We start from the raw sequence: 65441 nt of genomic DNA on the forward strand, positions 1-65441 counted from the left end.
GCAAACCTTCACTTGTTCAGTCCTCCAGTTCATCAGTCTTTTCTTATTTATTTGTTTAGGATACTTAGCATATCAGCTTAGGTATTTTATCTGTCAATTCTCTAAGATGTTGTTGCTTATACAAACCTTCCATTTATTTTATATTATTCTCTTTTCCTTTTGATTCTTCGGAATGTTTATACTTTTTGGTCATTTTGTAATTGACTGACATTTTCACTGATTTTGTCATTTCTCAGTTTGCTTCTACTGATCAACTTTTTATCTCACAATAAGCTAGATTTTTTGAATTCTTCTTTAACCAGTTTTATATGATTTTGGGTGTTATGAATGTGATGCTATGTTGAAGACCAGCCTTGACAAAATTCATATATTCCAGGATTGGAGTGTGAGGATTAGAATCATTAAGCAAAGGGAACAGAGATATGAGAGAAATAAGAGACATAAACACAGAACAGCATTGGGAGGGAAATTCAGTGAATCCTGAATCCATTTGAGTTTATTTTTCAAGTGCTTTTATACTTCATCCAAAAAAGGAGGGAGGATGCAACAGATTTTATTAACATGATAGAAGGAATAGACTTGAATCCTCCAACCTTTGGTCTAGGTGGAACAGACCCATCTCTATATGCACCCCCCAGAAAAAAAAACCTAATTAACCACACCCTAAGTCAAAATCTCTTATTTGCAGCCACACCTGTTGTCAACAACTTTGAAAGCACAAAAATAAGCTCAAACTCTCTGACCTTCAGTCAAGGTGGAACAGGCTCCCATCTGTGGGCCCTCACAATTCTAATCATATGGATCTTTTGATTTTCATTTCGAGTACTGACATTTTGGGGCAGGCCATTATTGCTTCTTATTTTGAAATTATGTTTTCAGCTTTATAAGGCTGACATTGAGGAACTGTGTAATGAAGCTTCTTCCTAAGACTGCTGTTCATTATCTCAGGTCTTTTCCAGCGTCTCTGTAGCTCTCCTGTCAGGACAAACTTGACTTTCGCCTTGTGTAAATGTTGGGACTCACTCAGCCTACAGTCTCCAACTACCTCTGTAGTTCTTCCAACACCACAAATGGCTGTGCAATACTTAGGTTTATTTTAACTCAAATAAACATCGCTGGTGGTCAGTCATTCTACCAGGGCACAGGCATTCAGACAGCTAGAGCTATAGTTTTGCTCTTTGTCTCTCATTTTTAATATTCTGCCTTGTGAATTCTTCCTCCTCAACAACCTTGAACTCTCTTTCCTGTTGCATTAACTCAGAGAGATTGCTACCATTGGCTTCAGCTCTCCTTTCTAGCACTGAAATTTTAAAAGTGCCTTCAATAATTTTCCAGATTGTATCGTCAAGCCCCCTCCTGTCACCCTTTCAGCCGCCACAGTCCTAAACCGCCAATTGTCCAATGACTGGACAAAGATGCTTCACACATTCAGACAGCTTTTCATTGTTAGTGGGAATTCTGTTCCCAATGGTTGTGCCACAGGTGTCAGAGACAGTCTTGTTAAGTCCTTTCTTTCATATATCCAGACAATGAACGGCAATCATGTCTCATGTAATAAACAGATTACTTTCTGGTTCCCCCTTCTTTCTCTCTGAGCCATTTTTTGACTGAGTATTCTCCCCAGTCCCTGAACTTGTAGCTTTAATGATAAAATTCCATCTTTTTCAGTGTTGGGGATGGAACTCAGAGGCACACATTCTGCTACTGAGTCACATCTCAGCATCAAAATTCACATTCTGTAGAACGTACTTTTACAGTGCACTTCTGCTGCTTGGTGGGTTCCCCTCCTTTTTCTTATTTTGTTTACTAAAATCATATTTTTGCCTCAAATTCGGAAAATATTTTATATGGAATCTGAATGCTTTTCTTTTTATAAGTGATTTTGTTATCGGAATACACATGGACAAAATGAAAACTAAATATTAGCATCTGTCTTTTGCCGTATAATACATGGAGTTGAGTTTCAGTGTTTGTCTTGGAACCTATAAATACCACTTTGTACCCTGGTTGGACCTATTCCTTCCATTCATAGTCATGTATGACCAACATTCTGCTCATAATTGTACTTTGATCCTATATCTGCTACCTTTCTCTTCTTTAAGTCAGACGGACCCTTCATCACACAGGCAGTCCAGAAGTCTGCATGTGGGACAATCTCCTGTTTCTTAGGAAGGCAAGAAGATCCTATGTATTTGTTGAAGTCAATATCAAAGGTGTGTTGATTTCAGTCACTGTTGTGGGAGGGTAAGTCACTGGAGAGGCTGGCTGTGCTACCTTGCTTGCTGTGGAAGGGAGGGCTGTCATGTGACTTGGAGATGTGAACTGTTGTGAGGAGAGAAGTGTGGAGTAGGTCCCTTTGGATCAATAAATGAAAGGGTGTTGTAATGCTGCTGGCAGGCAGTTTGGCTTCTAGTCATGAATTATTGATCTTCACCCATAAAAATGAATTGGGGCAGGTGACCAGAAATTTTCTAATTAATTTTGGCATCACTGGCTCCTGGTCACCATTCTGGGAATGTGTTTACTCCCACAGGTAAATAAACTCACTAGCTATTCTGGTATGTCAACACTCCTAGCAAGCATGGCCCTTAGCTCTGATTCGGCTGAAAACAAACCCAATGCTGTCTGAAACAACACTTGGTTTTATTTTTCATTTCCTAGGTCTGTAATACACATGACTCCATTGCCTTTTTATTCAACCAAGCAAGCTTTGAAGTCGGCACTTTCTTTGTGTGAGCCAGACAAAACATAAAGCTGTGTTCAAAAGCATTATAAACATACCTAACATATTACTTTTATAGTCATTAGTCTGGTGATTTGTTCTTTCTAAAGGTCCTTTTAGCATATGTTGGTTATACAAAGTAAATGGTTTAGTTGAGATATCTTCAAATACACAGTTCGTACGTAGATCATATGAACTCCTCTGTGATCCTCTCTTGTCCTCCCTCTTTTCATTCTTTTTTTGTCCAGTGCCTCTTTCAGTTTTATACCTCACTCTAGCTGACTCGTGAAAGAAAATATACAGTATATTACTTTTACCATAATATTCTCTGAAGCCGGGCAGTGGCACGCCTTTAATCCCAGCACTTGGGAGGCAGAGGCAGGCGGATCTCTGTGAGTTCGAGGCCAGCCTGGTCTACAAGAGCTAGTTCCAGGACAGGCTCCCAAACCACAGAGAAACCCTGTCTCGAAAAACCAAAAAACAAACAAACAAACAAACAAACAAATATTCTCTGACTCCAACTATTTTTCTGCAAACAACTTTCGTTTTCTTCTGTTCCATAGTAATCTTCCCCTTCAAGAGTGTGAATACTTGAGATTTATTTCCATCTCAAAGAAGCAGCTTTAATTTGACTGGCTGTTCCCTCCTGGTTCACTCAGTGTTGAAAACTAATACTTTAACACAGTTTTAAGAAGGTGAATGAACAGTTAATATAGGAAATGAAAAGATATATGGGAAAGGAGAATGGAAGGGAAGGAATAGGGAAGAGAGGACTGGAAGGGAGGAAATTAAAGAGATAAAAGGAGGCAGGCAGAGAGGAAAGGAAGAAAGGGTGATGTCAGGAAGGAATTAGGAAGGCAGCGAGAATGTGAGAAACAAAGAGAAGAATAAGGAACAAAGATGAAGGACAGAGGAAGGAGAGAGGAAAAAAAAACAAGACTTAATGAAGGAAGGGAAGAACGCAGGACCAAAGGAAGGATGGCAATAAGTAAGCCGAGGCTCAAACTACAGTTGAGTATAGACTCTTGAGGGTTTAGGAGTCTGGCTTCTATTTGACCTGCCATTTTGGTAAAGCTCTTCTTTGTGGCTCTCTGCTCACCTCACTAAGCTGACTTAGTACTTGAATTCAGTTCACTGTGATCTCATCTTCTCCTTTGGGGCTGTTACCACTTCTGTCAGCCATACATTTATCAGCATTTGGATGCCAGTAGTGGAAGCCAATGGCTATGGACTTGATCCAAAGAAGATAATGTCTTCTTAAGTGATTTTCCTCAGATGTTAGAATGCTCATATTGATATGGTGAATGGTGTTTGTGAAGTTTTGCTTATAGGAGTCACAAGAACAAGCACCAATTTTCTCTCTTTGAATTTGCCTTTCACATTCCCCATCACCTGTTTTTTTTTTTTTTCTTCCTGAGGAAGACTCTTTTGTTTTGGACACTGGGTCTCACGTAGATCAGATTGGCCTTGAAATTCTGCCTTTTAAGAAAAAATTTAAAAAGTTATTCTCTTGTACAACACATTCTAACCCACAGCCTTCCCTTCCTCCACTCTTCCCAGTTTTCCCCTACCATTCCTCTTCTGTTTCCCTTCAGAAAAAAGCCCATGTCTCAGAGATATCAACTGAACATGGCAAAAACAAAATGCAATAAGACTAGGTATAAACTCTCCTATCAAGGCTGCTTGAGACAGCTCAGTAGGAGGGAAAAGGTCCCATAAGCAGGCAAAAGAGCTTCAGACACCCCCACTCTTCATTGTTAGGAGCCCAAGAAAAACCCCAAGCTAAATAACCACAGTATGCATGCAGAAGGCCTACTACAGACCCATGCAGGCTCTGTGATTGCCTCCAGTCTCTTTGAGCCCTGCTTAGTTGATTCTGTGGGAACGTATTAGGGAGACACAGGTTGGGCGGGAACTATGAAAACAGGCTTTGTACTTTGTGTAGTGGAACATTTCAGAGATGCAATTACAAACACTGGAATAACAGTTATGCCCCAAAGCCAGGGCTCTGTTACAGGCATATATACACACATTTTATTCTTCATTCATAAAGAAATATTAGCTTACAAACAGGAAGTACTCTAGACTCCTTAGAAGTCTAATAATTTCATTTATGTGGATGATGGATGTAAACAAGGCCCTTGTGATGAGGAAGCAAAGCATGAGCTGCAAAGAAATGAATGGCATTTAGCTTATCTATCTTAAAAAAGAAATGCAAAGCACGAATGAGAATTAGTTCTTTTACTTAAAATAAAGTGTTTCCTTTTTCTGTGAATTATTTATTTTCTTTCATTTATTGACTTCACCATAAATTTAAGTAGGTTTATGGTGTGTTCCTTGTTTATTTGACTTTTTTTGAAATGGGTAAGGAATGAATTTCAGCCTCTAATTGTGGAAGGATGTCATGAAAGTGAGGCCTCTCTAAATTCATGGAGAAAGCATCAACAAAATTGGCCCTTAGAGAAAAGGTACAATACTGACCTTAAAAGGCTAAGAAATTCTTCTCCAGAGAAGGGACTATGGGAATGTGTAGGTGAGGAGGTGAAGGTAAGAGTCAGATGTTGAGGGGTGAATGAGGATAACCATACGTTCAGGACATGTGCAGAGAAGAAGGTGATATAGAATTGTTGCTTGTTCACAATCTGAGACACCAGGACCAGATCCTTTAAACTTATTGGTTCTTGATGAATGGTAACAGTTGCAGTAGAGTTCCATCAATGGGGACTGAAGAAGCAGGAGTAGTGAAGAAAGGTCAGATGTTTATAGGTCTATTCTTCTGAGATAAACATTTTGAAGTCAAATCACCCTACTCATCAAGCAGGTAGATTAAGGGGCTATGGTTCAGAGACGTTAAAAATATACTAAGATTTACAGAGTAACCACCTGTACTTGGTTTAATGAGTGAGCAAAGTCTAAGCTTTGAACAAAGGTGCAAGGGATGCTTTGGGATGGGAGGAACCAGCTAGAGAGTCTAGATAGCATCCTGATGGGCCTCACAAAGTGCCAATGATGCCCCGAGCATGGGGCAAGCACCAGAATCTAAGTCTTATTAATATTTTGAGGGTAGATATTACAAAATTTTGTCAGTTATCATAGTAAACACACTTACAAATAACAGGATGTAGAAATTGGCCAGGCAGTATAGGCCAGGGACCTTGGCAGATCCTTATCTCTGGCTAGAAACTGGACATGCACTTCATTCCTGCCCTGTCTGGAGTCCAAGAATGCCAGAAAGGGGGTCTGGACCCAGTTCTTCTGGCTTCTTTATATCTGTTTTCACATCATGTGGGTGAACACAACTGCCTGGAATCCAGACAGGAGGATGTGCCTGAAACTGAGAGGAGGGCCTGATCACCCCGGTTGAAACAGCTGGACTGACCAACTCATTCTAGTCTTTGTGTCTCAGCCCAGTTCTTGTTATAAGCTTAGTAAAAGCCCCTAGACAATGGTCTTCTTCTCCAGGAAACCAATCCTGCTATACAGGAGCCCTGCCTTCATTCTGGTCAGCTCCCGTCTCTGAATGTGTCATAAAACTCATTTCCAACTCATCCTTCTGTTGCTTATGAATTTCAGTCATCAAATTAGTAAGAGAAAACATGGAGGTCGCCGACTCAGAAGTCTGTGTGCCTGTGAGCTCCTGGCACCCCAACTCCTTAGTTAAAGCACACTTGATGGTAGAGAAAAATCCCTCCACCAAATTCAAGCATACTACACCTTTCCTGTATCACTAATACTTCTTCATAACTTTGTATTAAAACACAGACAGAGCATCATTCTAATTGTTTCTCTGGTGTGATATTCAAAATAAAGGTCTTGGGTTGCAAACAAGGTTTTAGTCTCAAGTACAAAAAAAGAGAGAATCTGCCAGAGAAAGAGGGAGGCATGTGTGAATCTGCTTCCATGGCTTCTCCCAGACTCTGTCTCTTTTCTCCCAGCCTTCAGTTTAGTTTTTCATGCTTAGCTAAGTTCTGCCTTGCTATAGGCTCAAGCCATCTTTCTTTATTCATTAACGGTAATCACAGAATATAGAGGAGATGTCTCATGTCAGGAACCATAATATGGGAGAGAAAGAAGAAAGAATTTAGAAAAAAATTACTTTTCTTCATATTAATGGTAATTACAGCATATAGAAGGGATATCTCATGTCAGGATCCATAATATGAGAGAGAAAGAAGATAGAATTTAGAAAAAAATTTACTTTTCTTCATACTTATTTTTGTCTCTATTGAGCCTTTCATTGAATATATGTCTGTGTAAATGATGTTTATGTTTTCCACAATGAGCAATGAATTTTCCTGCAGTAACCTTTGAAGTTTTCAGAAGAAGATGGGGCCCCATAACAACAACTTCGCCTGGTTAATATGATATCATGATGCTAATAGTGCTACTATAAGACCTGTTTTGGGTATCAGCTGCTCAAGGTGGTTCCAACTTGGTTAGCTGACATGGTGCACCTTTTTTACAATGTTCAGGCCAGAACTCTAAATAGGAACCTCAGAAATCCCTACCCAATATTCAGAGACTATTTGCAATTATACCAGACAGTAATCTTGAAACTTAACCATCATTTTACTTTCACAGGATCCCATAGAAAGAACATTACCCCCATGACAGTTGGAGGTAATTCTAGAAGATGATGTCCACTCTCCCAACAAAGTTTGTCCTCAGATAGGGACATAAATTTAGAGGTTGATTATAACTGTTACAGGGTTGGGGATTTGGGGAAAATTATGTAACCTCAGGGATCTCTCTGGAAAAAAGGGGGGAGATTGGATGGGATAATAGATTAGTTGAGCTTACTCACACTAATAATAATAGTGATTAATAGAGTGAATACTTGTGATCTATTATTTTTGTATATTGATACAAACTTAAATTATACTGCATATGTTCCTATTTTCATCTACAATATTTGTATACCAAGGCAAAGATATTTTGTCATATTGTATGCATGCATGCTTCTATCTCATTTTGTATTCAGACATTTTGTATATTGATACAATTTTAGGATATATTTGTCACTGAAGACTTAAACTCCTTAGAATAGGATAGTTATTGAAACATTTATCACATGTTTCTTGGTTGATATTGTTTATGTTGATTATAATTCTAATTTTTATAGCTGATATTTGTGCTTATTGTATACAATTTTGTATTAGGCTTAGAATTCTCTTATTTAAACAAAAGGGGGAGGTGCTGTAGGAATTCCTAAAGCCAGTAGCATTTAAGTTACCTGCCCCCTTCCTATAAATGCTGATCTAAGCGCATAGTTGCTCTCTCTTCAGGCTGTTGGATTCGGTTGCTCTTCCTAGTTTTGGTAGAGGACTATGATCTGTGAGTCTACCCCTAAATAAATAATCCTTTATTATACTCAATTCTGAGCTAATGTGGGATTTCTTTTTAGCATCCATCTTCACTTTACTGCTAGTACTGAGGTGTCTCAAGCTCTGCTTCCAAGGTGTAGACCTGCTGTGTTGTACAAGATGATCAGAGGCATATGAAGACTTTATTGATTTACTCATTCAAAGACCATATCCTAAATTCAAGTGGATACGGAAGGGCATGGGCACAACTTACCCTATTAATTTGAATACTAATGTCTAGATAAGCTTTCATTTTGTATTCAAAGATGTATAACTGAAAACCAAGTGAAACAAAGCAGACAACCTATTCAAAGGACCTAGTTGATAAAGAATGTGTAGTTCATATAAGGATATGTAGAAACGCCTCCTTGTGAAATCGCCTAAAGAAATTAGAAAATGCAACAACACTTAGACTTCAACCCAAGTATTTCTGAATTAATTGAAGTGTAATTTGTTATTTTTCTTTTTAAAAACTTTATATTATATTCAAAAGTAGGCCTAAGAAAAGTCACAGTGATTTCCCATGCCTACGTGCTGAGGGTCTCTGATCTTCAACATGTACCTCGTGAGTGGAACCTCTCATCTCTTGGAATTCAGACTGCAGTAGCATTCAGTCTTGGTTGTTTGTGTTCCTTGTATAGCACACAAACTCAGCTTTCAACTTCCTGCCTTAACTGTCAGTACACCATTGTTTAACTCTTCCTAGACACAAACCTGGCCACCAATACTATCTTACTGTTGCAGATTTTCCTTCTCTACAATATCAGATAGCTACACTCACATACTATGTAGCCTTTTCAAATTGGACTCTTTCAGCTAGTAATATTTAATTATGTTTCTTCTGTATCTTTTCACAACTTTATTATCTTTGTAAATCTGAATAATAATGATAATAATAATTCCATTGTTCATTGCTTTAAGGTTTAGAGAATTATAAAGAAGCAATAAGATGTGTACAGAAAGATTTTTAAACCCATTTGAGTAAGTTCCACAGGGTATGATTGCTGACTATAATGGTATGTTTTGTCATTTTCAAAATCTGGTAAACTGTTTTCCGAAGTAACCATAGCATTTGCATGTGAGAAGCAAACAATGAACATTCTCAGTGCTCCAAATGTGTGTGTATGTATGTGATTGCACAAACACATGTGCTCTTTAAAATTCACTTGTTGCACTTGGCCAAGATTGGGAATCACCCACTTAGAGTATTAACATCTTTTGGCAGTTATTTTCTTCCTTACCTCTCTGGTAGAAGAGAAAAATTCAGCAAATCAATGGATCGTTGTTTCCTTTCCATTTTCTTAGAAATGGCTTCACATTTCTATAATGTTTATTATATAGACTTTTCCAAAAAACATGTGTATGTGAAAGTTAAGCAACTACTAAAAAAAAAGCCCTGAAATTTTGCATATTCTAAGATTACTTTTTTTTTGTAATACACACACACACAGACATATGTCATACACGGCTGCTAAGTTCAGGCTGGCAGAGAGTAGTGCTGATGAAGTCAGAGCTATGAGCTGGAACACATCATTGGAAAGATTACTGGGTTTTGTTCATGGCCACACCTTTAAGTTCCACACAGAGGCCAACACTACTAATAATGAAGCAAGGAAAGATAGGTTACTTAAATAATTCTCCAAAATTCTCCGCCCTCAGCTTGCATAATCTTTGAAAAGAGGGGTTTTTAAGGTATGATGTGGGAGCTCTCTTGCTTCTGACACATCCTATCATTCAAGGCCAAGGTTTCATTGTTGTTAAGGAGAGAAAACTGAACCAAAAAATACTCTAACTTTTCTTCAGTTCCTTTGTATTGAGCAGATATTCTAGGTCAGCATTTAGAATAAGGTGAGTGAAGAGCTTGCCCTTAGGAATGAGGTCTTTCCTTACGTGTTAACAGTTATTAAGATAAATAATACACTAATAATACATTTTAAAAATCAGAATATATACTAAATAAAACTCTCATGTGTATAAATAAAATCAGATCTTGTTAATAAACTATCTATTTGATTTGGTAAATGATACCATTATGTTTGTTCAATATAATTTATTTCAGTGGTATTAATCATTCATGCAACAGGCTTGTAATTTATATTGGTGAAGTATAAACTTGACCATAGTCTACAAAGGCAATGAGATATAATGTGGGCCTGAGAAATAGGAGAAAGAATCAGGCTTGTGTAAGGAATGTTGAGACACGGGAAAACAGGGGAGTAAAGGTACAGCAATGTAGAAAGAGGAGTCACTCAGCTGCTGGAGGTGCAGCAACCAGTGTTTCCTTTTTTGAAAGCTAACACTCATGGACTTGGGTATTTCATGGTAAGAAGAAAGTGACTGGGAAGAGAGAGAGAGAGAGAGAGAGAGAGAGAGAGAGAGAGAGAGAGAGAGAGAGAGAACAATAAGTAAGGGAAAGAATCTAATTAAGACAATTAAGACTGTGGACTTTTAAGGAGTAAAGAAATCTAGATCTTTCATTTTGACTAAGAGTATGTGTTTTCAGACTCATATGTACAAATTTGTGTAAATGAGTAGTTGCAGCAGCATTGTAATCTTTGTGAAAAGAACAACTTTTGTTATGACAGACTGTTGAAAGGCCCCTATGCTGAAGATTAACTTGGCACAAGGTGAGACTTAGGCATGTTAGGAGGAAGTTCAGGAAAGAGGAATTCTTGTGGCAGAGTTTTGAGCATGGTTAGGTATAACTGTAGGAAGAAGGTAAATGTTCTGAGCCTTGTTCACTTGTTACATCCAGCTCAGCCATTCTGGGATGAGGAAAATGAGCTGGAAATAAACTGAAAGTGAGGAATCCTTCTCTGCTTCTAAGTGCAATGGACTTTTTTGTAAGTATGACCTACTAAAACTAGCCAAAGAATTTTGTTAAGTATGCAGAAAAACATGCTGGCTTCAGTCAGCTTTGAACTGACAAAAGGAATTACTCCTTTGCCCTCTGTATCACACACACATAGTGGATAAGAACAAAAGTAATGTGTTTTCAGGGATCCTGCTGTACCTGCCACTGTGAATCAGATTTTGAGTTTAGCCGATACTGACTGTGATGATTGAGAGTCATTTCCATGGGACAAAAGCAAAGTGCATCAAAGTGCAGTCATTTTTCCAAGGGCACACTGGCTTCTGGAGATGTAGGATCTTTGGAATGGACTTGAAAGCTATGGTGTTAAATCTTTTAGGAGGTGGAAGGTAACAGCTTTAGACAGAAGAAATAAATGAGAACCTCTGGAATCCTTCTGGTTTGGCAGAATGCAGTCCAATGGCAAGTATACTAAATATATCTAAAAATAAATAACCATGAAAATGTAAGGAGAATTCCATAGTCTAGTCTGTCTTCCCCTAAGCTTGCCTGCTTCCAGCTGCGATGCTGTGGTGTATGCATGCCATGCTCTCTGTCTCTAGTCTTTTTTCGATCGCTTCCCCCTTTCTCTCTCTTTCCTGACTCTTCTTTGCTTTTCTACATGTCTATTCTCATTCGTAACCTATAACATGTTGCTTATTGTATTTCCTTTTCTAGGGCTTGCAATATTTTCATCTAATATATTATTGAAAATGCCTTTTTATATTTAGAATATTCTGGTTTATAAAAAAAATAAAAAAATGACCTTGCCCACATCTTCTTTTTTTAGTTAACCAGAGCAGCATTGCAGCCATGCTTAGTGACCAAGTTTAAGAAAGCATGCTTTGGCAACAATATCAGCTTTCACCATTTTGTAAAGCTCTTATTCTTCCATGCAAGTTCAAGAACTTGTAAACAAAAGATTCTAAAATGAATGGATACTGATCCCTTGAAACTTGGAACCTGAACTGTGATTATTGGTTGCAACACTAAATTTTCAGAGTTCCTAGATTTCCCTGGAAACTAGAGTCCCTTTATTTAAAGTAGTCACTTTTTAAAAACACATGCCATTTGCATAAAAATTAAATACTGATTAAAAAAATGTTACTAAAGAAACAAAACTTCCATTCTTCTCAAGTCTTTTGTTTGACTACAAAAAAAATCTACTTAACTCATTCAAAAACTCTAGGCTTTGGAAGTAGAACTAATTTAATAAAATGCTTGGGCCAGAGAGATTTCTGCAGATTTCTTGCAATTAGTTAAAAAAATCAGACTAATAGTGATTTATAGTAATTGCCTATCATATGTTTATGCTATAGTCAGCTGCATAATTCATCAACTGCCCCAATAATGCCAAGTTCATAATCTACCTAGATTTTATTCTTAGGAAACACACACCTGGTGCCTGCCAACATTGTAAGAATGATGGGTTGGCTCTCCGATTATGTTACTCTACAAGAGATAGCTATGGTGGCTGACATCAAAGTAGAAGGTGAAGGGGTAGTGTTCTGATAAAGTTTATTAAAGTGACAAACCAGAAAGAAGTGATTTATCAGGGCAAATTCTTCAATCTCTTCAGTTCCATGGACACTAAACAGATCCTTCCTTACTCTAGGACATTACTTCCTGTCTGGCAAAACTTCCTCAGTTCCCCTGCCACTGAACTTCAGTAGCATCTCTCCTATCACAGTGGTAACTCTAAATACCACCAAAACTTGATGAATATTTTTCACAGGCAAAATTTCCCTGATTAATGAATTGTATAAGATGCTATGATATGAATATGGCTATGTTCATTAGCGTTCAGTGTGATTAAAGAAGAGCATAGTGTATTGGAAAAGAGGGTTCTGGTCAAGACTTCTAGACATTGTCCATATAGTGATACAGTGAAGAACAGTTGCAGGTACAGCAAGGATGGAACGGTGAGTCAAGGGGTGGGGAAAAAGCAGTATATATCAAAGACAATGGTGGGATCTCATCCTGTGTGATGCTGGAGACCAGGGGAAAACATTGTTTTCAAGTTTAAGTAGGGCAGAAATATGTTAGAGGACTTTCAGAAAAGAAGTGAAAGGATTTGACTTAAATATTTTTTCCAGAAACAGTCTTGCTGTTGTTGGACTCAGGAAGCCCCACCAGGAGGCATTTGCTGCTGTTGCAGTGGAGTGGATAGGTGGTAGTTTAGATTCAACTGGCAGCAGTGGAGGAGCTTGTAACACAAGCCTGAATGAATAGGCACCTATTGCATATTCTCAGCTTAATATTTGTGTAGTATTCTCATATCGAATAACTTCTTCAGGACTCTGCTTGCAAAGGCTCTTGTGTCTTTTCTTTTTCCTGATCCTTCCTAGAACTAAGGTTTGACTTCCCATTTTACAACTGCCTAAAACATACAATGAAAATACAGCACCAAGATCATATTGTTGCATAGCTGCAGGGCAGTAAAGAGCAGAAGAGTGAAGAAACAATCTAATAAGTTATATGGTGTAACCTCAAAATTTTCCATTCTGCTCTTCCCCCTGGACTAGTTTCTCTCCACCCACCAGGTCCCACTCACTAACTCCTGCAGCTGCTTATGAAATAACCATCCTGAGCCTTAATATTAATTACATACTCTTTGGCCTATTAGTGCAGGCTTCTTATAAACTAACTCTCATATTTTAAATTAACCCATTTCTATTATTTTATATTTTACCACAAGGCTAGTGGTTTGTTACCTCTTGCTTCTTGGGCGGCTACATGGCATCTCTCTGACTCTGCCTTCTTTCCTATTCTATCTCTGCTTGGATTTTCTGCCTTGCTATATTCTGCCCTACCATATTCCAAAGCAGTTTATTTATTAACCAATGGTAATAAAACATATTCACAGCATACAGAGGAGAATCCTACATCAATTTGGAATATCTAAAAGATTTATTTGGAAGATAAATATGTTAATGTCTCTCAATATTTCATTCTTTTGCCTCAAAGCCACTTTAGTCACTATAAATTCAGTCTACTTAAATTATATATATATATATATATATATATATATATATATATATATATAACTTATATATATCTATACACTTTTATCTTTAAGGTTTAGTTATTTAAAATTTTAGCTTTATTTATTTTATGTTCATGAATATTTTTCCTGCACATATGTAATTAGGTCATAAAACAGCATTGACTCTTCTGGGACTGGACTTAAGAGTGGTTTTGAGCTACCATATTGGTCCTGGGAACCAAACCCTGGTCCCATGCAAGAGAAACAAGTGCTCTTGACCACTGAACCGTCTCTCCAGCAACAGGTTTAGATACTTTTGTATCATAACCCAAATAGCAATAAAAGGACTGTCATTCTAATTAAAGTCAAATTCTGCTGAAAGATGAAGTCAGATGAAAAGGTTCTGTTGACAAGTAGAAGAAACAGAACTCCATATTACAGTCTATAAATGCATGTGATAGTGGTTTTGGGTCTGTTTGTTTCCCTCCAACCTGGGAACTGACCCATATAGCTGGTCATTCTGGGATTTCATTCTTTTTATCTACATAATAGACATCAAATGAACTAATAAAAGCAAGACTTCATCTACTAAGCGAAAGCCCATCTTACTGGCTATGATGAGTCTAGGACCTTACACTGAAACCAGCATCCTAGGATGTTAATCTATGGAACTGCGCCATGCCCCATAATCAATCATTCACTTTAATTGCACAGATAAAACAGGAAATTTTCCGGAAAGACATGGCAGGGTCTAAGCATTACAGATGATTGGGTGTCACAAGGATCTGTAGTTTCATTTCTAGGCATTTCTTTTGTTCATTGTAATGAAAAAGCAGCCCTTCATTTTTATGTTTTTGACCTTGTCTGACCCAGCTCATTGTGGGTCACACAGGCAATAGGAAGGGTAAGTACTGAAGGTTTTTAAAATGCCTAGCATCAATTTATTAGTCTTCTGAGTCAAATTCTTTCTTCTCACTCCTGAAAGTTGTCCCTTGTGCTGCATATGGCACATGAGTCCATCCCTATAACTTGCATTGTCTTCTGCTGTTTCCTCACCAGTTCACTGGAACCAAGGAGCCCACACATTAGATACTGTAAGGATATCATTAGGCTCACACAGCCTACTGTTCATACTACAGCTCTTCTCTCAGACTCGCAGTTAGGAGCCCCCACCCTTAAAGATGCTGGCAACGGATAATGATTACCTCAGCGGTGCTCAGCAGTGCTTGCCATTTGGGGTAGAGTTATCACATTGCCGTAGCATTCCCAATACTGGGATTTTGGGATCACCTCGTCAGGTCATAGACATAAAGCATAATAGGAAGTTCAAGCAGCGCTTGCTATTGGTCCTCAGCCAATAGAATGCTCAAGAAATTTTAGCCTTATTAGAATGGATAAGGTATATGCCATCTGTAAAATCAATGAGATCGTTTAAAATTTAATTTCTTAAAGAGAAATTACATTAAGAATATTAATATCAATATTCTGTCCATTTAGTAGAATAACAGCTTTGAGTTCTTTCTTGATAACCTACAGATCAGACCATTCCTCAGTGCTTGACAGTATATACAATTAACACAGAGACACTCACAGGGTCAAAGTGTAGAGAATAAAAGACTGTGAAGCCATCGGCTCCAAATGGAGCATTCCTAGGACACACCTTCTCCCGAAAGGCCTGGGAGTCTTCAGAGAAGACTGGCAGAAAGCTTGTAAGAGCCAAAGGTGGTTGATAACATCAAGAAAACCGTGTTTTCCCAGATACAACAGATCATGTGCAAATGTGAATTCACACTGCTGGCAGGATGCTCAGGTCCTTCACAGGCTCCAGCCTGACAAAATCCCAGCATGAAGCAGGAAAGATGGCGCTGCAACCTTGCTGCTACCTGGGGAGCCATCAGCATGCGATAGCTGCTGGAAAGCAGGGATGCTTTTTTTTTTTTTTAATATGGTGTGGCACCCTGTAGTTTGACCACGTACCAGGGCTTATCTTACTCCTAAAACCAGCTGGGCAACACACACTGGACTCAATGGGGGCAGGGGAGAAGACAAAATCTCAAAATTATGGGGAAGGAATGGGGAAGGGGCTGAGAGGGTGGTAATGGGAAGAGTTGAGTGGGAGGGGATTTAAAATGCATTTTGTGAAACCCTCAAAGAACTAATAAAATAGTGCAAGAAATTTTGAGTATCATAATTCTAAGATATTGTTTGATATCAGAGGGAAATAGTGTGATGCTCACTAAGCATCAATGGTTATAGCTAAAAAAAAAACCATTGTGCACTGAAAAGTTAATTCATAAACTTACTGCAAAATATTGTAGAGCTTCTAATAAATTTCTCCTAAGAATCTAGGCTTACTAAATCAAGGCTTACTTAAAAAATCTTAACGCTTTAAGGTTATTGTTGGGAGTAGTGAGACCCTAGATCCTGAATTTCTTGAATTCCCCTGATCTGAGTGCCTACAGCTGCTCTGAGCATGAGACCTTCAGGAGTTCCTGACGGCAGGAGAGTGGTTTCTGGTGGGGTTGGCTGGGGGCGTGGCTATCTCTATATAATCTGCCCCTGAACACAATAAAGGGTGCAATCTTGGGGAATTCAAGGATGGCCTGTATCTCTGTCTCTCTGTCTGAGTGTGTCTGTGTATTTTAACCTCTAGCCCCATTGCCCGAAGCTCGCGATCTGGGTGCCAGGGCACAGAGCGCACTCACCGGGGCGCGGGGCGCGGCAGGTTATACCTGTAGTATTATACTGGTATACTGACATGCCAGAGATCCACTGTTTTAGCTAAGAAAAACATCCTGTCTGTGTGCAAATAGATGATGAATGAGAGAAATATCAGAGACCTGATTTCATGCTACAAATGTCATGAGATATTTAAAAACAAAGAGACAATACTTTCCAACTCTAAGTCACATTATATACAGCACATACTTTGACCTAATTTATAATTTCTATTTATTATACCTACCAAAATAGCATTTGGATTTACAGTTTAATTTCAGGCAGGAAAATGCTTCACAAGATAGGATAATATTCCTCAATGAAAATTTATTACAGTATAGGTTCAAACTACTCGGTTCAAGTATTTCCTGCATAGCAGAGTTGGTGTGGGCAGTAGCCTGAGATAAAGTGACGCTCTAAATAGGTGCCTCATATCTGAAGTTTGTCAAAACTAAGACGGCATTTTCATCAAGACCTGTCTCACTGTCCTAAGATTTTTGGTCAGTCAGCTGTGTCACATGCCCATCATTTCCAGAAAGTGAAAGTGTGCAAAGCCTCATAATTCTTTTCTTATTGGGAAAATATGTTTCAAGGCTTTAAAATCTGAGCTGTACCTATCCAGGTTTATTATTTGGCTTTATTAGTGTACACTAATATAGAATTTCAGTATTGGTATCACTGCTTATGCCACATGGGATATACTTCTGTCATTGACTTAGCTACTTGCAATGTCTACTCTCAAGACTTCTCACCATTCAGTCCCTAGGTCACTACTAAAATGCAAGCGGTGTTTGCTCATTCGTGATTGTAGCAAGAAGAACCAGCAACGTCCGTGCCACATCTGAATGCACACTGCAGAACTGACATGAAAAGACCACGCATTCATCAGCCAGAAGTCTAACTTGCAATACTACATACTGGTGAGTAGTCCTATTCCAAATATCCTCTCTGTACAGGTACCAGGACTTCCAATGCAAATCTTAGAAGAGGTTGAGAAACGGGCATTAAATAATGACTATGTCATGACATATTACAAAGTTTATAAAGAAAAGACACACCCATATTTCAGGAGACTTTTGACAGCTTAGGGATTCAGAAACACCAAGATCAGGTGCTCACTTGTCTCTTTTCAAGTTTTGATAACATGGTAAGTACCCTCAGATTTACCTCAGGTGAAAATGGACATTCCATATGCTGTCGTCCCAAACTCTGACAAACAGATTAGATAACTATTTGTGTAAATTGTAGAATCATGTTGAAATGAAAAATTAAGTCAGAGATACTGTAGGTTTGACAGTTAACCACTAACGATATTAGCACCTCTGTTACAATAACAATTTTTCACTGGATAAGACAAAGGAAAATGGAATGAAGAACAGTCTGTTCTGAGGACAGGTCTCCTAGGAGTTAATTCCCAAGGCACTGGGAGTGTTGCTTTGCAGGGTGATGGATCAGACGGGGCAGTATTTTATTTTCTCTTATTCTGTGCAGTCCACACATGCTGATTAGTAGAACCATAACTTAAGAACTAGAGAGTAAACATGTTGAAAAGATGCTGGTATAGTAACAGATAATGATTAACTGGGTGTACTACTAATAATATGCATGTCAAAGTCTTATTCTCTCCCAACATAAATTAACGCCTCATTATATTCTCTATTATATCTGCCTCATTATATCCTGCATTAGAATTATATTCCACACCAAGTATTTGTTAGGTGGATTTTTTAAAACTGATTTGAATGTTTGTATTCCTGTGTACTGATTGAAAAATGCATGGACTCATATTGCAATATGTCCCCATAGTTTGATTGAATAGAACTTATAGGTTGATTATAGAGCGATGTGCTTTGTGGTAATATTATTCAGCAAGCCATGTCTATAGTTCATGTAAATAAGAAATTATTTAGCACATTTTAGCTAACTGTTCATACTGATCTTCTTGCTTGATTCTCAAGAACTATACATTGTTGGTCATTGAGAAAATTAATATACAAACCATAAGAGCTCTTTTCTGTGTGCTTCACTGATGTAATTCTTTAAATATTGTTTTGCATCTGTCTTGAATGATCTGTTTTGCTCTTATGGTTCTTTCTTTTATTTTGAAGCCATGAAATCTAAAATAACTGTAATGCCTTTGTATGACTACATGTTTCACAGTAAAGAGATGAGTGACATTTGTACATTATGGCAGTGCTGTTTCAAAGAGAGCTCTCAACTCTTTGTAGAATTGTTGTACTTCACATATTTCTAACAATGAGCTGTAGTCATAGTGAACACCTTGGACTTCCAAACCAGCCTATAGCTCTTGCTTGTTACACTCATGTTGCTTTCTTGCTAACAAAGAAGTTATCGATGGATGAACATCAAAGTCAGGGTTGACCCAATGAACTGCATAGTGGGTCCAAGAGAGCTTGGCCTTATTGCTACAACGGGATTGTGCAATCAGTCACAGACGAGCTGCTTTTACCAGAGCTGTTCCTGCTGATTCCAGGTCCTATCACTCTGAACAGATTGATAGTTGTAAAATGTCACATTCTACAATGTCTTTCTATACCCAGAGACAATATAGTCACTCATACTATCAGAATCACACAAACCCATTTTGTTTGAGATCATCTGTCCAATCTCTAGAGATAGAAGATACTAAGTCAGAGAGTATTTTGGGGAGCTGCTTCTAAAACTGGAAGATTTTGTCTTCATTTTTTCTTTATTAACGTAGAAGTGGTATACATATCTTTCATATAATGCACTAACAGCATCTTGTATGTGTTTATCAGTGATGTGAACAAAACTGAATCTGTTTCTTCTCCCCAGATAAGGATATGCTATATGCTCCAGACTGACTTTGAATTCATGATCCTCCTACCTTAGCCTCCTAAGTATTGATATTGCAGGCCTGTACCACTAGGTCTGTTTTAAATCAGATTCTCCATTGTGGCTTAACTTCTCTGGGGTGCTTGCAAGTTGTATATGTCCTCTAATTAAAAACTTGCAACTTGCTAGATTAAATAGGCATTTTTAAACTTGTGACCTGAAAAAAACTTATGTTATTAAGTTTTAAATGACCTATTAAAATAGCGGTGAGTAAGGAGCACTATGAGCCACGGAAGATTAAATTTAAGAGAGTGGCAGATTACAAGTACACGAGGAAGATGCACACATACACCTGTTGCACACAGAAGGCTTTCTATAAAAAAGAAAAAGAACAATACAAAAGCCACCAGTAGTGTCTAGTATATAAACTCACAAAGTGCACTTTATACACAAACAGGAAGCATAAATTAAAAAAATAGGACAATAGCAAAACATTTTCAACATAGAAGAATTTGCACATAATTTTTGTTAAATAAAAATAAATAATTTCATCACAGAAATTCACATAGCAGTTGGAAAAACAATAAATTACTTATTTTTCAGTGCTGCAACTTTTTTTTTTGTTCATTTGTGACTCATCCCTCAATTCTTAGTTTAAAACTGTTTCCACAGGAAGGCAATGAATGCTGAATCTGTTAAATACAGTAAAACAACGCTCTTATGCTTCCAAGCAACGAGGAGGGTTCATGTGATGTTTTCTGTTCTAAAAGGACAAGGTGCCCTTCTATTCTGGGTTCTCTTGTACTTAATGAAACTTATTCTAAGTGACTTTTATGCAAGTGAGGTGAGGAGTTTGTACTCTTAGTGTTATCTTCCCCCACATTTATTCATCATCCTAAAACCAAAGTTTTTTAAAAAATTCAAGATAGACAATGGAGAGATGGAAGACACAGCACACACCCTTAGCACGAATCACTCTTTCCCTCTCTGACACCCCCCCCCCCTTTCTGAATCTCAGCTTGCTGTGTCTCTTTCCTTAGGAGTTTTATATACATTTCCCCCTCAATGGAGGATTCTCCTTTTAAAATGGAGACAGAATTTCGTCAGACATACAATAGTGGTTTATTTGTTCTGTCCTCTCTGGGGCTATTTAAGTGTGAAGAGTAGAGCTTCATTATTGGAGGGAAAAGCAAACCCCTGAAAAATCTACTTAAAATCCATGAAGATTGTGTGGGGAAGCAAAGTGGGTGACAATCATGTTTACTCTTTATTCTTTTAATAGAACCACAAAAGATAAAGATATGGATTTTGTCACATTTGAACTACTTGGTTCATATTGTTTTCAAAACAGGAAAAATTTACCTTAAACTCTCTATTCATTCTCTTTGTACAGTTAAATAATCAGTGTGATATTTAATCTTTTGTCTTCTGACCAGTTTGACTGGATTCATTTGCTGTTTTATATTTAGAGACATCCAATCAATACCAGCCACCAGTTTGGTGTAGGTTGAATTTCTTTATGTAAAGAGACCAGACTAAAGGATAGTGATGGGTTTTGAAGAGCACTGATCTGTTTCACAAAATAATTTCTTTAACACAAAAAAGACAGTAAAATTGCCTTTTGGTTTCTTTCTGGTCTGCTGAAATAAAGGTGATATAGATTCATCAATTACATAATTCTTTATATTAAAATATCCTATAATAAAATAAGTTTTAATACATTTAGTGAAATTTCAGCCAGGATTTCTTAAAATCCTTGTATGCAAATCCTTAACAGTAGGCACATTAGGTATGATCGCTATAAAATTTACATAAAACAATTTGCTTGCAATATCTCACGGAGAAGAAAAAAAATCACGGTAGGATAAAATACATTATATTATGTGACTTTTCTCAGGGGTTGTGCAGCCTAAAGGAGATTTTCTGTTTACGATTATTAAATATTTTCAATATGCGACCTTCCTGCACAGGAAAGAGACTTCCTGAAAACCCTTACATTCCATTATTTATACACTCGCTGGTATAGTCAAGCACTTTACAACTGGGAAAACTCTCTAAAATGGCGAATATATGCTTCCATTTTTTTAAATTATGAGATGATTTCTATGGTGTGGAAACAGTCTTATTAATGCTAATGAGTTTGATTTTTTGAAATAATAGAATTAATACCAATTGTTCCTTCTTGATGAGACTAAACACGAGGTGGTTTTAATTATCACTGTTAGACCCAGTTTATACAGAACAGAAGTCCTTTCCAACCCTTGGGAAAAACAAACAAGCAGACACAAAGACGTTTAAAGGCTGGCCGAGAAGAGGTATGACTGTAGTGAAGGTGCTGAATGTGACAGATAACTTGATGCTGTGTGTCCTGTGTGTCTACTACACATTGTGAACTCTTAGCTGCGAGCCACAGAGCAAGCAGTTGTGAAAATATAAATTGAAAACACAGTGACATATTTTTTTCCTTTAAATTCCAATACAAGCAAGCTAATTTTTTTTAAAGACCCTTGGATATTGATCACATATACACAGGAAAACATAATCTTTACACCACAATGATACAATTATTTGGCTGGCTGCCTGAAAAAAATACAGACAGTCAAAGGTTAGAGTAGTGGACCTGAGGATGTGTTTAAATGACCAGATACATACAGATCCTTTCTCCTTTTAGCGTTTCTCAGAAGATGCATGCTGTCAAAATGTGTTTTTGACTAAAACATTAACTCCTGCAGTCAGATAATACACAAATCTTACTTAACAGCAGCAAGTTCTTAATTTCCAGTAAATCTTCCACAGCTCTTTCTGGAAGCTAGTAGTTGAAATAGCTGCAGACCTACTTTGGTCAAATTCTTTCTTATAGAAATATACATATACATACACATAATACGTACATATATGTATATATAGAACCAAGTATATAAAGTGACATTCCAAGGGCGATGCATTTACAAACAGTAAAAGTAAGCTGTGTATCATGACTGAACATGATCACGATGCCTTGAAGACATTCTATAAGAGGTAGGTGACAAAACTTCTCTGCCATCTTCAACCTGTCCTCGGTTCTACATTCATCATGGTGTGTCTCCTTTGCGTAGGCCCAGGGATGTTCCCTACCTCCCACGTTGTCTGTATCCAAGGTCACCACCATGGCATGAAGGTAGTGTACATGTTTTGGTCACAGAGAGCAGATTCTGCCCATAATTCGACTCCTGGTAACAATGACTCCGAGACACTACTTTCTGTGCCTTGGGCGGGCCCTGTCCTCAAACACAAGTATATCTACGATGGTCCTCCAGTTATCTTTGTGCATGAGAACAAACCACGGGCTAACATTTCTTCAGCAGACATTGCTTAAATGCAGAGGGCCTCTGAGATAGAAGGCATCCCTTTGCTAATTTCCGGTTTCCATCCTGGCACTGCACCGTCCTGGTGTGCCAGCCTGTGTCACAGGTCCTAGAGCAGGCCAGCCATGGGCCTGTCACCCACTGCAGCTGTGGAGTGTGTGATCCCACTTTGTTGCTACCATGGCTAATGACAGAGTTTGCCTTTTGAGTGGACTTCTTGGGAACAAAAAAACTGTAACGGACATCTAATGCTTTAGTTGGGTCTGTTGCAAGAATCTGTACAATCAGAATTTCTTTTGTGGCTGAATAGCCCATCCCATGCAAAAAATCATCTCTCTGGCTCCACCCACTGTAGTTCATGACTGTACCGTTGATGTCAATGATAGTCTCTGAAGTGGAGATCATGTACTTGCCATTGATAAGGTACTCGCCGTTTTTCTTCTTTAGGGCTAAATAGGCAGTGAATCTAGTCTGGTCTTTGGCTTTGAACTGTCTGACTTTTATGTGCGTTGCTCCTTCAGGGATCCTCACAACATCTGTGTAACCCTTACTGTAGGCAACAATGCCCACATGGGAGGTGAAGAAAAGAAAGAGACAATGAGATAGAATTAGTATATACCTAGACATGGATAAACACATAGAAATTTTCTAAAAGTTTTCCATCCTCTTAACATAAACTTTTAGTGTACTCAAGAACTTAAGTTTAAATTGACTTTAATCTTTTTGATAGGACAAAATCAAAACATGCGCTAAAATATTACATTATATCTGTTTTTATTAGAATATTCAAAATTAAGATGACGTGAGCAACCTTATTTTTTATTCTACTTATTTTAGAAGTGGATCAAGAGATTTGTACAATCATTGTATCTTTATCCATATGTTCCATAGTTACAAAGATATTTATGTTTCTCCAGGCACAAGGTAGACTAACTGGGATTATAAATGGACAAATCTGCCCTCAGTTAATCTCATAGAAATATTTAATATTTCTGACATTGCATTCACCAGCAGATATTAATATTAGTGTGCTCCAAGCCAGGTGACTCTTTGTCTTTTAAGATGGGCTACAGGGGCTATTCTTAGAGGTCTTCATATTGCTTCAATATGCTGGCTTGTTTAAGAGCACAGGTTTGGTCATTTGTTGAATAACTCTGCCTCTAGAAGCCTTCCTAGATTTTATGGGACAAAAAATTAAATGTAAGGTAAAATTCTGTTACTACATCATGAGTACTTACTATTATTTTAAGAAAAAAATGGGATTGTTGTCATAGCACCTCTGCCCAATGAAAATTTGTTTGCTATAAAAATAGCAAAAGGAGCCAGGCATGGCAGCATACACCTGGAATCTTAGCACAAAGGCAAGAAGATGACCAGATGGACCAACTTCCTTGGTCTACATAGCAAGGCCATGCTTCAAAAAGAACAACAAAAAAAGGAAAACAATGGAGGAAGAGAGGAAAGGAGAAGGAAGAAGTGTGAAGTTGGGAAGTACACATGCCCAGTGGCAGTTGAAAAAGTGGATGTGGGTGTGACCAAATTACATTGGACACATGTATGAGATATTCAAAGATATTCAGAATAAATTAAAAAATATCATAAAGGAAATGAAGAATGGCTCAGTGGTTGAAAGAGCACTGTGGATGCTCTTCGAGAGGACTTGGTTCCCAGGACTCACATGGTGGCTCATAACTTTCTGAGTCTTCAAGTCCCAAGGGATCAAATGCTCTCTTACGGCCTCCTCCAGCCCCAGGCACACAAGCGGTGCACAGACGTACACACGGGCAAAACTCCCATAGACATAAAATAAAACTTAAAAATATAAAAATAGCTGAAACTGAAGCCAATTACCACTCCATAAATAACTGAATCTTCCTCATAATTAGGAATCACAGATGTGTTGGGTACCACTTTATGGGACAGCAGCCACTGTTTCACTGTTTCTTTCTGTCTCTCATCCTAAGATCTTGGCTCCACAGCTGTTGTAGTTTGCTTCCAGAGGCATTTATAGTTTCCATCAGCCATAGAGAACACTTCAGCTCTTCTCCTCCCTTCCTCACATGCAGAAAGCATTGATTGCTACAGTCACATTAGACCTTCTCCTACAAAGAGCTGATGCGGGAATACGAGTCTCCCATATCAGCTTCACAGGAATCTAAATCCGTGTTTAGTTCACACCAGGGCTAAGGTGCCGCTATCACGTTACCTTTTTTTATTGAAGGTTCCGATAACCTTTGTACAACTGGAGTTGTCCCCTCCACATACTCCGCACTTGTCATACTGCAGCTTTGAGCCAATGATGCCATCACAACCAGTTCTTACGCACTTTCCTCGGACACACACAGAGTTGCTGTATGGGCGACATTCAGTCCCGTCCGTAACCTGTGAATGACAAAAATAACAGCAATAGGTATGTCTGGGACTTTGTTCTTTGATGTAAGTAAAAAGTTATAATTTTGAACCTTTTATTGTGATAAATTATGCATTCAAAAATAGACTAGATATGACTAAGAGGTTAAGAGCATATACTGCTCTTGCAGAAGGCTCGAGTTTAGTTCCTGGCACCTATGACAGATGGCTCATAGCAATCTGTAACCAATGCATTTGGTCTTTTTAGGCACCTGCTTTTATGCACACATACCAAAACAATAGAGTTAAAATAATAAAACAAATCTTAAAAGCTAAACCATCAAAAAGCAATCAACCATTCAGTTTCCAGGAAATTCTAAATGGGAAAAAAGTACATATTTTTATGAGGAAGATTCAGTTATACACTTTCTCTCTTGAACTTCTTGCCTAATATGTTTGATGATCTGAGTTATTAATCTCCGTTTTTGTATTTATAAAACAGTCCCACTGTATCACCTTAACTTTTTATACTGATGAAAAGACTCTTAACTTTATGGAAGACTATAGATATCTGAACACCAGCAGACTTAAGAATACAAAGATTCTTCTTCTTTGTCAATTTTTATAGCAGCAAATTTGAAAATTTAGACTGATTTAAAACCCTGCCATGGTCATTGTATGTTAGACCTATAGGCATCAAAGTAATCACAAACAGACTTGTGAAGGAAAGAGTACCTGGGAGGAGTATTTCCAAAAGATTTGGAAATACTTGGCTTTGGAATACTTGGTTCTGAATAAAGGAAAGAGTTATGTTGCTCTTCCAAAGCCATTTAAACACAGCATGTACAGAAACTGTGGTGTGCTTATGTTCATGCATACTCATATATATATATATATATATATATATATATATTTCTCATATATGCACTTTAAGTATGTATGCATATGACTCTTTCAGACATATAAGTATGTGAATTTGTGTGTTTATTTGTAAACTGAAGTAGAATGTCGCTAAAGTGTGAATAGTTCTCTTCACAGTTATATTTCTAGGTTTTTGTTTTTATTTCTTTGTAATTTTTAATGAAATGTATTAATTCATAAGTAAATAGATATGATATATTAATATATGTTCAAACTGGACATCGAATGACTTTTCAGCGGTATATGATGTAGAGACACAGGTGTACAGATACAGCTGAAGGCTGATGGCAGACGAGTTTTAAATGTGTCATCCATTTGAAAATTTGATAATGTTTCTAAACTGCTGCATGATACAGAAAATAATATGTATTTCTTTTAGTATATTTAGAAAATGTTTACCTGTGGAACATGAGGAATAAGTATATATCTATCATAATATAAGCAACTAGCAGGACTCTGATTCATGGGGAAGGTCTAAGATTAATTCTAAATCCTATACCAAAGACAATGACTTTGAAACCTATCTTTAAGACTGAATATATGAATTTTTAAGTACACAACTGAAAAGAGAACTCTTTCTTCCCAATAGTCCTTTTACAAAATTTGCCTGGAAAATGGAAGTTCTTTTCTAGACTGTTTTGAAGTTAGTTTCCTAATTTATTTTCCCAAACAATGGGAAAACTGCACTTCTCAAAAGTGCATTTTTAAAGCATGTACTTGTTCTGTGAAAATGTTTTTAGCCCATTGTATAAAGTTTGACAATACAGAAATTATAGAGATGAAAATGAAAACCTTTCGAATGTAACTGTTCTGAAATCGCGACTGTGTTCATTTGACAATTATAGACTTTATTCTATGAAGTAATTGCTACCCGAGATGCCTACTGCTCTGGACAGACCTTTGGAGAAAAGACCACATAGTAGCCAGTGCCCTTGGCTCTGCAGGTGAGTTTACACACATCTCCTGGCAGGACACCAGCATACTTGGGAACCCACTCCACGAATGTTTTGAGTCCCTTTGCATCAGACTGGTGGCCGTTCTTGGCCGCACACTGTTCATGACGAAACGATTTACCTAGAAAACAAAACGGGCGGCATTCATAACTTACTGACTTTAAAAGAAAATGTTAATGATTTCTGTACTGAAGAGCTTTCTATGCAGCAGTGTTTAAAGTACCTTGGTATGAACATAGTTGAAAACAAAAGTGCTTTCTCCTAGCCCTTTAGAGACACTGTTGTCTGTGATAATTTAAAAATCACTCCCATATTTGATATTAATTTACATATTAGTGGATCTATCCATTATGAGATTAACGCGGCTTCCCCAGCCTCCCATGCTTATTTGTACCAAAATGGCGACTGCACATGACCCACGCTGTTACTGACGTCAGGCAGCATCGTACCGTTAGGTGGGCAGGGTGTGACATTGCAAGAACGGTATATGGCCCTCTTTCCTGTGCAGTAGCGGCCACTGTTTCGAGGTGCGGGGTTGTTGCAATGGCGGTAGGCAAACTGTACTCCTCCCCCACATGAGCGAGAACACTGGCCCCAGGGACCCCAGGATCCCCAGTTTCCATGGCTTGATGTCTGAAATAGAAAGCAAAAGATCTTTTAACTCTGGCGGGAAAAAGTTCCCATGTGTACATTGGAGTCACACGCATATATCATCCGAGTGGAAGCTAAGGCTCCAATTAAAGAATTTGAGGCCATTTCTAGAGTTAAGCATGTCATCTGTTTCAGAACCTTGTTTCTACCAGTACAGGATCAAAAATATCACCCTAAGTTGTGAGCACATGGCAAGGATTACGTCCTGTTTTCTCTGGTCATTTTATATTCTGCCTTCTGATACTGTAAAGCTCTTGTTTATAACCATAGACCCTTGTTAATATTCTTTTTACTTTCATCTTGGACCAATAATAAAATGCTTCCTGCTGATGGCTTTGTAAGATGTTGGCTGGTCATTTACATTTCTTTCCTTCTATTTAGTCCTAACATTCTTTGGTGCCTTTGTTGATATCACACAATCTGTCTATGAAGATTCTGCCTCATACATGAATACATTTGAGCTGAGCCTGGCTGCATTCCCAATTAGATGCAATAGACAATGAAGGGCACCCTCAGCCTCTATGCCTACACACTCCATGCGGGAAGATAGCCCTAGGCACAAAACTCTAAATTTCTTCCCGTGTGGAGATACTGCAGGAGGAATCTGAGAGATTATTATTATTATCATATTACAATATGAGCTATTTTGACTAGGAAAAAAAAAGCTCCTGATTGCCTTTTTCAGGTTGTCTGACAAAACACAGGCATGTGGACTGTGTGTTGCATTGTAAACACATGTCTTGGCAGCAGCCTCTGGGGTACCATAGCTGCTAACGTTACATGATTTTCTGTCAGGAAAAAGTGAGCATCTGGGACAATACAAGATATGGTCAAGGAACATAGTGTCTGCTCTGTCACTGTTTCCATACAAACTTCGGAAGACACGTTCTGGTAACTTTAGTAAGAGGATTTTAAAAGTGAGCTTCCAAAACACACCACAGAGGCTCTGCTCTGAGGTGTGAATATGGGTTTATGCGTGAAATACACGACTTGCCAAGAAATCCCTGTTGGCGGCAGGTTTTCCTGTGTTTGGCTGCTGGTAGGGCTGCTGCGAATGGGGAATGAAGTTTGAATAGATTATGGAAGGACAAAATCTCTTGGCTAGGAAGATGATGACTGTGACCATGCACTTCCCGAAAAGCACTTCCGCACTTCCTCTGTTGGGTCTTGAGGCTTCAGTTGACAAAAAACAAAACAAAACAAAACAAAACAAAAACAAAAAAAAAACCACTTACTGAATAATATTTTTTCTTAGTTTTGTCCACGCATTTGCCCTGCAGGCAGATTCTGCCTTTCCCACAGGGCGTCCCCTCCACTGCAGGCAGCTTCTTGGTCAGGCACACCATTTGGCCTTGGCGCACCACAGCACACCACAGCCGGGCACAGACATCCATGCCAGGGCACACAGAATATTCAGGCCCAAATGTCAAGTTGCATTGCTGGGTAGCATCATAGGTCTGTCCCGGGAGTTCCTCAGGACCCAGAATCTGCTTCCGTGGTAGATCAAGCAAGCAGTTACCTAAGAGAGCAATCAAGATTTAGAATCAGCCTGGGTTTAGGTTTCAAACTTTGATGATAAGGGATCTAAAATTAAATCTTCCAGAAGGTGCCAAAGTATAACATACCTACAGGTCTGCAGAGTTGTGCTCGTGGGGATGCAGTGAACAGGGTGGACTCTCTATTTGGATTCTAGGATTCTCTTAAAATGATGTACTCTTGGAGTGGCTATGATGACGGACTTAAGACTGACAGTGTTACTGTTCTATATATATATGACTGTTTTATAATATTCAGCCGCCGAAACCATCACAGAGGTGATGAGGAAGGGCTTGGAGGAGCTCTAGTGACAAACTTTGTAGTAACTCTGCCATTTACAGCCACGAGCAATACCTCACTGATGGCATACCCCCTCCACCAGTTCTAGATTACGTCTTCCCATGTGCCTGTAGTCTGTCTCCTTGCCACCAATAACACATAACGGCATCAGAGGTCAAAGTCTGAAACTTCCCCTTTTCACCCAAAATGCTTCCTTAAGAATGCAGACCCAGTGAACTGAAATCATTGCTTTCTTTTACCGTACACTCAAGTATAGATGCTCACTGGCTTTTGTGTTTTCCTGATTCTTCCGACTTGATTATACAATCACACACTGATTATAATAGTGATAACAGCTAACATTTATTATACATTCAGAGCTCTTTCCATATATCAGCTTGCAGGGAGGTTGACTTACTCTTTTTATTCATTTTAAAGACAAGTCAAGAAATACAAATTGTCAATAAATATAAATATGAGTTGTCAATTTCTTATCCAATGTTGCACTCAGGGGCTGCCATCCTCCTGCCGTACCATGTTGTTTCTGTTAGGCATATAGAACGACATCTCATTTCCTTTCTGAAGGGCTGACACATGTTGGTATCTTAAAATGATAGATCTTGTGCCCAATGCTACAAAGAGCTGGTCTAGGGTCTAATTATGTTGACACAACCATGAGCTTGTGTGCTCTTAGCCGAGCTAGTTAACCTCTAGCTATGGGATATGTTTACTGTTTTCACTATGCATTGTAAAGGTAGAATTGGTTTTGAAAGTTCAAAAATGACAGAAATAGATGAAACAATGATAGTTGGTTTTGTGTACAATCGGAACTGAAAGTCAATCCAACAAAAGCTCTTACATAGTAAAATCCTTGCTTACATCGAGAAAATAAGTGTTCAGCATATTTTGAGAGTACTGCAAACATTTTTACAACTGCACTCAAGTTTCTACAAAGAAACACACCTATTTGTCCATCTGTGTTAGAGGCATTATGTGAAAATGAATAACTAGCAAAGTTCCCATTTAACCAACCAAGCCAGAGCATTTGAAGAGGTAAAGCTCTTTAAGGCCAGCCAGAAAAAGCATTAGAAACGAGAATCTCGCCAAAGAGAACTTGGAGAAAAACATCAAGTTAAAAGGAAAATATTAGCCTCAAGTCAAGAGGAAGGAATGATAGTAAAACTCCACTAAGTGTTCTCAACAGGACTGAGAAAGAGCAGGCACTTTGGAACTCTGGGAAAAATGTCATCTTCATTTTTTTTTTTTGAAATGGCTGCTCTGTAAATCAGAGAGAAACCTTAGCAGATTGCTGACGCTAGGACACTGGACAAATTTCAGAATCAGCGGGAATGCCTTCCAGGTCTTCAAAAGTGCTGTTTCCAGTGGTTCTTTTTTTTTTTTTTTCTTCTGAAAAGTCCAGACCATAGACTGACTTCATAAGCCATGTGTAAACAAACAGCGCATGGGTCTATCTTATTTATAGTGAACCAGAATACATGATTATCTCCAGATGGGATTGATACCCACCATATTTCACAGGACATGAGAAAGGAAGCATGTAGATTGCTAGGAATTTGGGATTAACTTTTTGCTATGGACACTTAAAGATGAAAGAGGTCTTTACAAATACAAAGTGTAATACAGTACAATTATCCAAGTACAATTAAAATAACAGTTTTTTAAAAGAGATAACACGAAAGTGACATTTTCTTGTTTGAAATAAAATGATTTCCTTCCTCGAATGATTGACATCAATTTACTGACGTTTTTTAAAAAAAAAAAGATTTGTGTCTGCACTCATTCTGCTTGCTCTATAGCAAGCACTTTAGTAACTTTGTTTTATATTTAGTGATACCCTTCTGTAACAAAATAGTACAGACATCTCTACCACATGGAAACCTTATGCCAGGAAATGACAAAGATCATTCCAGTGTTTGCCTCTAAAGCTCACGGCACACAGTATTCAAAAACGATGTAATCATGGGTTATCCAGTCTGGGTCTTCCACTTTCAGAAGTACAAATGGTTTAGTGGGAGACTGAAGCTAGAAATGCCCACTCTCAACGTTTTAACTTTGACCTTTATTGGAAGGCCACTGATGGTTGACTTTTCCTTCATCTGTTCTATTTGTACTTTTGGTCACTCCTTCATAACTACTTCATGTTTAAAAAGTTAATATTAGTCTGAAATTCTACCTGGGCTTTGCTTTGTTCGACTGTCAAATTGTGCTTTCCTCCTTCCCTTCCTTTCTCCATTTCTCTTCTCCCTTCCTTCCTTCCTTCCTTCCTTCCTTCCTTCCTTCTTTCCTTCCTCCTACTCTCCCATTTGGCGTATATAAAATATAAAGTCAGCAGGCATATATGCATACCAGGCATGTTTTCCCATGCATACAACATTAAAAATATAAAATAAGGCCAACAACTCAAAATCAAAATATCATTTGAAATGGTTAAATGGAAGAACGTTTGTTTCTCCTTGGGCTCTATAGTCCACCAGTAAATAAAGGAAGGTCCAACTTGCCTCCAGGAAATAGTACCTAAAACATTTAGATGCTGTTTAGGGCTGTAAGCTTTGTTAATAATAAGAAGAAATTATGGGCTGAGGTTTCTCATCTTTTTCTATTTTTTAGTACTTCACTTATTTCCATCTTCTCTTGCGGCACTCAGGTATAAGATTGAGCATTGACCCAAATAGCTGCAGGTTGGACAAACACAATGAATGACCCTGGAAAGTGTCTGAGACCTCACAATGCTTTCTCTGCACCCCATTTGTTTCTAGCTTCAGCTTCCTGTCTTTGCATACCTTCTCTGAGGTCCTCGGATGCATGTCTAACGTTAACAATGAGAAATGCATTATGAGAACACTGCCAAAGGAACTGATGATGCTGACTTTAAGTGACTCAGAACTCTGAAGCTGTTGGAAGCTTTATATGGTCATCATCATATATTACAGTGAAGGAATGAGATCAAGCATGCTCCACAACATATGTTGATACAAAGCTTTAAATTATGGCCTTAGTGTATGTCTTATTTGCTCATCTTTTCAAAAACATACTCTCTGTGAGAAACCAAGATAGCAATAATAGGCTTCACATTTCTTAATTTCACCCTAAAAGCTGGCTTTACATCTTTATTGCTATTCCTATAGTTGGAAATTAACAAAGAAATCAGACATATAGCTTTCCATTTCTATTTTCTAACAAAAGTTCTTTGCTTGTTGAGTGGCTGTAACCTTAGTTCTTTAAGTAAACGATAAGAAAATTTGGGCAACCCTCATACATTTCCCTTATCAGCCTAGGTTGCTGGTGTTATTGAGCTGTACCCAAATGGCCTTTCTCATAGTTTGGCAGAGGGCTTCTGGATGTAGCAAACAAAGCTATCTCCTTGGGCTTCGCTCAAGGTTAGGAAACCTTTGGTAAAGGAAATTCAATAACCTGCATTCCCTGCACAAATTCTCCGCCTGTGCTTACCGCTATTTCCAAGGCCCATACTCCCGGCCAGCTTGCCCTCAGCTAACTTGTATAAACACTGCAACATTTGCAAGGGTGGGGAAGTCCCATGAGGCAAGGCTACTTCTGTTCCGAATCACAAGTCTCCAGATACAGTTACTTTAGAGTGTGCACTTTGGCTTCCCAGTCCTAACCGAACCACTGCACATTTCTCCTTGGACCTAAATCAGGAAACACTCAGTACTAATGAATTTAAATCTGGCAGCGGTAGAGTGCTACAAATGCTCAGCTACTTATGGCTAATAATTTTCAAAATAAATCAAAATGCTTTGAGTTTAATTTTACTCTAGCTTCTCTTTGCTTCAACGCTGCTGGAGGTGAAAGTAGGAAGGATGTGATGTCACACCAAACACGTGTTTTCAGATTATGTGCTCTTTAGGCACCATCAAAACATTGGACACGTTGGGTGACAGTCCCGACTTAAACACAACATGTTTTGCTGCCTTTACTAAGTGTCTCGATTTAACTTTCCTAAGTAGCTGGAAGTCCATCTTATCTCTCTAGGAATCACTGCATCTGGCCAAAGTCTCTCTAGGAATGAGAGAAGTATGAAGGACGTCACATTGTTGATGTGTAGAAAAGTGGCACCAGGTTACTAAACATTTTTTTGTTGGCTGGTTGGTTGGTTTTAGGTCTGCTATTTACCGATTTTGTTACTTCTTTCTTGTCAAGTGAGCTCACTTGTCCTCAGTTTATCTCTGTCAGTTTATCTTCCTTATGCTCTTATGTGTTGCTGTAAAGTTTTAGTGACCTAGAACATTAAATTCCAACCACAAGGTTTTTGAGTGGTTACTTCATTGGCTTCCTATAAAGAACGTGTAAAATAAGTGGTATGCTATGGGGTGATGAAATATGTTAGTCTTTGGGCCAATGTCTGTCTGTGTGCTTGTTTTTAAATCATCTTGGACTTGGGGTTTTTCCTTGATTTTCTAAGTTAGTAGTTCAAATGTCAGTACTCTAATCATCTGAAAAAATGGGCTTGCCAGTTCCTGCTACCATACTTCCTCTTAAACTGACTTATAGGTACTTTAAAATCAAAATTACAAGGTTATTGCATTTTTCAGCTCTAATTTAAATAACAGAGCTAGAGAGCCACTTCTGGAATTCTGTATCGGGGAATGATCTTTTGACAGGAGCTGTGGCTGAGGTTGCGCTGCACACCACCTTTCCTTATTCTGAAATTACCTTCATCATTATAAGTGATTGAAAACATATAATTTTTCATTCTTGGTTGAAATGAAAGACCACCTAACAGAAATCAACATATTCAAAAGTGAAAGTATCTAGATTTGATTAAATAAGTAAATATTTTCTTGTCCAGAGAACCCTGGCAATTCCCTTGTTTATTTAATTCACATCTGGGAAACTCAGACAATCTTTATTAGTGCAAGCAAATATGATCTGTTTCTACTATGACTGTGTTCTTAGCTGGTCTCTATCAGAAGTCCTTTTGCATAGAAACTGATCCAAAAATGGAAGTTTTGTGAAATTAAAAACCAAGATTATAGACTTTTAAAATATAGAAATTCTGTTAAAAGGTAAAGCAATGCTGGGAGCATAGTTATTGCATTGAAAGTAAGATCCTGAGTTCCACAAATGTGAAATAAAGAAATCCTTCTAAAATTACAGCTAAGGGAATACAATTCCACACTGCTTTGTGCCCGAGCTAATATGCACATGAGGGGAAAAGCTGGCCTATTTTTGCTGCCTTAACAACTTGATCCATTCATTTAGAGATGCATGGCTGAGACCAGCCTTTTAGAATGTGTAATACATAATTCAGAAGTAAAATACTCTTGCTGTTTTTTAAAAGATGAAGCAGTAAGGTCAGTATCAGGAGTAGAGAGTTAAGATTCTATGAGAGAGAGACCTTCTCAGGAGTGACTTGTTCAGTAATGATTACAGAAGCATCCACTTCAGAATTTGGCCAGCACAATACCAAACTAAAGAGAATTGCCATTTTATTTTAGTGCAAAGGAAAAATAGATGGGTCTTGGTAATGTTACTAAGTCTTTGAAATATAGGCCGTGTTTTCCACTATTGAAGGTATTTATTTGTTATTGATAAAAACTTTTTTTTTATTGAGGCATGGCTTTGCTTTGTATCTAAGACTGCCCTGGACCTCACAGTCATCTTGTATCAGGCTGCAGAGTGCCAGGTTTACAGGTTTGCACTACCATGATGCTAATATCAGAAGAACTTCCAAGCAAGGCTTGAGATAGATTACTTTTAAGATTATGAAATGCAAATTCTAGAATCCATGGGAGATTTACCAGTTCAACACTAATATAGGGAAGCATGAAGTAAAATGAACACATTTTGAGTACACAGCATAAAAGGCACTGTGTAGAAAGCATCCCTGTATTTGAGATGAATTTAATTTATTGATTGTTTTGGCACTCTTTAGTTGAAGTTAAAAATGCCTAACACATTGAGATATCAGGTGATTATAAATCAAAACTTTTTGAAAATCAGGGTAAAGATGGTAATCATAGATTTCCTTTATCCTGCTTTGAACAATGACTCATAGAACATTTATGGAAATTGTTATTATCTTCAAAATCCAAGACTTAGCCACCTGTTTCAGAAAGAGACACTCTTTAAGAGAGCAGAAAGAAAACAGAATACACTCTTTCCTGAAAGCTGGGGCAAGTTGAATTCTATGATCTCAAGGATTCCTTCCAACTGTGCACATCCAGCCTGCCTCATTTCTATGATGCTAAAACAGTAAAAGATGAGAGGAAATTTGCAGCAGCTTGTTCTGTGTACTACTTAGGAGGCAGGATTTATTATTTCTAGAAATTATGACTTCCTCTGTACTTTCACATGACTTACTGCGCTAATCCTAGTCTTACAGAGTTTAATAAAGTATGTTATGTTCTTGAACTGCCTGTAAAGGATAAAGCCAGCAAATTTCCTTTGAAGTTCTTAAAGTCTCTTCCCACCATGGTTTTGCTATTTTTGCCCTGTAGTTTTTAATTCTACTTCCAGGAGAATCTGCTGTCAGGATGAATTCAATTTTTTCTAGTCAATGAATATCTAAAGAGCTTCCTTTCCTTGTTTTATGTTACTATAAAGAGAACCCAATAGAATTATGGATTCTTAACCAAGCCCTTATAATAGACATGCAACAAATGATTCTGAGATACATTAATATCATGAAAGCCAAGATGTCAACCAATGTTCTCACAGGAACTTCCTGGTGACAGAGGAAATAAAAGCTAGGTTTTCAGAGCACCCACTGCTAGGCATTCTGTGTGGTCTCCCACACTGTTTCCCTTTTGAACTTTTTAAGTCAACAGCAAAATTACCATAGCTGTAATGCCACCAGGGATGCTGACATTGTATGCCAAGAGGCAATCAATTTGCTTGCTTCTCTTCTGAAACTGTCTGAGCAACCATTGTCTCACAAGATGACTGGAACATTATGAGGCCATCATGATGCAAAAATCTGAATCTGTTTTCATGAGTCTATGCTGTCCTTAAAGCTACATACCATGACCATCATCCAGGAATTCTGTAATGGTGGCTGAAGTGCATTTAGACCATGGCTTGGATGCATCAATGCTGGTGAGGATTGAAGACATTAAACGCTTGTCCTCTGTGGAACCAAAATTCTCTTCACAGAATTTGGAATCATCATGGGAGAGGCCAAGTAAATGTCCTAGGGAAGAGAAGAGAGAGTGAAAATGACATGAGAAAGAAAGGAATTGCCGATTACAGATGACTTGAAACTTCTACTTCCACCTAACAATACATTACCAACCACATCTTCATTTTTTTTTTTGGCACCTAATCAATGGTGACTTTAACAGTCTGCATATCCAGACTGATCCTCAGGGCATATGAAAGCTGCATGATGTTATGAAGTAGTTGCTTTGGGTGAACATTTGGATGAAAATTAAAAACGTAAATGAAGTAGATAATCCCAAAGTCCATCTGGATCACATATGCTCACTGACATGTAAAACCTCATTTCGAGTCATGAATTTCGGAGGCCTCTATGGGATATTATGTCAGAGCCCTCACCACGTATCATTTTTATTGTTAGCATTCTGCCTTCTCTGATCAACTGCAAGCCTCAGAAGATCTAAGTACATTTCCCACATCGACAGCTAAAACCTTTTTATCTGACTTAATGTTGTGCACACAGCAAACAGTAGATGGTTTTTGAATGTCAATTACTTCTGTTTTCTTTGTCAAGTACATAAGTAATTCTCTGAGACGACCCAAGGAGGGAAAACAAAAAAGTAGCATTTAGATACTTTGTTGTTGTGTGAAATATCATACCTCTTCACACATTGTTTATTATAGCTATTTAGTGAATTGTACATAGTTACTAGTCTCACAAAGAACCTCTTTTGAAAATACGCTCATCTCTACTGTATTATGGTTAAAAAAAATCAATGTACTCATTTTGGGGTGCTAGACCGGGGTGAAGAACAGGATGCCAAGAAGATGAGTAATGGTTCCAAGGCACCTGGCCAGGATGTGTGTACACTTAACCCTTCCTTCTGTACTTCCTGAAACCTCAGTCTAGACCATTGCCCTCTCATCTATCCAAGTGTCAGTTCTCAGAGTGTGTCAGAATACTTAGATTACAAGAATCTCAAATTGCTTCTTGTTACTCAATTTCACTTTTCCCCGTAGCCTAAGGGGTACATTGGCATTTTTCTATGAATCTAAAAGGCTTTTTTTTTAAAAAAAAAAAAAGAATTGAAGTAGGTAGTTATTTCAGCTAAGCTTTCAGAATCAAATAAACTCCCCAACATCAAGAATAAGACAATACAGCAGACTGGTCACTTTTCCCCTCAGATTCTTATACAGCAAATGCAGGAACACTGGCCATCTGATCAAGAGTCCAGTCAATGCAGAGCAACCCAGCCCAACAGAGATGAGATCCTCGCTCCACATTCCAGCTACTTTGGGCCAACTTGTTAAATCACTGGCACCTTATAACAAAATTATTCCCTGTGCAGCTGTCTGCGCTTGTGCTTGAAGTGAAATGACTACGATTCGGTGACCTTCCAATTCTCCACATATTCATGCCATTTATTTGATCATTGCCTTCAGCAGCATTTACAGAATTTATCAGGCAAGCAAGATGTCTCTGAAAGTCTCTCCATTGCATTTCATGCTGGGAACCATTTGGGAAGTGTGTCCCACATAGCATGGGAAGCTAGATTGCCTCTCTCATTTGTCAGTGGTGTGCAGAGAAGTTTTTCAAGAGTGTCACCATCCACAGAAAACATTTTTATGAAGATTGTTAAAAATTACCTAATCTATCCAGCAGTTGCTGAGAATTCAGCCTGTAGTCCCTGGATTTTTCCAAGGTATAAGCTTTAATAGCCAGCACAGTGGAGCCTGCCTGGAAGCTTCATGCTGGGGATTTGTATTGTGTCGCGAGAAAAGAAAGAGGGAAATGTGCCCAGTGGAATCTCCATCGCAGGATATCTCATCAAATCCATGGATTACGTTTGGCAATATGTGCTTTTGGCATTATGTTATCTAAGATTTTCACACATGTGTAATGAAGCCAGAATTTTTCCTCCCAAATTGATATAAATAGCATTTTCCAAAAGCATTTTTATTAGTGCGTCAAGGGATTTTCACTTCATTTGGAGGGTGTATTTTGGATTTATGGTTTAAAAGATATTATGTGTGGCAAACATCAGATTCACTTTGAGGAGCTAAAGGAAGGGGCTCGTTTTTGTTTTTGTCACACACAGTGGTAACTCCTATAAACTTAAAATTTTAAATAGTATCAATCGGGCAGTTTGTTTTGAAAATATTTGGCATGATTTAATAAATTATTTAGTGTGCTATTTCATATCATACAATGATTTTTTATCATTGTTAAAGGTTGCCACAAAAGACAGACACATATAAGCAAGTTCAACCAGAACAGACTGCTGATCCGAGCACTAACAAATCAAAGCTCCACCTCTGCTGCAGCTTAAAGGAGATGAGAGTTTTGTAAGAATCCTCCGATCAGACAGAAACACTGCCTGAGGACTGGCTGGAAGACTGAGGTTTAAAAACACTCTGTCCTCCATGGAGAAAAGCTGTTTCTTGCCTGGGGAAAGCATGCTCTCTAGAGCTGCAGGAGTCTTGACTCTAGAAGAACAGGGAAGCACCCCACAAACAGGTGGCCAGTTCCAGAGCAGCTAGACTCAGGGTACAGCGAGGGACACATGTGATTTTCCCTCCAGGGCTGAGCAGGAGTCGAAAGGGAAGAACAATGTGAAGGGTGTCGGATGCTCTTCGGGGAAGAGGTGACACACATACTGAAAGTTGCAAACAGTAAGCGCAGTGTGTGTTTAAAGCCTGGGTCACCAGTCATGATGTGAAGACATTTAATGTCAGTCTGGAATTTGCCAGCATTATTGAGAACTGAATGATACATTACATACAAATGCATGAGGTGCTTGCACAACAGGTGACATAGTAGGGCAGTGCAAATTTAAACTCTACCATCACAGGTGACAGTCATGGCTTTCAAATGGCTATGAAGGGAACAAAAAAACACATACCCGTGGAAATGCAGACTTTTTTTTTTAAAGACAGTTTGTAATTATCCTAGGCTGGCACTAAATTTGATCCAAAGCTAAGGATGACCTTGAACTTCTGATCCTCAGCCTCTGCCACCTGAAGGCTGGATCACAGGTAGGTTATCCCACTCTTGCTTTATCCAGCACTGCAGCACTGGGAACGGAACTCAGGACACCGTGAAGGCAAGAGGAGCTACACCAACTGCCACATCTCCAGCCAAGACACATTACGTTCAAGGGGACCGCTGGGTTGGCTGCTCATTCAACTCAGGTATTACTGGGCAGCACTGACCTCAGGAAGGAAACGGAGTGTTTTGCTAAACTTTGGTCTGCAAATTAAACAGAATTTCAAGTTCTTGTCTCCTGTTCCCAAACTAACCAATAGTCAAGGGAACACAGCACCACATCCTACAAAAATGTCCCAAGAAGCCCTGTAATGTGTTTACTTGGGAAAGTGCAGCTCAGAAAAGGCATCTGTTTCTTAATGAGGTCATGTTTTTCATTTACCTAATTTTCCAGCTGGGATTATGGAGGTGCAAGAAGGTCTGGCCAGGAGTTGAAAACTGAGTCAACAGCTTGCAGGGGACCGAATCTAGAACCACCACAGAGAGGAATCATGACCTCCAATAGCTGTACGGGACATGCTCTTCCTAACATAGACATTTATATTGAGGTGATAACACTTGGAAACATCCCTTTAAGAAAACATTGAATAAAAATGATCAATGTAGTATTGAGCATGCAATTTAGGAAGAGAAAAAAATTTACTCTTTTACCCTATGACGATCTCTTTGTTTAAATGAATTTCACACTAAACAATCTCCAAAACTCATTATGCAGTACTATTAAAAGCTTAGATTCTGGAACCAGAGGGCTGAATTTGAATCTGACCCTTGAACTATGCTAGTTATGAATATTACACAGGTCTAGAAATTTCTTTGAATGTTAACTTCCTCTTTTGTTGGGTGCTCCATTATAGTATTTACTTCTTGCTGTGCATTGTGCTGTGTGTGCACATGTGTATACTAGTATATGTGTGCCTGTGTGCACATGCCTGTGAAAGATTAGAGGAGAATTTGGCTCATGTTCTTCTGGCACAATTCACCTTAATTTTTTTTCTTTGATACCTTGTCTGTAACTGGCCTGGAATGCTCCAAGTGGACCAGTAAAATACAGGGGTCTCTGCCTCTGCCTCACTAGTCCTGGGATTACAATTATGTACAACAATGTCTCGTTTTGTTTCTGGTTTTGTTTTAATGTGGATTACGGGCATTGAACTCACGTCTTTGTGTTTACAAGCATACACTTTACCAAGAAGCTATCCCCCTGTTAGTATTTGCAATAAATTTTAATATTACTAAATACCTTGAATTGAGAGGGAGAGAACAATCCCCTAATTTGAAAAAAGAAACAAACCACACATTATGACTGCAATCTACTCTTTAATGCCATGCTCAACTAGCTGGTGCCAACCTATGTGGCAAAAAAAAAAAAAAAATTAACAGGCCTGCCCTAGAGAAACATGGATTGGGCTAAAATTTATTTTTAAAGTCATAGTAAACATTAAAACTTGCAGTACTTGAGACATGTAACCCATACCTATCCCTACCGTTTATCCCCGGTCCAAGAAAGACATGTGAGGTGCTAATTCAAGTATGACAGGAAATATGCCAAGTCTGGTTGATTAAAGTGACAGGTTCAAAGATAAATAATATGTCGGACCCCGGCTTTCTTCTTCTCACTTCACATCTCGCTTGCCTCGCCAACGGAACATCTGATTCTGCGGACTTGCCTTTGGTCTACTAAGTGTTTGGGGGAAGTGGACATGCAGTTTCTTAAAACATAGGCTTGTTTAATCTAGCCGTCTAGGGCAGAGTCACACACTGATCAGCACAACCAGGGCAGCCTCCAACCACAGCAAAATCCAGGCAGACCCCCGTTGTGTCTCAACCACTTCCTCAGTCTGGCTCTTTAAGCTGCCTAGTTTCAACTTAGGAAACACATTGCGGTCTCTCTCTGTGGAGAAATTCACTTAGCACATTTTATAATTAACTACTATAACACAAACCCTTCGTGTGTTTGGAAATTATGAATTTCATTAATCGCAATAAAATCCTATTGTTCCCCTTAGTGTATTAGAAGCTGGCTCAACATCAGTAAAATGGTTGTCTTTAATGACCATATGTGCAGCAGGTGAAATCTTTATTATTACAAGTCTATAATAAAAGCCTGACAACTTAAAAATATAAACTTAGAATGTAAACTTACATCAACTTGAAAACTTTCTGCCGTTCTCATTTGGATTGTAAAATAGCTGTAAACACGTTCCTACCTTCACCCAAAGCACATGGATGATTTGAGGCAACATTCTGAAATGCTCTAGCAATTGAGTCAGTATTTACTGTGCACAGCCTAGAAGGCAGAAGGCAATTTAAAACTGCTCATGGGTCGTGTCCATGTTAGTGAACATTGCTCTTGCAGGAGCCTGTAACCAGTGGTATTGGCATCAGGTGACTATGTAATTCAACTTCTTGCACTTCATTGTTCATTTGATTTTGAGATTGAATGGATTAGCAGATAACAGGAGAGTCCCAGCTAACAGGTAAAACAGGCAAGAATTTCTCAGAACTGGTAATCTAACCCATGCTGCTCCACGACCTGCGCTGTAGCATCACAAGGTTTCTATTGTTTGTGTTTTTTTCTTTTTCTTTTTGAGAAAGAGTCTCCCTATATGACCCAGGCTGGCTTGAAACTGACCCTTCTGTGTCAGCCTTTGCAGTGTTAATGGTGTCAGTGTGCCGTCATGCCCACCATCCTTTTTTTAATCTTAAGTGTTAATTTTCGACTTAAGAGTTTTTTTTTCATGTAGACTATGTGAGGGGAGAACTTTTTGATTTCTTTGTGCATAAAAGGAACTGTACCCTGTATTTGCAACCACTATATACAGCAAAAGAAAGTGTACAATACTCTATGAGATCCTTTGTCAGTTAATAGAAGTTATTCTTAATCAAATTCATTCCTTTATTTCCTATAAAAAGACAATCTATGCTAGCATTCTGAATATTTCCTTCTACTTTATGTTTTCAGTGCTGGAACACATTGACAGCATTTGTTTGGAAAGAAGGAAGCTGCACATTTTGGAATGAGATTCAAGCAGATTCTAAATACTTGGAAGCCACAGCTTGAAAATGATATTTTTTTTATAAATACATTGACTGTGTATATAATTTCCACATCTTAAAAAGTAGCAAATACATAATAAAAGAGAAGGTAGGAAATATCTAAGATTAGAGTAGAATTAAAATCTAGTCCATGATTAGCATAGGTTGAGCTGACAGTTCATGAAACAATTAAGAAATAAACACTTTGAACAGATTGGTGAGTTAAGATGTTTAGAGATGATCATGCACAGAGATAAAGTCTTAGGTAGGGTTATCACTTCTAAAACTTTAAAGTTCACATTGCATAGCATATCCTCAGAATATTTAGGTAAAATTAAATTGAATGAGAAAGCTATTAAAATGAAATTAATAAGAGATTTTTTATTAAAAAGGAATAAAATCCATATTCTTTGGACCTTTGGACTTTAAATATCTCTTTAGGCTATTTGCAGTACAGAAAGGAAAACTAGGCAGACAATATTTAACTGGAAAATGAATCACAGAGAGTTATAATGAATCAAAAAGAGAGAACTCAATCAAGAGATTAAAGGAGACATCAGGATGTAATCATATACAAAGACACAGGTTTGATGTAAACAGACTGCTTATTCATTCTCGGCTGCCCAGACCCGAATAATCACACAGAAACTATATTAATTACAACATTGCTTGACCTATTAGCTCAAGCTTCTAATTAACTAACTCTTACATCTTAAATAAACCCATTTCTATTCATCTATGTATTACCACTAGTCTGTGGCCTACCGGTAAGTTCCTGGCAGCAACTGTCTCCTTCGGCAGCTACATGGTGTCTCCTTGACTCCACCTACTCACTCTTTGTATCTCTGTTTGGACTTTCTATCTAGCTTTAATCTGCTGAGTTGTTGGCCGAAACAACTTTATTCACCAACCAATAAAGCAACACATATACAGAGGACATTCCACATCAGTTTGACTCTGCATATAAGAGCTCACTATGCTCCTACATTGTTCTTCTGTGCAATTATGCCTGTCCTGTTTTGCCTGGCTCCATGTCTCTCACTGCTTCATCAGCCTGTACAACTCAGAGGTCTTGCTGAAGAATTTAGGAGGACTGGGAATGTGACTTAGACACTCTAGTCTAGGTGGTGTGGTATGAGAGTAAAAAAAAAAAATGAAGGTACATTGGAGACATTGGAGAAAGATCTTGTAGGGAAACCTGCCAATACTGTCCCTGTGTAAAGGAGAGGAGGGCAGAAAAAAAGCAGTAGCCTTCCTTAAATAATGTGTGATTCACTATAGTTTATTATTGGTTGGCCATATAGGGACAATGGATATGATGAAGGTGTCTAAATGACCTTGATGAATGGGATTTCGCAGGGAACTTAAAGTGACTGGGCTTCATCTCAGCACTTTGGATTACGTGAAAGATGCTCAAAATGTTTTGAAATGAATTAACATCAATAATGCTGTGGGAATGCTGTTTTCATCAAAGAGTTATATTTGATGCTAAGGAGACTGTCGGTACATCAATGTCAGGATCAGAACTTGAAATACAATAGTTGAAATGCAATTACTTAATTCTGGTCAACTGCTATAATCTTTGGATTTACAAAATTGTCCCTTTCACTAGTCATTATTCAGCTCTTCAAAGAAATGTGGTTAGTAAACACAGCTTACTAGGAAAGTGGGGTCGAAATTAATTTTCACTTAATAGTTATGACTGTAGCTTTAACAAGCTGAATCTTTTAAACAAAAATATTGAAAAAATCTAAATTCAATGATGACTGAATGATTCCTTGCACCACAAACAAAGATGCAAAGAGGTTATGCATAAATTAAGAAAGGGAATGAGATATTTAATTGATGTATGTGGATATGAATATAAGTGATACTCTGATGTGGGATTCCCCTCTGTATGCTATGAATATGTTTTATTACCATTGGTATTGAAGAAGCTGTTTTGGCCAATGGCAGGCAGGAAATCTGAACAGAGGTATAAAGAGAAAGGTGGCAGAGTCAGGGAGACAGCCTGTAGCTGCTGAAGGAGAAAGATGCCAACTTCCAGCCAGAACTTTACCAGTAGGCCACAGCCTCGTGGTGATACACAGATTAATAGAAATGGGTTAATTTAACAGTTAGCTAGAAATATGCCTCAGCTATTTGCCAAACAGTATTGTAATTAATATAGTTTCTGTGTTATTATTCGGGTTCTTACAAACTAGTAGTCCCTGCCTACAATACCCACTTTCTACACTCCACCCAATTTAGTTCCTAAAACAATTCCATATAAAAGGTAGGGCTCTCCTTATATTTTAAAAATGAAGGCAGGTCTCAAAGAGTTTAATAATAGAATGATTTGACACAGTGGGGAAATTACTTCAGTAAGAGACAAAGTTGTATGTATCTGATTATAACATTTTTTCCTAAGTACTAAGTTAGTTTCTTGTACATCAGTTTCCACGGTTAGTGGTTAAAGTTTCTTATCCCAGGAATATAGATTAACTGTTTACCTCTGCCCTCAATTTACAGTTATAGGATTTAGAAATATTTGGTATACTAAGCAAACTGAATATGTGATATTATAAAGTAAACTATGCTGAGAGCCAGCTTGGCTCCAGCTGCCTGGCTACTGGGAAGGAGACAGGAATATTTACCTCAAGCTGCTGGTTCCCTTTGACAGGAACCTACTATTATCACCCAGGATGGCACAAAACATGTTAAATTTCTGTGCAAACTGATTATCCTTGGATGAGTCAACACTGTCCTGAATAACTTCTAAAAGGGACACTTCTGCATTCCATGGGCAACTGTGACAAATTCTGTCTAGGAGTCCTTTAGGGATGCTTAAAGAGAGAGAAAAACTCTGCAGCAAGTTTCTCCTTAACGTTAAAATGCCACTGTCAAAAGGAAACATCTACTGTGCTGCTGACTTTGCCTTCCTTTTCCTGCATTAGTTAACCCTGAAAGTTCAAATATAAACAAATGTAATACCCAATGGTATATCTGAACCAGAAGGAATCTGGAATTAATTGCCAAGTATTTTGGGTCCTGTTGCAGCTGTTACAAGTGTTTGATTTGGCGAGGGAAGAGAAAAGAAGCTGCGTACCAATTTCATGAGCCACAGTGAAAGCTGCATGGAGGCCATCATCTTCAATCACAGCACAGCTGCGCTCTGGAGAACATATGGTCCCAACGTCTGCCATTCCCAGGGTGTCACATGAATGATGCCCACATAAATCCTGCCCGGGAGAAAGAAAGAAATCATTAAAATCAATTTGCATCCAGAAGGAGCCACCATGGACAGCCACTTGCTCACCCCAAATGGCAAGACTGGGAAATGTTTATGGTGTCACCTGCTCAGTGTTGGAAGCCTTCCAAAGACAAATTCAAAGCAGAAACTCTTCTGAGCTACTCTGCAACCCAGAAGCACAGAAGGATAAGGAAATTCAACGACATTTTAGAAGATGTCATGATTACAGTTTGCCCATTACAGTCTAAACTTTAGAGCCTTAAAGCTGCAGTCCATACACAAATGCCAAGGGTTGCATGTGTTCAGCATAGCAAAGTCCAATATTCTCCCCTAAATTCAAGCTGAACTTCTTAGAAGAGAGGGCAAATAATTTGTTTTCTGTTTGAGTCCATCTATAACCATACATTTGTGATAGACTATACATCACAGAGACATTTGTATTTATACATATATTTGTGGATATGCATACATTTAGTCATTTATACAAGAAACAAACTAAACTGAAATTTATGTGAATAACTTTATAGAAAGAAAAACTTTTTTGTCCATTATTACTTGAAAGATCAGTTTCACATTTCCCAATTGAATTGTAATTTCATATTCTGTGTCTTCCGAAACCTATGTGCGGGGTCACACACAGCTTTTTAAATCATTTTATGCTTATTTATTTTGTGTGTGAACATCTGTGTATCATAGTGCACATAAAGTTGCCAGAGGACAACTTGTGGGAGTCAGGTTTCCTCTTCCATCATGTGAGCCCCAGTTTGTCACAGTTGGCGTCAAGCACCTTTACCCATTGAGCCATTTTGCACATAGTTTTAGTACAGTGTGCAATCAACCTGATTGCACACAAGAAAACGTGTGATACAAGTATGTTGTACAGGTAGACATGAGTGTATTCATTTTATTTTTGAGAAGTGCCACAGCTTTTAAGAGATTTCAGAAGCAGAAATGATCATATATTAATTTTAAAAAATCATTTGAAGAACATCAAAAGGACATTAAAGAAATGAAGCTTGAAGAATATAATAGAAGCTAGAACTTTTGACATGTACCATGTCTAATAACATTCTTTTTAAGTGTTAAACTAAGTATTTAAAGTAGACATAAAGATTTCTTGTGTATACTTAACTTATGAATGCCATTAAACTCAACATGTATATTTGCCAACCAAAAGAACAATATAGCATTCCTAAGTAAGCCATACATTAATAATTAACCCTGAAAAGAAATTTAAAATAATAGTTTTGAAAAGTACTGTTTCTATTATAGCTGTCATCTGATCACAACGTGTATTCTACAGTAGGTACTCAACCATTTGAGTAATTAAACATTTGTCTAATTAAGATGAATAGTGAGATACAGTCAGACTCCATGAAATGATCCCCATACATCTTTATTGTGCTGCCTGCTGTTAAGACCTAAGCTGCCTTCAGGCACTCAGGTACAAGGTGGTGTTCCTACATGTCCAGTGTATAGACTCAGGCCCAACAGACACTCCTCCTTTCTCTCCCTTTTGCTATATAGAAGTCCAACACAGCAGCATTGTTTGTAATAGCCAGAACCTGGAAACAACCTAGATGCCCTTCAATTGAAGAATGGATGAAGAAAGTATGGAATATATACATATTAGAGTACTACTCAGCAGTAAAAAACAAGGACTTCTTGAAGTTTGCAGGCAAATGGATGGAAATAGAAAACACCATCCTGAGTGAGGTAAGCCAGACCCAAAAAGAGGAACATGGGATGTTCTCACTCATATTTGGTTTCTAGCCATAAATAAAGGACATTGAACCTATAATTCGGGTTCTTAGAGAAGCTAAATAAGAAGGAGAACCCAAAGAAAATCATATAGGCATCCTCCTGAATATTAAACTTCATCAGGCGATGAAAGGAGACAGAGACAGAGACCCACATTGGAGCACCGGACTGAAATCTCAAGGTCCAAATCAGGAGCAGAAGGAGAGAGAGCACAAGCAAGGAACTCAGGACCGCGAGGGGTGCACCCATACACTGAGACAATGGGGATGTTCTATCAGGAACTCACCAAGGCCAGCTGGCCTGGGTCTGAAAAAGCCTGGGTCAAAACTGGTCTCGCTGAACATAGCGGACAAGGAGGACTACTGAGACCTCAAGAACAATGGCAACGGGTTTTTGATTCTACTGGACCTATTGGTTTCGTGGGAGCCTAGGCAGTTTCGTGGATGCTCACCTTACTAGACCTGGATGGAGGTGGGTGGTCCTTGGACTTCCCACAGGGCAGAGAACCCTGATTGCTTTTTGGGCTGACGAGGGAGGGGGACTTGATTGGGGGAGGGGGAGGGAAAGGGGTGGCGGCGGTGGGGAAGAGACAGAAATCTTTAATAAATAAATAAATTAATTAAAAAAATAAATAAAAAAAATAAAAAAGTAAAAAAAAAAGAAGTCCAACAAAGTTGAGCTAGACTTAAAAGCTATACCCAATTCTCAAATCTATGTTTCTAGGTCTTTCTTGTGCTGTTGCTACCCAGTGGCCACAATGTTATTACAGTTTCAGATAATGAAAATCAGCTTCTTATCAGCCAGCAGGCTGTGAATTGCAGCCTCATGTCAACAACACTGCCCTAAATGTCCCTGGGCATCCTTTCTTGACAACCCATGCAATTCCAAATTACAGCAGCTAAGAACAAACAAGTGGTTTTAAAATATTGAAACTCAAATAGTCTTTTGCATAATAATTTCTAAATTGGGAAACCAATACAGTATAACACATTTTTAATCCTCTCTTTCATCATTTTAGCAATTTTAGGAGCAGATCCTCAGTCATAGTTAAATCCGTACATACAGTAGGTTATTTTTACATACACATATGTTTTAAACCAAGATTTATGTTTATAATCATAATTTGGAGTTGATTATCTCCAAATAGTAAAATCCAAGATTTGACTTCCACTCCTGTGTCACTAATCAGCTTGGAGCCAATGCAGAAGGAAATGGCCTTCCTGTCCCCAGTGGAGTGGAAACCGGAAGCCTATTATCTCTGTTTACTGCTAATCAATTGCTCATTAGAGGCCATCAGCCCTCCTTGTTTTCTTTGAATTGCATCAAATGCATTTGGCCTTTTGCCATGAAAATTGTGCATGTGACTAAATGATGAGCAGAAGCACTTGCTATTTTTTTAACCATACTGATTAAGCCCCTTGACGACGTCGCCACGCCATTATACTTCAACAGCTGTAATTATAAAGTGGGAAACTTTCCATTTCTCTCACGTAATTTCAAACATTTTAGTGCAGTTATGGTTTCACCCTAAGATGTTCAAAGAACATAAGGGCATTGCGAGCCAATGTTTTTCTTAAGGTATGAAGACTATATATCAAACTATTAATATATATATTGCATCCATACCTTTTGTTTTCTGGTGTCCCTTTACAACAGTTAGCCTTCAAGTTGATAGGATTTTTAAAATCCAGAGGAAGGGTAAGGATTGTACTGGGGTGATCACATATTAATGTATACACATTATAGCATATATATTGACATGTCTTCTAAAATTGAAGGCAAGAGACACTAAAGCAGGCAGCTCAGCATCTATGAAAGAGGTAACTGAATTAAAAGAGTTGGCAAGTAGTTTTTCTGCTTCCTCAGCATCCATCACAGGGCAAACTATATATTTACTTTTCTGGCCCTAGTTATCTATGTAGGATCAATAACTTATTATTATTGGTTATTGAATGATACTGTGAAAGACTGAGTAAAATATAAGTGTTCTGAAAGTGTTAGGGGAGTTAACTGTGGTCCCATGGTGTGGTGTTAGCCTGGTTACAGGACAGAGACAGTGGATTTAACTTCAAGATATATCTGAGAGAGTCTTCAGGACCGAAAAGCTTCCATAAGGAAGTCATTAGGCCTGTTACTGTCGGAGGGACTGTGAATACGTGAATGTGGGGATTGTGTGACTTTTCATGGCATTCAGAAATACTAGTAGTGCCCCCACCAGATTTGTAGAGATAGAGAAGTAGATGGGGAGGCAACAGAACATGCCACCTAGAACTTCAGTGCTCAGAGGGGAGCTTGGCAAACACCTGTGCTTAGTACTGGATGGGAAAAGAGGCCAAGTACTGAGAGGGCATCGCTATCTGTAGGGATAAGCCCTCCCCTTGGGGGCGGGCTGCCCTCAGGCGTATGTTTACTGATATATATTGTGCTGCGCGCCCCTTCCGCGCACCCTGTTTCCGCTGGCTACTCCGCTGGAACCTTGGTTTCGTGAGTCTGGTTTTGTTATTAAATTTGTTTAAATATCAATTAATGGTGATTTATTAATCCGACCGCTGCAGCTATCCAAGCAAAGAATGTCATAGGAGTGGAAGAATTTCTGGTCTTGATTGAGTGATTGTTTTTCCATGCAGTAAAAATATTCTGAGTTAAGGAGTTGGAGGAAATATAAATTCTGATAAGGGCAGATACCTTCCCAAAGACAGCAGCAGCAGTCACTTAGGTCAAAGAAGAACACTTCATATAGTATTATGTACTTGTCAGGCCAGCGGTGAAGTTCAAAGCAAGGGTAAGACATCACAATGTTTGAGATGCCTGCTCATCTTTTCATACAATTCTACTGCAAAGAGACTAGTGGCAGAAGAATTAACACTAGGATCTATATTTTAATCACAGGTATCATATACACATATATACTTATATTTATACATATGGATTTGTCTTGTGGATTTTTCATCCCTGACTACTATGTACTGACTGGGCATATTGGTGATTTCTGTATTACAGTCCCACACATGCATACAGAAGGCATATCTCAAATGCTGGTTCTTAAGAAGCATGGTAACTTAGTGAGCTACTGACATGGAAGTGTGGCGAGGAAGCAAACTGACACACTGTGATGAACAGGGAGTGGTGTGTACACAGAGGGGTGGATAGACCTTCCTTGAGGGAATCAGCATGGTTTCCACAGGATTGGGTATAATGTTCTGAGAAGGGCATCTTAGCAAGGTAGGACTCAGGAAAGCAAGCTCTGACTTGGGAATGACATGTCATGACATTTGCTGAGACTACAGTTCCAAGAGTTTGTAGTGGACTAACAGGGAGTCTGGAAGAACAAACTGAATGAAGAATTTTAAGAGCAGACATCACTCTGATAAGTATGAGGTAAGGAGACAGGAGAAGAAGAGAAACAGAAAACTGTGGACTCAGGGGAACAGGTGCTTGGACCAGTCCTTGATGATGGGAATCAGGCTATTAAAGATGGTGAATGTAAGGCTGATTTTTTCTGAGATTTCAAATCTACTTATAAGACAATTTACAAACAATTTATGAATTTTGAGACAAACGTTCTTCATCATTCATGCAAGGGCTCCAGCTACACCTATAATGGTATTAACTTAAAACATCTGAAATATAGACGAAGAAATTAAAGATCAGAAGAGGTAAGCATGCCAGTTTTTAGCTTCACCACAGTGAAGTTGAATTTTAATTATAGCTAAACATTGTACTCCCTGTACTCCACAACATGACATTGTTAAATAACAATCCTATTCCTGACATGAACATTATCTTTTACAATCACAATCTGCACTTAATCAAATGAATTTATTTTCTTATTGCAAATAAAACAGCCATGGTGGTCTTCATGCATTAGGTATGTTGGTGAAGCTAAGCCATGAGAAGTATACAAAAATACACAAAACGCACTGTGAAAGATGTTCTAGAAAACAAGAGAGAGATAAGAAATGTTCTGATATAGCTAGCTCCTCTCTCCCTCTTCCCTTACTCCTCTCTCTCTCTCTCTCTCTCTCTCTCTCTCTCTCTCTCTCTCTCTCTCTCTCACACACACACACACACACACACACACACACACACACGAATAAAATCTAAGTCACAGTAACCGTCCTCTGTTTCTCACGCTTTTCATTATTCCTTCCTACCTGGACTAACACTGAAGATTTCATACTGATCCTTTTGCCACCTGAAATTTCCAAATCTATATGCTGTGATCAGTTAACTCCTTAGAGTATGGATCATATAAGATTATTTTTTTCTTCCATTTGATCACAGATTGTCACACACAACTCTACACAGTGTAGCCTGGACTTCTCCATGACCTATTCTGGCAACTACTTCCTTCACAGGTCCTTTGTGTTTTGATCCTCAAACAATAAGCTGAAATATTCTATCTACCAGAAAATCTTAATTTACCCATATTTCTCTCTTTTTCATAAACCTTCCTTGTCCCACATCTTTCAATGCCTAAGACCACTGTGCCCACAGGAACCAGTCAGCCAATCAGTAGCACTCCTCAGCTGTCTGTTCCACTAATGCTCTTTCCATTGATTTCCACTGCAATTAGTACACAGTATGAGATGCTGTAGCATGATGCTATGATCTAAGTGTATCATCCCTAAATTCTTCAACCCAGTTCCCAGTATTCCGGTGTTACCATATTTGGAGAAAGGGTCTATAACTTCACAAGGATGGAACTCAGCTCAGACAATACAGTGTTCTTCATGACCTCTTTCCTTCCCTCTCTTTTCTTTCTGTTCCTATCCCTTCTGTCTTCTTCCCCTGTCACACCTCCTCTTTTTGACAGACATAGGGAAATAGGAATGGCAATGTGAACACAGGAAGAAGACAGACTCCTATAAACCAGGAAGAGCTGTTTATCAGAAGGTGTTCCAGCACAATCTTTGATCTTGAACTTTCCAGTCTCCAGAACTGAGTGTGAATTTCTCTCTCTCTCTTTTTTTTTTGTTAGATCTGTCTCTCCTTTGGTATTTTGTTGTTGTAGCACTAGCAATATCTGCAATATATGATTTTCCCCCAGTAATCTGTTACATTTTTCTTTACTTCATCAATAATCATTCAAACCTCCCCGTTCTCTGTCTTCTTACAACCCTTTTCTACACTTTACCAGTTCTTCACACTGCCTCTGGCCATTCATGGCACGTGGCAGCTTGGTGTGTCTGCTGTTAACTCCTGGACATGTGTCTCACTAACACTGCCTTCTCCAGAACTGAGTTCTACAGCTTCATCTCTGCCTGTGACATCTGACAGCCATATCTACCAGAAGCTCTATGGGGTATATACCCATTCATATCAATGCTATATTTTCTGGAATAGAGTTTTTGGAAGTGGTGACTTTTTAAAACTTTGTATATCTGGCTATAAAGATCATTGTTGATTGGGTATTTGAATAAACCAATCACAATAAGTTTGAAGACCAACTGGCGGGACTTTCTCTTCAGATTACCTGTGTTTCTCTTCAAATGTATGTTTCTACTTGCAAAACAAAACAGCATGATAGCTGCTGATTGTTCAGTTGTTTAGGGATGAAATGATTCATACTGTGGACAATAGTACTTAAGAAATGCTCAGAAACAGGGAGTTGAATCCAAATCAAATCAAGTCCATCTTTTGAAAACAATGCAATTATATATTTTCATAGAGACCTGGGTAGAGCCACCAAGGAAGAATCAGTGGCTTTCTTCTCTTTCTTGACACAGACTTTGTTCACCCATGGTGAGAGTCTATTGGCTTTCCTGATATGAGTGGTTTGTTCATACATCCTCTCTGCTTCTGATAAGCCTGCAGATGGCAAGCAGGTATTTTTGGCCTTGTTGCTTTGATCTCACAAACAGACTGTCTCTCCATAGCAAATGTGCACATGCACAGCACCTACTATGAGACAATCTAAATCCTTTGTCTTGCTGTGATTATTGTTTTATGGATCAAGTTTGTAAAAACAAACAAACAAAACCCCTCACACCTTTTTCATGCATGATAAGCTAGAACTGCTTAATCCATGAACATTCTCCCCATTTCTGAATTATTAAATCTTTTTTAGGTTGATTTGTAACTCCTGGATTATTAAATCTTTAAGGCTGGTCTGTAACTGTAATTCTTTGACAATGGTCACTGTAAGCTCAGAGTGGTTTTGACTTAATTAGTTGGTCCAGTCAGCAAACCAATGGCAAAGAGTGCACCCGCTCTTTCTTCCAAGGTTTTTTTCTCCTAGTGTCCATTACTTGCCCACCCTCAGAAGGAAGCTCATAGTAGAGGGGAATGTTTGAATCCTGGATCAAGCATCCTAACATAGGCGTGGGAGAAGAGAGGGTCTAGGTGGCGCATAATAGCTCATTAAAGCATGCTTTAGCAACTAATGAAAATTAATAGGTCTCTGATTGCAATTTCTTAGCCTGTTCATATTCAATCCAATATATTTAGCTTATGCGGTAGCAAAGAATTCCTTGTTGCTGGTCTTTGTAAAGAAAGATGTGAAATAATTTCTGATTTCGACATCAATCAGGAAGACGTTTTTTTCAAGAGGAGTGAATGGTCTGGACAATAAACTCACAATTGTCTTTAAAAATTCATTGTATAATAAGAGAGGTAATCAAAATTAAAAGAGGACTCTGGGAAGCAAAGAGTAAATCCCTGGGGGCTGGATTTCTAATGTTTGGTTGCAGAAATAGTGTGAATTCCAGCAGAAATGCCATTCACAATGGAAGTGACTTTGTGCCAGAAAAATAATGGGTGTTGTTTCTATAATTAGAACATTACTGAAGGCCAGGGCATAGCCGGGGCAGTGAAGTGTGCTACCGAGATAGCTGAATTATTAACACTCTTCTGCTGACTGCTAGACAGAATGGTCAAGGTGTTACTGGCTAGTAAACAGGAGTGGAAAGCCCTTCCTCACACATTTGCTTCACGCCTGAAAAACAAGCAATTTAGCAGAAGACATCTGGACACAAAATTTGAACAGAACTCCGAGCCCATCAAAACATGGATTTGATGGCTGAGCGTCTGGCTGCTAAGCAACACACATCTTACACTCAAAACAGAGTTGTAAAAATGGAATCCGGGTGCCAACTCTGGGTATTTCTCATTGAAGAGAAATAGCTATGGGAGTTATTTCTTTCATATGGGCCAGCCTGAAAATACCTGACTTCCCCTGGATGGTGGAGTCTTGGTCGTCTGTCTTTTAGACTTCTTGGTTTCCAGTTTTTGAAGCATTAGGCAGAGTTTAACTTTGCATGTTGAGTACTTTTAAGTGAGTATTACCCAGCATTGAAATGCTTTCACTGGCCTCCTAAGAGTTCTCTTTTAAATTAGAATAATGGATTCATATTATCAATGCTTTTCAAAGATTTAATGCTTGTGAAGTTAGATGAATATATTAGCGATCAACCACAAGCCAAATGGCATTTGCTGTATTTAAGTATGCTTCTGCTTAGCAAGGAAGCCAGAGAGGGCACCACTGAAGTATGTCCCATGTGAAAACCATCTTGGAGAATCTAATAATTTTTAGTAAAGTTAAGTTAGGGCTGGCTCAGGTGGGTAAAGACACTTGTCACAGAGTCTGAGAAGCTGAGTTTTATCCCTGGGACCCACATGGTAGAGGAAAAGAACTAATTCCCAGAAGTTGTCTTTTTTGATGCTTGCCTACATGCTCTGGCACATGACCTCCTCCGTCAATAGAATGTAATTAAGAATGTTTAAATTAAAAACAACTTGGAGAATGAATTTATTTCTACATTGCTTTTGTCTAGGTAAACTACAGTGATGCATTTTCCAGATCGAAAAAAGGTGACTGTCAGTTACCCAAGTGAAAAACAAACCTCAAAAAAGCAATAGACAGCACTTGGAATCACAGGCTGGTTCCTTTTCAGTTGGGAAATAACTGGGAAAAGAATGTGGAAGGGGCTAAAGAGTGAGAGGCCTTCAGTTTGATTTTAGAATTATGAACCACACTTTTGTATTAAAGCCAAGAGAAAATTATTACGATGATTGGCAGTACATGCCTTTTGGTGTGGTCTGCCTACAAAAGTATTTTTTCCTCTTTCTTTAGGAAACCTCCATCCACAAACCGTCCCAAGCCTCCTTCTTGGCAAGCACTCATGACATAGCAACACCAGGAAACACAGACGTGGAAAGTTGCTTATGAAAAAAATAAAAAAAAGAAGAAGACTTGGAAACCAAGAGAAAGGGATAGTTTTACAGCAGAATTTCACAGGGCAGTCTACAAAATGAATGTTCTGCCATTTCAAAGACTAGCCATGAGGAGAGGATTTAAGGGACGCTTTCCGAAGCATCTCTCAATGACATGAAAGGTTTTCCGTTGCACACAAGACTGTGATGCTCACTTCTCCCTAAATGCTGCCTTTGGTGGCTTTGTTTGCATGTGGGTTACATTTATGTCCACCCCATGAACCACAAGTTTTTCTCTCTTCTGAATTTATTAACGCCTTTTCCTTCATACCATGGTTCCCTTAGTAAAAATAGAAAATTAAGTAACAAAAAAATGTAGTACCCTAAATCCTTTACAGTGTGCCATTGAACTTCCTACCCTTGCTCTTTTGCTATAATTTGCAATTTTGCATTTGTAGTTACTTCATTTGTTCTGGATGGATCTCATATACCTAGTATGAGTTTTAAACACCAGTACCTTCCAGGTATATAAGAGGCCCACATTAGGCAGGGGACCGTATTTTGGCAATGGGCCAGGCTTAAATCACAGACTCAAAACACATCAAAATGCTAGGAATAAGGAGGACAGTGGACTACTCATCCTAAGTTGACTTTTGTGACTTTTGGGTGTCTGATGGCCATGACAATTATGCGTACACTGAAGCTGTCATCATAATGCACACATGTGCATGCATGCATGCATGTGTGCACACACACATGCACGTGTGCACACACACAATAGAAGTGGATCAGTTGGGAAGAAGAGTGTCAACAGGGATGGGAGGAGATAAGATAAGGGTAATGGAGGGAAATGCTGGCAACCAAGACGGCTTTGTGAAAGTGAACACGGGCTCATAACTGCCAGCAAGACCCGACTTTGTGTCTGACATGTCACACTAACGTGGTGGTCTGGTAACTGTGTAAATAGATTTGTTCCTCCCAGAATGTCTGGGTTTAAAATGACCCATCTCTTTCCTTCCCTTTAACCATGTTCCTTAACGTGGGGGAAGTCCTTGGAAAACATTCTTTCCCCACATCCTGAAGCTCTGCCCAGACCTTCAGAAACATTTATCCGAAACCCAAACCTTCCAACTGGACTTGACCCTTGTTTGGCAGCTGGGCTGGAGGGTGGTACTTGGGATGTGCTAGGAGAAGGCCTTGCTCAAGGACCTTAGGGGTTGTCCTCTCAGCTGATTGGACTTCTGCATCCTCCTGGCCCTCCCACATTCCTTCCCTCTCAACAACTCAGATTCCAAGGTGGACACGTCAGAAGCCCATTTGGAAGCCACATTAGAAAAGGAGTCCTTTGGAAAGGGCTAGTGTTGCATGCAGAAGGGTTCGCATAAGGACATTTACAAGGGAGGTCATCAATCAGATAAAAGCGACTGCCAACTTTCAAGTCTTTCCCATTAAGTTGCACAAAGCAGCATTTTTGTCTTCACTGGGAAGTAGAAAACACGATTTCAAAGGCAACTTTACTTTCCCCCTTTCCCATTTAATTGTTCACCTTCCTCAAGCACAAACATGCCTTCTTATCAGGCTTGTACACCATACTGTTGTGTCTGACTGGATGGCGTCCAGCTTTGTTGAATGTCGCTCTCCTAAAACAGGTCCCCTCACTAAAAGCAGGATGTACTCCAGAGGCTGATTGGACACCTGCGTGGTGCTGGAGGCTGAGTTTCCTACAGGTGCAGTTAGGCGAATCTACCGCGAGTGGCAGGTAGTTTGTGGCGGAAAGAGAGCCACCCGTGGGACCATCCCGTCCACCTGCGCCTCCGTATCCCAGAGCTGGGCACCCCACCCGCTGCACCTACCTCTCGGGTGAACAGGATAGCTGCGTCGTAGTGCTCCTCGTGGTCATCGCCTAGCTGATTGTGCTGGTGCTGCCACTTGCAAAAGTTCTTGAGGGTCGTGGCGGCATTCTTGCTCACCTCCAGACTCTTGTCCTTGTCGGCCAGCACCACCACCTTCACCACGGCCAGGCGGATGTGGTTCTCGATGCTAGCATGACTGTACAGCCTATTGGCGATGGAAGCTAGGGTCAGCAGGTAATGTTGCAGGCCCCGGCCATACATCCTCGCCATGGAGGAGTCAGCCACCAAAAGGAGCTCCACCTGGCGGGCCCTAGAGATGGAACGGCGGCGCCTCCGCCTCCACCAAGCCTGAGGAACTGCATCCTCAGCGGGTGAGAAAGTTGACTGGTCTAGGAGCTGCGGGGCCAGAGCTGTGCGTCGCCTAGAACTACTGTGCACCGAGGGGCGCTCTTGAGGCCTAAGTGGGGACGCGGGAGTCTCACAGCTGGCGCGTGGTGGCAGGGCTTCGAAGCTGAAGCCCTCGCGGGTGTAGATGTGCAGGACGCGTGAAGACCCATCCCCGTACACTCGTCTGGCCTCCGCCTCTGCCCAGGAACGCAGGAGCGGCTTCAAAGTGTAGCGCGCGTGCTTGACCGCGAAGAAGCCGTCGAGACCTCCGCAGAGGTCAAAGACAGCTAGGGATCTAGGGCTGCCATCCACGGTGCCCCGGTAGAAGCAGTGACCCCGGTGGCTAGATGATGCACTAAGTCCACCTCCTGCGGTAAGGATGCCACCAGCGGTGCCCACTGAGTCATCCCTCTCCAGATCCAGCAGGAACCTCCGGCCGCCCACATAGACAAAGTAGCCCACCTTGCCACCTCCAGAGTAGAGCTGGTCTATATTCTGCACCAGCCCGCTGCTCCTGCGCTGCCTGGCCAGCAGGTTCAGATGGTCCAGCTCCTGCGTCTCCTCCCCCTGCGGCTGGCTCGACTGGGCTGCAGCTGACGCAGCCCGAGGCTGCCTTGTTTTATCCTGGGCAGGTGCCGTGGTGGTGGGGCTGTCAGCGGTCAGGGACAGGCAGGAGGCGCACAGCAGCAGCAGCAGGGACGCCCACTGGAGCCGCATAGTGCGCTGCCCGCCGGGAGGGGCTGCGCGCTTGGGTCTAGCTGGATGTTTGCTATTTGCTATGGAAGTTTCAGGGGTGGGGGTGGGGGACTCACTCTCCCACCCACCTACCCACACACTCTACACACTCGCGTGCAAAGTTGGGTCAAGTGCCCAGGAAGGGTAGAGGGAACCCGCAGCAGACCGCCAGCTTGTCCTGGCCGCCGTGCCAGCGTGCGAACTTTTTCTTTGTTGGTTTGGAAAATGTTTGAAATTGTGCTCCAAGAGACGGAGAAAGAAAAATAAAAAGGGGGAGGGGAGGGGGAGCAAAAAGCAAAAGCCAGGCGGTGGAGAGCTACCAAATATGAAAAAGGAGAGAAGACTAATGCAGATAAGATCGTTGCACAAACCGACCAAAACAAATGAGAAAAAGGAGTAAGGAGGGCGACCGCACTCCCAGCCCGCAACTAGTGCGCGCCGGCTCCCGCCCCCTCGAAGCCTAAGGCTCGCCGGCTGCGGAGGAGCTTCCAAGCCCCGATCCACTTCCGTTCGTATTCGGTGGGCTTCCTCGGCTCTGCTGGAACCCGAAGGTAGAGGGGAAAGAGACGGAAAGGAAAAAAAATTAAAAAATTTAAAAAAATCCTAAAATGCTTAAAATCAAAAGGCAGGAGGCGGCCTGCGGCGAGCCAGCCAGGCGGGGCGTCCGGGACCCTTCCACTACCGCGTCCTCCCGCCCGTGGTCATCCCCAGTCGGCTGCTGCGGGCGCGGAGAGCGGCTCCAACACTGTGAAGATGCGAGGAGGTGGGACAATGAATTTATAGCGGCGTGCCATCCTGCAATGGCAATTTCAACAATTCGTCACTGCACGCTGCCTCTTAAAGGGAGAGCTTCCCCCACCACTCCCACCCTTCCCGGTCCGCGCCTAATCCTAGGGGAGGGCGCAGGGAGTGGAGGAGGGTGATCGAGGAAAGGGAGACTGGCAAGGAGGAAGGGACCAGGACCTGGCTAGGTAGAAGAAGGGACAAAGGAGGTAGAGAGGGGGAGAGAGGGAGAAAAAAAGTATTTGAGCAGGAAAACAGGAAATTTCCTTGGCCTCATTTAAAGCCACAGCAACTCTGGGTCCGTGTGATATTTCACAACCAATCGGAGTTGGCTAACCTCGGCTTACCTCATCTCCTGAAGGGGTGTTTTGGTGTTTTAAAAAGTCTCTCCTTGCCTCCTTCCCCTTGCTGTGGGATATGAAGTTCTTGCGTCCTTTTGCGGACTGGTGCGCTCTGGTCTTGCAGACCTGGCAACTCCATCCACTGGCCAAGGCTTCCAGCCGCCGGTGCATTCCCAAGTCCCGCTCTCTTTCCCCTGGCTCCCTCCAGCCGTTCCCGGTAGCTGATTTCTAAACTTCTCAACTCCTAGTTTGTTCAAGCTCCAACACTTGCTGACTTCGGGCTATAGGTGACTAACTTCTCCCGGCCACCAACTGAGCAGCAGCGGGCGCTTCCTGGCGCGTCGCTGGGCAGGCAGTGTTGCGGTGACCCCGACAGGGCCGGCGGCGGCCTGGGAAGTCCTTGGCTTTGTGTATAAATGGCGGTGCTCCCAGCTTTCTCCAGCGCAGAGTTGGTCAGTGCCCACAACTTGTCCAGCCACTGGAACTTTTGGGGCTGTAGAATGTCGGGGTGGGAAAGAGTTAACTGGTGAAAGCAATTCTGCACCCCCCCCCACCAGACTTTGAAATTTTGTGCTCAGACTTTCCTGTCTATGTCTTAAAAGGTAATTAAATGGCAAACGCGCCTTTGTTTACTTGCTAGGTCTCCCCTAAGTCAGCCACTCCTGGCCAGCTCCCCCCTCCCCTGCCCAGCTTCAAAAGCTCCTACTAGGATGAAAGAATGTTTTAGGGGAGGAAGGTTGGTGGTCATTAGTAGGCAGATGGCATGGTCCCTGCTACTCAGTTTCTTCATTCTTTGTTTCCTCTAATTATCAATTCTAACAAGGCAAAAGGAAAATTCAGGGAGTTTCTCACATCAAGCTGATGCGCAGCCGGTCCACTATGAATCTCTGCATACACCCCATATTATCCACACGTTCGGAGGATAGCCGAGATACTTACACAGTTCCTCTCTTCTCAGGGAAGGCAAAGCAACAATTCAAATAAAAGAGGGTATGAATTTGAGAGAGAGCTAAGTGGATGGGTGGGGATGCATTGGGAGGAGTTGGAGAAAGAGAAGAGAAAGGGGAAATGATGTTGGTATACTCCAATTTTAAAAATTCTTAAGAATAAAACAGAAGAACCTTCAAGCTGTGATGTTCATCACGTTTGTGTGTGATGTGTCCCTCTGGGCTCTGGTACACAAGGAAACCCAATCCAGATATCTGGTTCTTATGCAGAAATTGTATCAGCTGTTTCTCTCACTGCTGTGACTAAATACCCTTCAAGAAGCACTTTAAGGTTAGACCTATTTTGGATCGTGGTATGAGGGGATACAATGTGTTCCATATCCTCTTCTGCCGGGAAGACATGGTGGCACAGGCACTAGGCAGCTGGTCACACTGCATCAGCAATTAAGAGGCAAAAGTAGACACATATTGGTGCTCACCTCACCTTCCCCATTGCTTCACTCCAGAATCCTACCTCATGAAATAGTGCTGCGTGCATTCAGGATAGATCTTTGGCATCAACTAAATCTAGCATTACTTTCACAAGCGTGTACAGAGAATTGTCTCTGTACAGGTGATGTTAGATCCTGTTGGTATTAACCATCACTGCACTTAGAGGATTATGGAGATGCCAGGAACACCTAGTAGCCTTGAAGGATCCTGAACTATATCAGGAGGCTGCTGCTGTAAACATTTGCATTACAGTTCCCCAAAGGCTATAGCTTTCTGTAGTCATCACTACAATGAGCTGCCAGTAAAGGCATTCTTTAATGGAGGTCCAGAAATCTCATCTCACCATAGCCTTGATGACATAGTTCCTCCAGGGAAGACTACCTTGTGCTTCTGCATACAGCAGTGGCCAGAATGAAAATGGCCTCCGGAAACTCTTATGCTTGATCTCCAACTGATCGAACTATTTTGGAAGGTTTAGGGGGTTCAGCCTTAGTAGAGATGGTGCATCATTTATGGGAAGCTCTGTAGTTTACCAGGGTTCTCTCTCAGCTTCCAATTTCGGAATCAAGATGTGAGCTCTCAGCTGTTCCTTCCAATGAGGACTCTAACACACTAAAATTGTGAGCTTAATTAAACTGCTTCATAAGCTAAATTATTATTTATTTTGACCTGATCATGATGTTTTGTCACCACAATGGAAAACTAATTCAGACACAAACTTTATTTCTTGTATACCACTTTAAGAAAAAAAAATTCACTATTTGGCATCAAATACAGTCTCTAAAACAACTTTCATTTGAAACATTTAACTGACTCCTCAACTGTGTCTCAAGGATTTTAAAATGATCCTTAAAAGAATCATTTCAGGGAGGCTAGGCTAGGGTTGTTAATTGTGACTGTTTTCTTTTGCAATCAGTTTTCTTACGCAGTTTAAGGAACTTCCCAATGACTTTGTCCTCAATGAAGCCTTTGCCATTTAACAAAAACTCTGCTCTTCTAACAGGACTCCTGAATCTGAATTTCATGCCTTCAACTCTGATAAATGAATGACATAAGAATTCAGAAAAATTAATAAAATGTTTGGAAATATGTTGAGTAGATATGTTTCAAAAGGTGAAGATTGATTAGTTAATATTTATTGAAAACACTTGTCATGGCGAAAGGGGCAGACAGAGTTTGAAATAAAATGAGTAAATTCCTATTGAAGGAAGTTTTTGTTGGGCATATTTTTATTTTCTGTGGAAAGTACTTATACACTGTAGAAAGTTACTTTGTTTCTGTGTGAAACAAAGATACTGCATCAGTGAACCAGCACTAGCTGAGACGCTCCACAGAAGAAATTAATCACTGTTCATTCACAGAAGAAATTTTCTTTTTTTGTGTGTATATGTGTGTGCAAATAACAGTCTTTAGTTTTACAAGAGGAAGGCACACTATATTGTCCACCATGTTTAGATGGAGCTGTTCTTTACTTTTTGCTCTAACGGCTAACTTTGTGCATACGCAATGAGATTTTTTTCATTACATTTATTGAATATATGCTCCCAAGTCACTGATACATGAACTTTACATTTTTTCAAAGAAAGATTTTCTATTGTAGAATGCTACAAGTTCAAATTTACCATAGGGATTATGCAAGGCATCTACCATGTACCAGTCAGTCACAAGCTGAGACCTCCAGGCCAAAATGACTTGCCTGAGGATCAAAAGCCTTTTAGTGACTGGCTCTCCCAAAACTAAAATCTCCTAACTCTCAATTATGTTCAATCCACAACACCTCTTAAAACCAGCACAGCTTAGGAAAAGACAAGTCAGGGCGTCAAGGACTTTGCGAGACTCTCTGGGGGCTTGTGAAGGTGAATAAGGCGCCATTGATGTTTGCAAGGGATTCACAGACTCAAAAATGGAGACGAGAAGATCAGTAGGTACTTGGACTCTAACGTGAAAAGTACAAATACGGAGGGGAAGAGAGAGAGTAACACATCCAGGTGTTCCACACTGCGTGCTTCCAGCATCATTGCGCTCCACAGAATTTTGGAACCTGGGTGAAGTAGTATTTTCTCAAATTTCCATTTGCTAAAGTGTCAAATCCTCACCTCTACCCCAAACTATGGCTTTAATGGTGAGAGGGAGGAAATACCTGACAGTAAAGTATTCCCCTCTAGCCAAACACCTGCTTCTTACCTCCCACATGGAAAAATCACGGCCTCTCAACTCTGTTTTGCTTTCCCACATCAAGACTCCTACCTCAGGCCTTGCTGCACTTGGAACGCTCTCCCTTGGTGCAGAGAGCACAGATGCGGGCGAGCACGGATACTGAGAATGGAAATGTGCTGCACGGCCCATTTTTAAATGATGTGAAGTTAGCCTCCTCTTCCTATGTCCCTTTGATTTGCGATATTCTAGCTCTTAGAAGTTGCAGTTCAAAACCAAAGTTATGCCAGGAGGGCGATGAGCATATCTGCTATTCTAGAATTGACACAAGCCCCGATCTGCAGAGGGCTTTTAGAGAGCCTGTGGCCGAATAATGTCCCTCTTCACTTTCCACCCTTGCCATCTCTTGTATTCCACAATGCAGACATGCATCTGATGACTAGTGAAGTCCCATAATTTCACAACCAGCAAACATACTTAACACATGTCACCGTGTGTGCGCATACAGGCACACACACCACAGCTCATGGTGCCCTTGCTAACTGCTGATACAAAGTCCTGCGCAGAACTCACTTAAATAGAAGAGCTAGTATCCCATTATTTCTCCCTTGCAAAGATAATATTCTTGAGACTTTGTCTGGAGAGAATTTTTTTGTCCTAAGCAAAGAATTTACTTCATGCCTGATAGAACTCTGTCATTTTCTCTGCTGACTGAATAGGATTTACGACAGACCAATCTTTTGTTGTGATTGGCCACATGTGTTTTCAAGTCGGTTTTACTTAAGATTAAAAAATACATTTTTAGAAAAGGTAGATTTTTAATTCCTTATAAGAGTCTTTGAATTAAAAATGCACACATACATCAAGACATACAGGTGTTATCTGTAAAGAAAACTGCCAAGTGATTTTTATGCTGACTAAGTGTAAAATGCTGTTTATACATTTCCCACACAATTATGCACATATTGCTTGCTTTTATGAGTTAACCAAATTCTGTTTTTTTTTTCCTTTATTTTCCCGGAATTATCTTTAAAAAAAAATCAGGCCTTACTGGAAATACATGGAAAACCAGGAATTTCCCACCCAGAGTAATTTGAAACATTTGAGGTCTCTCTCTTTTCCCTTTTCTTCCTCACGAATTCAGTTCCAGCGACATACTTCCAAGCCCCAATGAGTAGGAATTGTAGATGGAGATGCAGTTGTAATTGTAGCTGTCAATGTGACTGTTCCTGCCGAGGAAGAAGCTGAAGGCAGTCCAAACAAGGCTGACGATCATCAACTGGCTATTCATCCAGAGATGGTAAAGAAATGGAGAAAAGGGTGGCCTGCTCTGTGTTCTGGCCAGACCAAACCTGTACAGCTTCTCTTCTTTAGGATGTGAGTGAACAACCGCCTGCCCTAGTGCATGCAGCTCCTAGAGGCAGCAGCAGGGCACACTGCTCTATGAGGGTCGGGGGAAGATGCTGCAACTATTACTCAATATATTTAATCTTAGTGATGCCATTTTTTCCAGATCTTCACTTCCCAACTCCCAAATTATACTTGGAAGATGGAGGAAACAATGCACACTAACTTACCAAAAAAAAAAATTGACCAAGGTCTAAGAAAATGCAAAGGTTCATTATCAACTCCTCAACTTTTCCCCTCCTTGAGACCATACATGGCACTGTTGCAAACTCCCCAATTTTTTTTCTAATGAAAATAAACTTTAATTTATATCAATATACAAAATTCAATAACAATGAAACATATTTGAGAATAGTTGTTTAAAAGTAGAGTCGAAATTTACTCTTTTTTTCTAATCCTTTCTATATTTCTTTTTTTTTCTTTTTTTTAAATATAATTTTTTTATTGGAAAAAAAAAGATTTCCGCCTCCTCCCCGCCTCCCATTT

General features: G+C 39.6%; 1 protein-coding gene across 3 annotated transcripts; it reads right to left on the reverse strand.

Annotated features, from left to right (window-relative positions):
* Positions 1 to 19872: 19872 nt before the first annotated feature.
* Positions 19873 to 60553, reverse strand: Adamts5 (ADAM metallopeptidase with thrombospondin type 1 motif 5). 3 transcript variants are annotated; one of them, XM_050138659.1, is made up of 9 exons: positions 59962 to 60553; positions 57710 to 59369; positions 45798 to 45930; positions 36494 to 36661; positions 28911 to 29194; positions 27474 to 27657; positions 26970 to 27145; positions 25008 to 25183; positions 19873 to 23351 (listed from the first exon to the last, which is right to left on the reverse strand). In XM_050138659.1, exons 2-9 carry the CDS (start codon positions 58811 to 58813, stop codon positions 22784 to 22786), a joined length of 2793 nt encoding a protein of 930 aa, XP_049994616.1. In that variant the 5' UTR covers positions 58814 to 59369; positions 59962 to 60553; the 3' UTR covers positions 19873 to 22783. The 3 variants fall into 3 exon arrangements, with proteins under 3 accessions (XP_049994616.1, XP_049994615.1, XP_049994614.1); XM_050138658.1 differs by having other exon boundaries at positions 57710 to 59626; XM_050138657.1 differs by having other exon boundaries at positions 57710 to 60553.
* Positions 60554 to 65441: the final 4888 nt, after the last annotated feature.

The sequence above is a fragment of the Alexandromys fortis genome, unplaced genomic scaffold (genome assembly GCF_014885135.2).
Source record: "Alexandromys fortis isolate MF-2015 unplaced genomic scaffold, M_Fortis_MF-2015_v1.1 scaffold_11, whole genome shotgun sequence".
Taxonomy (NCBI): domain Eukaryota; kingdom Metazoa; phylum Chordata; class Mammalia; order Rodentia; family Cricetidae; genus Alexandromys; species Alexandromys fortis.

Coding starts and splice junctions, on each gene's coding strand:
- Adamts5 (XM_050138659.1), bottom strand. CDS start 58,813: ATGCGGCTCCAGTGGGCGTCCCTGCTGCTGCTGCTGTGCGCCTCCTGC. Junction 27,658..28,910: donor CTAAGAAAAAATATTATTCA/GTAAGTGGTTTT, acceptor TTTCTATTTCAG/ACATCAAGCCATGGAAACTG. Junction 23,352..25,007: donor GGAACCTTCAATAAAAAAAG/GTAACGTGATAG, acceptor TGTTGCCTACAG/TAAGGGTTACACAGATGTTG.